The following is a 72,089-nucleotide window of genomic DNA, read 5'->3' as shown; positions in this document are numbered from 1 at the left end:
AAGGTGTATTTCTTAATAGTTATGAATTTGCAATAGAAGTTACGCGTTTTGACATATTTACTCCGAGTTTTGATTCTATTATATTCTACTTAAAAGCTCGTAATAACTTGTATTTCTACAAATTATCAGTACACTATACCAAACATATGGAAGTAACCCAAATGCAGAGACTAACAAAATATAAGTGGAATCAAGACAAGAAAATAATATAGAATCATAAAAGGAGACTTTCCTAAAAATGACATATTTTAATAATTTGTACGTCTAAGAATGAAATTAAACGAGAACTCTTAACCATGCAATGATGAAAAAAAAATATACATAAAAGTAAAATATTTATTTCCTCTAAGAAGTTGAAAAAAAAATACTTGAAGTAGATTTAAGTCAAGTTTCCCTTTTTGCTCAAATCTTCGTTAATCCAAGCCCCTTTTACATTAACCAAAGTATTTTATCAAACTAGTTGACTTGAGATGGAAGGATTTGGAACAAGTTAGATTCTTTTTTTCATGGAAAACCAGTCACTATTACAAAATAGGATTTAACGATGCAAAATTTGTGTCGTAAAGAGTTTCAATGATGCAAAAAAAGTGTATGTCAAGATAGATTATTTAATGACGCTTCAAAAAAAGTGTCATTAAATTTGCGTAGATGATACCAATATATTATCAATAATATCCTTATATTGACGCTATTCATTTGATGTCATGTTTTACCTTTTCATTACACATAATTCTTGTCTAGAAATGTATTCTCACAATACTGTTTCTGAGTAATAAATGCTTATATCTCGACACTTATTTTATTGTCACATAATTACTTATTTCAATAGTTTTCTGCTGTAAAAAAATTCAAGATTCAATGTTACCCACATATGTTTGTAAAAATCTTTATACTGATAATAAAATTTAAATTACATTGTTGGTAAATGTTTTACACGAATCCAATAAATAACCGTAATATATGTATAAGTCACCTAATCTAATCAAACTAATGTATAAATGGACTTGATCTCATCGCTTATGGATTCTTCGAATACCTATAAATTTGCTGAAAATGAACCTTAATTAACATTCATTAAGTACATGCCAAGTACATTTCACCTTCTTAATAAGTACAAAATGAACTTTTCAAAATAAGCCAATGTAAAAATAAAAGACGAACTGTAATTGAAGTTTGAAATATCACTTGCATTAAATTACAACTAAGCTTTAAATCAAACTTTATCGACAGAAACAATATAACCCACAACATAATGACATAGATAGACTCAAAATCAAAATAAACTTAAACTTACGAAAACTTAGTCAACTTTAAATCAATTCTATGTACTCAAAAACTATTATGTTTTCATAACTAGCAACGAACTCTATAAAGATAATTATCTGCACCTAGAAGAAGACATAGAAGAGAAAATAAATTAAATAAAAACACTGACCACATATGGAAAAATGCATAAGTATAATCTATAAATGTTGTAAATCTAAGTTCCAATTCAATCTTTACGAACTATTAGAACAAAGAGATCTAACTTAGCTATACACTTTAAGTAATACTCATAACCAAAGTTGAAATGTCCCTAACTACCCAAAATTTCCACCCATGTTCTAGTTTCCACTGAGATGAATTCCTCCAATCACCTACTTTGAAAATCACGAATTACTTACACTCTCCAAAAGCGTGGAGATTGAATATCATTTACTTGAAGATAATGCACTAGCCCAATAAGTCACAAACTAAGAGGAAAAGGTGATTAAAAATTCCCAATACTATCTAGATGATAGAACCTTGATAGGCTCCAAACATATGAGACTTTGATCACGATCTACCCTTTACGCGACAAAGCCTTATGCAGCAAAGACAATCTACATGATAAAGGAAAGGGTTTATTGGAAAATTTGACACAATGAACTATTAGGCATGGGGCTCACTTCACTTGTAAATGGTAGCATAACTCTTGTGTCAGTAGGTTGGCAATTGATTTGACCTCGCTGTCCAATCCGAATCCAGGATAAATATTTGGCAGAGATATGTTGCATCTTGCGAATGGGTCAGCCTCAACGCTAGACAAAAGTCATCATTTTGCATGAAAAATGCCACAAAAAAGGCTTATAAATAGGTGGAGTTCAACCATTTTAAAGTTGCTTCTACTTCACGATCGTTTGAGAAAGAATTAAGAGAATTTCTAAGATTTCCAAATATTTTCATAAGCTTAAGACCTATGTGAAGTGCAAGAAAGCACTGGGCGGTTTAGAGCTAAGGAGTAGGCAACAAAGCCAACTTATTTGCGAGTGGTTCTCTCTTAAAACATTTTCAAAGCAATAAGGGATTTCAAATGTGTTTAAATCTTTTAATATGTTTCCCTTAAACCCTCAAATATAAATGGTTCCTACTATGCATCCAAAGATATGGATTTTAAAATGTGTAAGTTTGATGTGATATAAAATGACACATTGAAATAACCCTTATACCCTAAGTATAAGTAGCCTCACACTTGCTATATGTTCTGGTGTGCACTAGAAGAATTTTGGCCTTTAATGTCGGTTTAAAACCGACATTAAAGGCCTTTAATGTCACTTGGCAACCGACATCTTTGTGAGCGTTATTAAAGGCCTTTAATGTCAGTTGGGCTTTAATGTCGGTTTAAAAACGACATTAAAGGCCTCTTTAATGTCAGGTTAAAAACAACATTAAAGGCCTTTAATGTCAGTTTTCAACCGACATCTTTGATGGTGTTATTGAATTCCCTTAATGTCAGTTGGGCTTTAATGTCGGTTTAAAAACGACATTAAAGGCCTCTTTAATGTCGGTTTGTCAGTTTTCAACCGACATCTTTGATAGTGTTATCAAAGCCCTTTAATGTCGGTTGAACTCTGATGTCGGTTTAAAACCGACATTAAAGCCTAGTTTTTGGATTCACTTTTACAAATTTATTTTTATTTAATTGTTACATTATTGTCCTATAGACCGACATTGGGTCAATGTAGATAAATATGTTTTTCACATGCCAACAAATCAATGAAATTCATATTATGTTAGAAACTATAATATTTGTCTTGTACATACACAAAATAAAATCTTAATATTATGTTTATATATTCTACGATAGTACATGAAAAAAGATTCTAATACAAGAATTAAATAATTAAAAATCCTAAATGCCTTCTCACTCAATCTTCAATTTTCAACGGTCTCTTGGCCATCTTTGCACAATCGCTTAGCTTTCAACCCGATATGACTTCAATTATCTACAAACAATATCCAAATAGAAATTAATTCAATCCAATGCATTAATCTCGAGCTTTTTCCTTCCCTATTACGGTGCAAAATCATTCAAAAAAACAAACTACCTAGAGCTCAAGTAACTCAATCATGCCCCCAAATTGCCGCTAAGAAACCCAACAGAAAACAACATCCAGACTAGGAATTGGCAGAATAATAAGCCAAATTTGTTGACTACGAGTAAGCCTACTCCTAACGTCGAACAGTAATAAGAATAAGAAGTGATAATCAAACAGTTCAAAATAAATCCCATTCTTACCGATGCTTGCGGAGTATGCCGTAGAGGTAGAAACAGTAACGAAGGGAGAGAGCGAGCTTGTAGAGAGAAGACGCCATGTAGAGGAAGGGGATGAAAGAGCGATGCAGATGAGAGAGGTCAGCATGGTCTCTGCTGTAAGCGATTTTGATCACTGACTTCTTCAGGTTCTCCATGAGTGGATGAAGACTTGGAAGCTAATGGAAAGAGAGAGGGAAAATATGCTTTTCTACAAATGCTAGAGAAGATACAATGAGAGATACGAACTTATATGAACAGAATGAAGTTAAAAGATTCAAATAGTTGATTCTTTGTTTTGTGTCTTCCAGCTTGCTTACCCATCCCTGGCCAGAGTAAATGTGCTCTGATGGATTCAAATCTCGGTGATAATATTCTCTGAAGTATTGTGGTATTGAAAAACCCAAAAAGAAGGAGGTGCCCAAGATGAATTTTGTTCTGAAACTGTTCAAGTTACAGAATTGGAGAAAACCAAGCCCAGAGGCTGTAGGAAATTACATCAATGTCAGCAGTGTCTAATCTTCAACAATAATTTTTTTAAAAATGGAAACAACACTTTTCATTGATAATTAAAAGAAAAAATAATACTCGGATTATAATGAGGCAAAATAATCGTACAAAGATATGGACCGGTTGACAAATTGCAAACCATGTAGCTAGTCTTGTTAATTTTAGAATCAGATTTCACATATGGTTAGAGAGATGGGAGTACGTACAGACATAGCCGAAAAAGACACAATACAAGGCAGCAATAATTGGAAGAGGAATTGAGGCAAAAAGTGCTCCAAATTTCCCTGATATTGGAGTCAAATTTGTTAGGTAAAAAGGAAGGCAAAGTAGACTAACTCCAAGGCTAAAAAATTATATATCAATATTTAGTCACAATCATGCTAGCCTACCAAATACAGAGAAGAAAATCATGAAGCCAGCTGATATTTGGATGACCCTTTTGCTACCAACTCTTGTTAAAGCTAATAGACCATCATTTTCCCTACACTTTTTAAAACCCATCAGAGAAGAACAGTACAACATGTGATAAATGAGGCTGGTTTTTACCAAGAATCCAATCCAATCCATTTTCGTGTCATATATAATGTTCCACTTCCAATTTTACTGTATATGATGCACATGTTAAAGTGTATTTCAAGCAGCAATAGCCAACCAACTTGATCTTGTGATATTGTTGAAGAATTTTGGACAAAATCTTAGATTCCAACCATTCTCAACCATACCATATAATTCTGTTAAATCATGCGAAATAGTGAAATATATCCTAATCTTACACAGATGCACAAGTGCCAGTGACAGAACCAAACATGCCATTGAGCAAAACTCCAACTCCCTAAAATTAAAGAAGAATTGATGAGAAAATAAGATTTCATGGCTAATAAGAAAAGTAAAGAACAAAAGAAGAATTCTAGCACAACTTAGACGCCAATCTAGCACAAATTAGACATTCATGGCACATCTTACCAGCCAACCGCTACCCCGGCTGATGATGGATGCAGGCACTGGAGTCGCACTGCCATATCTTGATGCTGCGAAAAATGTTCCGGTACTCTGAAATATCTTACTATTAGAAGTAAGATGACTAAGAGGTAAATAGCTCATGGAAAAGAAGATAGATATAATACATATGAAGTCAAAGAACTTGACCTCAAAGAGGGAAACAACAGAAGCAACCATCATTGCAAAGGCTTCTCCAGCATTGAAAGTTGGACCTCCCCATTGAAATGGATAGGGAATGTAAATCCTGTAGGCAATGAAATGAGATAATATAGACCATATAAGAACTCTCCAACAATTCTGAAAGGAACATTCTGATTCAGTAGCTATATTTTACCAAGGAGCAGTACTCAAAAGTCCAACTTGATTTGTGCGACAACTTTTCTGGGTTGTTGCGGGCTTGTGATTATAAACAGTGCTTGAAGTTAAGAGTTGTGCATATAGCTAGATGATTACAATTGAAAATAACACCGAATATCGATCATAGATTGGCTTTTTTGTTTTCAATAAATGAGGAAGATACTGCAAAACCAAAAAACCAATCAAGAAGAATTTGTGATACCCTCAAATGCACAAAGTGAAGCTGTGAAGTGAGGCTAAAATATGTTATATTTATGTTATATTTTGTTAGGCTAAAACTCCTGTTTGTATTTATTTGATTTCATTTAGATTTTTTGTCTTTTAAAATTAAGTACATAAACAGTATTGCATCTTATCTATTGGTTTTTATGTTTTATTGTCAACATTTTAGAAGTGATAAATCCAAGCTAAATTTTAAAATTAAAAAAAACTTATTTTATTTGAAATTTGGCTAAAGAATTCAATTTTTTTTTTACTCAACATAAATGCATAACACAATAAGTTTAATTTAAAAAAAGAAAAAGAAAAAGAATGAAATAGTTATTAAAGAAACCTATTTTTAAAAAAATATCAAAAATTGTTATCTCACCCTTTCATACAGTTGTTTCCATATCATTTAGAAAACATTTGAATTCTAAAGATGCTAAAAGCAAACAATAATATTTAGTTTTGAAAAATGCTACTGATTTTCAAATTTTGCCTTAAAGTTTTTAAATTATTTGTGATAACAACGAAAGTAAATATATTCCAGAGAAAAATATAAAAAGAATTATATTAAATTACTTTTGAAATTATTCACAAATGTGATATTAATTTGCTATAGAAAGTACCTTGGAAACAATGGAAGGATGAGGAGGAGAAGTGGCAGTATCTTCGAGATCATCATCGGCTGCCATCTTCCTCTGTTTCAGTCGGAAGGAGGAAGCAGAAGGCTGAGCTCCACCATCCACGGCGGAGGAACAACAAAGGCGGGTCTGAAAAAACTCATAAGAAGAAGAGTGAATCGTACTACGAACATCGAACATGAGAAGATCGTCCATGGAGGAAGAAGTACTCCAACTAGGGTCCTCGTGAAACGTCGCTTCACACCGATCCTCCTCGCCGATGTAGGGAGGATATTCAATTTTCTTAAGTATATTGTAGATCTGGCTCGCCGATGTAGTAAAGTGCAAAAAACATCATATATCTGCAACAGCTAATTGACTCTTCTGCAACAGATCTGGCCACAAGCCAACCAGATCGGAGCTTGTGAGATAAACGCAGACGGCGACGGTGGTGGCGAGGGCTGGACATGAACATGGTTGAAGAAAAGGACTCCCGACGGTGGTGGCAAGCATAACAGTGTTTGAAGAACGTGAGGAGTGACGACGGTGGTGGCGGGCACGAGGGACGATGGTGGTGGTGGTGGCAGCGACTGTTCAGAGAAGAAAGGGAAGATTGTTAGATGAGAATGAGGAGTGAAGAAGAAATTGGAAGGATGAAATCTGTGGGTGATTGAGAAAGAGTAAAGTAAGAGAGAGAAAGTCATTTTTTTTATAAAATAAAAAATTAAAATTAAAATTAAAAATGAGCTTTAATGTCGCTTTTCAAAACAAGGATGTTTAATGTCGGTTTTAAACCGACATTAAAGCTCCAGCTAACATCCGCCTTTTCAAAAACGACATTAAAGCTCTTTTTTCATTTTTTCCAACCGACATTAAAGACCAGATTTGTTCTAGTGGTGAGATGTCTTATCCTTGTTGTGTGATCTTGGATAAGATGCTCTGTTCTTGTTGTGTGTTATGGAATAGAATGTCTCATACTTGTTGAGTGATCTGGTATAAAATGTTCTTTGTTTGCTGTGTGTTCTGGCATTAAGATGCATTATGCAGACTGGAATTTATGGAAACTTGCTAAATGCGTTGAGACCTCTCCGTATAGCTGCAACTTGGCAAAAGAATGTGGTAAATGCTTGAGCCAAGGAAAGGATACAAAGATGTAATTAACATGCAGAGTGATTCTGCAATAAGATGATGAGACTGTAAGAACAAACATGACTCCACGAGATACGAGCCAAAAACTTGATTTAGAAAGGAAAACGTTATTCTAAGCGATATATGAATGTTACTAAAGGAATTTGAACTGTGTTACTACCTAACGTATTGGAAGGAATTGCTTTGAACCTAATGATTTATCTATTGAGATGTAAGATGTTTGTATCGCATGTTCTGACAAAATAATTGTAACCTGTGCAGACAACATTTGATTTGTAAAAGTGGTCATAAAGAACCCCACTCACTAGATATTTTTCGTCTAACCTTTCAAATGTTTTTATTTATTCCCTCTAAACCTTGTGTTTTGAACTTGAGAAAGTTTGTACTCATGTTTAATGTACTTTTGATCCGCTATCAATGAAATCCTTGTATTTTCTACTTGAACTCTTTTGGATTGAATTTTGACGTTCATTCAATCTGCTCCCAAGGCATTTTATTTGTTATCTCATGGAGAGGTACAGATAGAATGTCTAGGTGGTCACATCCTTCCTTAGTCGCATAAAAGAGTTTCAGACGGGGCATGACAAAACAAATCTTTATTAATGTATAATACGCAGTACAAAACATTCTTCATGCTCAAAAGGTTACCCATTACAATTTTCCATATAGTATTCAATACAATTTCAAACCCAAAGAAATTTATTTTAAAACAATTGTAAAAGATTCTACCATTTGATCATTGTTCATATTTAATTTACAATGTCATCTCTCACTCCAACCAGTTTCATAAAACCTAATTGTAAATTGTCTGTCAAACTTTGTAATGAAAATTTAACGATCAATAATTAATTGCACCACATGATACAAATGTTTGTGTAGATTTTTAATTAAATATTCGTCACGCCCTGCCCGTCCAGCAACGCGTCCTGACCCTCATGTTACGGCACACAAACTCGACTTGAGCAGCCCTAACGTCTCAAATGAAACACCAGAATGCTAAGTCTTAAACCATGAACCTTAACATTTAACTTAATACTTAAACTTCTAGGCAATAAGAAAACATACAATGCAAGATAACTTCAAACTTCTTTTATACATACATTTCAAATACAAAGTACATGCTTTCCTTACGACAAATACTTCAAATAAAACTTTAGGCCTTCAACGCCTAGCACATCTTCTCCAAGCTCATACTTAGAATGCCTACCTAATAACGTCTCAACGTGTAGCAGCTTTCCTTACCCATCTTTACTTAGCCTCAAGGTCTTATAACCTGAGAAAGGAAAAACTCAAACCATAAATCAAATACTTAGTAAGTGATACTTTGGAAAAGCTTTTTGTAGAATACAATTCAATCACATAAATGCATTTTCGTAAATGGGCTCTCAATGCCTTATTCAAAATCATAAATCACACATTAGCTTCCTCTTATTCCTTCCGCAAAAAACATGAACCATTCCCACGCATAGACTATTGAGATTTCTCATATCACCAGCATCCCTTTGGAAAATTTCTCGATTAATTTCTCGTTGCTCAGGTTGCTAACTCAATACGCTCCTTTCAACGCATTGATCAACTTCTTACCGTCATGTGGTCCTTTCACCCCTTGTCTTAACTCATTATGTGCACATAATAGCTAACTTATCAATAAGAATAAAGCTAATGGTTTCTCTCATACAAGCAATTCATACAATCACAAAATATGAAATTTTAACTTGAAAACTTTCTTAGAAACTCTTCCTTTCAAACAATCATACTTTCTTTATAATCTCTGATAATATTTAGAAAATAAGTTCCCTTCTTTTGAACGCCTAATCACCCAAAATCTTCGTCTCACCCAGTGAACTCTTTCAACATAATAACTCTAAGAAATTTCAGCAAAACATCCCTTTCTTTTGACCTTTCACTCCTATTTATACTAATCTAGAATCATATTAGTCATCATTAAGATCTCTTTAGTTTGCTAGCTCCTAATTGACATTTACACGTGTAGGTTCAATATTTCTCTTAGCCATACTGAAGCTTAACCTTGACATATAGCCTAATAATTAAGCACAATTAGGAAATTTCCCCGAAAATTTCTCAAAAAATTTCCTAACTTTCCTCCCCCAACTTCTTCTCGCGTTGAACATCAAAACGCTTTCTTCCTTCATCGCGTCGCCTAGCTTCAACACGAACCATTAAAATGCCTATCTCCAAAACAACTTCTTCTTAAAAAATCCTTCTATTCCAGACTCGGGTCTTACAATATTTAGGAAATTAAATCGAGGAATTTTTTTTAAAGGCAAGTTACATAAATTACATTTAAGCAAAAAATAATAATAATAATAAAATATATAGCACAAGAATAAAATAATTTTATATACCACAAAAAAATTAGTAAAAGACTAAAAACCCACGCCTAACTACCATTTTAAAGGTTTCTTCCCAATTTCTCAAAATTCTCCACCAAATTATTAATGTAATAATTTAGTTTTTAGCTTAATTTAGAGGCCAAATCCAGTTCATTTCATGGTGTTTTAATTAATTATCCATGTGAAGTTTGTGTTAATTAAAATTAAAATTTTATATGCATAATGTATGTCATATAGATTTAAAATCCCATCATAAGCTAACATGTTCGTGCATTATTGAAAGTATGTTATAATGGTTATAATGTATAGTGTGCATGTTAATCAATTAATATGGAAATCAATCAACATGATTAATTAATTGTTTAATAAATTAAGTTATTTTTATGATTTAATGAAATTAATTAATTGATGATTTATTTAACTTAATTAAATATATGATCTAATTAAAAGTTAAATAAATTAAAATCCATATTAATTGATTTATTTATATAATGGTTATATAATGGATGAATGTTATAGTATTGCCTATTTATTTTATAAATGTTATAAAATAAATTAGACATTTAAAATCTATAATAAAGATAAGTTGAATGTCCATCTAGGTTAAAATCATATCAACCAATTTTTCATAGAATTAGGTCGATATCTTGTAAAACTGGTAACAAGAGGCTCACCTGATTCGATCTTGTCAACAAGTCAGATAAGATAACTAAGGTTGGAGGTTCTTAAGTTGACGGTTTACAAAGCATCTTCTACCTGGAGATCATAATCAGTCTTTGAACTTGATTAACCTAGTTTTATAAGGCATGTGGTGAGAGATGTGAGGTAATAAAATTAGTTTATCACCTAGACATCGTAGGTTAAAATTTAATATAATGGTTATGCTGGATGTTTCACCTAGACATCATTGATGGAAAAAGAAACATGCACAAAGGAAATAAAGAACCAATTCTACTCTAATTATAACTAAATTATTTAGTAATTAACATGTTTCAAAACTACCTTAATTAAACTAAATTAGGGCTAAAGGAAATACATACATTCGTAGCTTCCCGTTCCTCAAACTTTCCTCACGAACTTGAATCCAAAACCACACTAGAGTTTACCCACTATGTCTCGGATTCATAGTCGAATTGTGGGACCCGATAGGTGAAGATGCTTAGGAAAGAACGATGGAAATTAGAAGGTGGGACTTAAGTTTGAGATTTGGGAGAGAAATAGTCTGATATAATTTTGTAAGTCAAAATTACAAAATTTTACAAAAGTCTTCAATTAAATGAAAAAGAGCTTTACCAAATTACATGTAAAAATGCATGTACTTTGTTCATAAAATTTCAACATGTAACATGCCACTGACAATTAGTGAAACTTAGTGGGCTAGGTGTTTACATCTCGTATAACTATTTATCACACTAAGTGTTAGTGGGCTCATCCAACAAAAAATGTTGGATTTTTCCACTGACTTTAGTCTAATGGCAATATGATTATTTGACCATTCAAGTCAAAGTCAAACTTTTTGATCTTTTACTATTTTGTCCGTCTTGACTAATTCCAATCTTCCAAGCATGAATCCACATTCATTTTTTCGAAATTCAAATCATATTTGAATATAAACCCGGTCAAAGTTTGACTTTTCAAAGTTAAAAGTCAACATTTTTTATAACTTTGACCGTTTCCATCAATTTCAAGCCTTCGAGTATGAATCCGCTTTTATATTTTTAATATTTATATCACATTTAAACATAAAGCTCTATATCAAACTGATAACCGATGACTATATCACATATATTTGTCAATTTCACTCTCTTTACCTAATTCGAACAATTTGAATTATTCCAACATATTGTTCTAAGTTAATTCCATATGAGCTAGCAGGGGAACCTAATGACCTAATAGATCATGGATTCCAACGATATGAGATTAACTAATTAAACCCTTTTAGACCGAGCTAATCAACATTTATTAACTGACGAATCATTCTACTAAAGTCTCGTAGTTGCACTCCCCTCACTATAGATATATTTATGTCCATCTGATATAACCATGATTAGTAAATTAATCTTTCACAGGTTGTTCGTAACCCTGAATGGGTCAAAATACCGTTTTACCCTCGAGACTATACTTTACTCCTCAAGTCCCATTGATCTACTACTGAATAATTGGTTTAAGATCCAACCTATAAATCGAATCCTTCATAGGCCAATAAGAAGATGGAGCCCCTTATTCAAGACTTGGATTCAGTTCTTAAGAAAACAACTCATATACTAACCCTAAAATGGGTAGGAGTCAATTATATCTTGCACTCTACGTCCCTAGCCATCCACCCAATCTTACCCTTGAAATGGGAGGCTTATAGGATTAGCGTTGTCAAGTTTAAGGGTGAGCATGGTGGGTCAAAAAAACGAAATGAAAGACCAAAATCGAACGAACGAAAGTCGGGTGGTCGAAATAGTACAATTGGCGATGGGGTTTCGGTTCTAGAAACTCAAAAACTGAGAGGTCGGTCGATTGGTTTGAACCATGAGGTTGGTCGATCGGTTTGAACTGACCCATGTATTTTTTAAAAAATAATATATATACACTATATTATATAATTATAAGTTTAGGTTTAAAAAGAGAAATAAAATAAAATAATGCAATTCTTAATTTTTAAAATTGTTTATCAAAGAAAATTTTGCTTCAACCATAAACTACATAATATTTGTAAAAGGAAATTCAAAGGTCAAAGAAAAAAAGAAATTGAATTTATATATGTCACATTTCAAAAAACAAAGGAAAAAAGGAAAAGAAAAAGAAAAAAGAAAGGGAGGAAAAGAAAAGAAAGTAAGAAACGTAGGAAGAGGAGGAGAAGGAGGAAAAAAACCCGACCAAAACCGACCGACCAACCGACCCAACCGTCTGCTGCTCATCCTTAGTCGAGTTGTCATCACTTACGTAGATCTAAGGATAATTTTGTTTGAACAGAAGTTTATAGTTAGCTCAGAATTAAGATTTTGTTACCTAGGTTATCAATAATCGGAATAGTCAGTTTTATACAGTCAACGGTGTTATAACTTAAAAATGACTACTTCATGGTTCCAATCTTATGTAAACTCTTTACATATGATGCCCCTACTTCCATGTATCTACATGAATGATTCAAGTCTACATTGTTTGTACTAACTACTAAGCGGGCCACATCCATAGTGTCTCCAGAATAAGACGTCTAACCTTATTCATACACTATAGATCGTTTGAGCTATATAATCGAACTTGATCCACGTTTATGTCACTACATAAAGTTCAAGTTTACACTAGATAGCCTCAGGATTTTAATTTATTGGATTCAATATTATAACATTCAATTTTCACTAATAAGTCCTCAATAATCACTTTATTGAATAGAATATAATTTTAATCGTGAGAAAATTACTCATATGACTACAACAAACATATGAATTCAATAAACTAGGGCATACACCTGTCTTAGTGCATAAACTTCATAGACCTAAACTATTTAGGTGACTTTTAAACACTTTAGCCATGAAGGACTTTGTAAACCAAACAACCATGATTTGCTCAACAAGCGAGGTTACAAATGATAGTTGTCATCACTAATAGTTGTCATCAACAATATCTTTCGATTTGAAAAATGTGCTATCAATTACTATCATTCATAACGACTATCAATGATAGCTTCTATCGATGATAGTCACTAAATGACAAACCAGGTATTTTAAATTTTTTTACTAGTTACTGGTTAACATTTTCTATTTTTATAAATATTTTATCATGTGTTATATTTTAATTTATTTCCTAAAATTTGTTATTTGCTATAGTTTTTTTTAACCATTTGTGAAAAAAAAAAAAAACTCAATAGATGGACTTGAAATAAGGAGGAAAGAGAAATATGAGTTTTTTTTTTTTTTTTGGTCTTTTCAAAAATATAACAAAGCGGCAAAATATTTAAACTGTACAGAACAATTTCGAAAATGGAAAAAGCTCATAGGCCCACAGTAGAAAATACCAAAAATGTCTAGTTAACCACGCCGTCAACAATGCGCGTGTAATATATTTGGTACATGATCGTTTAGATTTAGTCGTTTAGATTTGGCTACAATTTATTTTTTCAAATCAATCGTTTAATTTTATTACACGGTCGTTTAATTTGGTTATGTTTTAATTTGGTTACACGATCGTTTAGATTTGGACCCAAATCTAAACGATTTTTTTTCAAATTTTGGTATACAATTGTTTAGATTTGGCTAAACAATTTTTTTGAATTCTTTTGGTACACTATCGTTTAGATCTGCCTACACGATGATTTGTTTTTTACACAATCGTTTACTTTTTTTACACGATCGTTTACATTTGGCGACTCCAATCTAAATGATTTTTTTAAAATTTTTATACACAATCTTTTAAATTTTGCTATTTTTTGCACACGGTCGTTTAGATTTGGTTACTCAAATTTAAATGACATGAAAAAAGAAGAGGAAAAAAGATTCTTTATACACGATCTTTTAAGTTTTGTTATTTTTTGTACACGGTCATTTAGATTTGGTTACCCAAATTTAAACGACGTAACAAAAAGAAGAGGAAAAGAAGAAACACATGGAAAGAAATGGGAGGAAGACGATGAAAGAAATCGTAGTGAGAAGGAGACACTACAAGAAAAGGTATCTACTATGACAGTTCATTTCATCCAAAATTAAAAGGAGAGAAGAAAAAACTGTCATAAAAGGTTAAAATGCGTGCTTTTTGCGGGAAAAGGCGGAATCTTTTGGATTTGAAGAATTTATGACAGTTTTTAACTGTCATAAATCTATGACAAATTTTAACTGTCATTAAATATAAATAATAAAATAATTTATTAATTATATATTTTCTTATCTCTTTTCTCTCTACATCTCCACGAAAGGCTCTAAAAACCCTTTCCTTCTTCAATCGACGACGGCTGGCCAATCTTCAAAAATCCCTCTTTAAAAATCCTAACCCTAATCTTCCCCATGCCTACCGGCTGGCCACACATCGACAACGACCCTTTCTCTCCCAAAACCCTCAATCTCTCCATCTCTATCTCCATCTTTTAGTCTTTCTATCTTCAGCAGCCTCCTACTACAACTCACAGAAGTACTCTACCGTCGACCACCATAGACGTGATGGGCTTCAGATGGCATCTTCAGATGCACGGGCTTCATCAGACAGCATCTTCAGACGCGATGTGCTTCAGACGGTAACGTCGACAGGCTTTGGACGGTGAGCCACGGCCTTTCGACGACGGCCCACAAAATTTCGACAGCGACCCACGACCTTCTGACAAATATTGAATGTTGAATGGTGAATAACGTTCCTAATTTTTTTAGGTTTCAGTTTTTTGGCAATCGTCGGTTAATTCCTTCTCTGTTCCGATGATTTTATCTTCCTCATTTCCAGCAATGTCGGTTAATACTTCCTCAATTTCCCTCTCTTTTCATCGTGTTTGAAAAAGATTAGGATTGTGGGTGTGGCAAATGGTTAGGGAAAATTTTCATTGAGTTAGATTTTGGCAGGTATTCTGTACTTTTTCATTGGTGTTATGGTGCAATGTGCACGAAGAGATTAGATCTCTTGTGATTTACTTTACCGTTTGACTTTCCTATTTAAGGATTTTGTGAAAGGTCAAGATTTTTTCCAATCAGTGTATGAAGAATCGAGATTGATGTTTAAGCAAATTGGTCCATTTCTATAGTTCGATTCACGAAATGTAATTTTGAGTTTGTGCGGCATTTATTCTAAATTAGAACTAGGAGAATCATTATCACGATTACAATTGCTGCTTGTTGATTTCCATTATTTCTTGGCTGCACCCATGAAAGATTTCTTCATTGAAGTGCTTGGTTTGTTTTGTATGCAGATTGAAACTGTCAAAGTCAACAATGTCTCCCTAGGAGTGTCTGAAAGAGATATCAAGGAGTTTTTTTCCTTTTTTGGTGACATTGAATATCTTAAAATGCAGAGGTACGTCTGTTGATTTTAATTTCTGTTTATGATACATATTCTCTTCGTTCAATTTGAGGCAAACACTAGGTATTTGTTCTCGGGCAGTGAAACTGAACGGTCTCAAACTGAACGGTCCTTATTCCTTTGCTTTTTTGGTTTCTTTATTTTTATTATTTTGGTAGTTTGGCTGTAGTCAATAAGCAAAATAAACTTTTACAATATGCTACAACCATAATTCTTTTTCTAAACATTTTGTAACTTAAAATTGTGTTTCTATTTTTATGTAAATCCAATCGAAATGTGTTTTTGTGGACTCCCTTTGCTATGGCGCTCTCCTATTTTGTGTACAACTTACATTTTCAATGAAGAGTGTACTCCATACTATATTTGTTTCGTAATGTATGTATAACCTGTCAGTTTTGTTATAACAAGGAATGACATGAATAGTTTTTGCTACTAGTAAAAGGGTATGACCATCTTTGTAGCAGGAATGATCAAGAATCATCAAGGTAAATTTCCTCCCATATTCTTTTTATTTCTATTTCCAATCTTTCCTCTAAACAGGCTCATATTTGATTACTGAAAATACTCATCATATATTTGATGTTAATCAGTTAGTTGATAAGTAGAGCTTCTGTTTCTGTTTTTAAGTGTCTGTTGTTCTACTTTTATTTTTTTACTTAGTTAAAGGTTTATTTTGTGCTTTCATTATTTGTTGTTAGTTAAAGATAGGGGTCCTTAGTTTATAAAAGGTATTATTAAAAAAATAATTAAAACAAGAATTCTCCAAGATTGTATACAAGAAAATTAGATTTACAATACCATTTTCTTTTACTAATTGGTAGGCAAAAATGAAGAGCAAGAATTTCTCGTGTGGAACTGATGCCAAATGTGTATTTTGAAAATGAGACAAAAATTTCTTTACCTTTGTAGAGAGGGACTAGTAGATAAGCCAAATGCTTTTATTCAAAAGATGGAAGCAAATGGTTGTACTCCCAATTGCAATTACTTTTAGCAGTGTTGTTGAAGTGTGTTATTGATAAAAAAGTGTTATTGAAGTGTGTTGTTGATTATGAAGTATTGTTGATCATGAAGTGTTGCTGAAGTGTGTTGTTGATAAAAAAGTGTTGTTGAAGTGTGTTGTTGATCATGAAGTGTTGTTGAAGTGTGTTGTTGATTATGAAGTGTTGTTAAAGTGTGTGTTGTTGATCATGAAGTGTTGTTGAAGTGTGTATGTAATTTAGCTTAGTTTGTGGGCTGAATTTAGCTAAGCTTAGAAGTTATTATTCTAGAAGTGTGTATGTGCTCTATGTTGTTGAATTGTGTTGTTGATCATGAAGTGTTGTTGAAGTGTGTATGTAATTTAGCTTAGTTTGTGGGTTGAATTTAGCTAAGCTTAAAAGTTATTATTCTTGAAGTGTGTATGTGCTCTATGTTGTTGAAGTGTGTGGTTGATCATGAAGTGTTGCTGAAGTGTGTTGTTCATCATGAAGTGAATGTGATGTGTTTATGTGGATGAATGTGTTGTCTTGTTGAATCTTTTTTTTTTTTTCCTTTTCTTTTCTTATTAGGTTTTACCACAATCCATTGGAGCAATGAAGCCATATTTACGGAAATTAGTTGATGTATAGGCTTTTTTGTAGGTTTGGTAGGAATTTTTTTTTTGTTTAAATGTAGTTATTTAAATAGTTTGTTCGTACCAAAACACATTTGTACCAACAATTAAAGCAATATTAAAAAGTGTGCTTCTTTCTATTAAAGCGTTCACCATTTTTCCATATGTGATTGTATTGGTCTGTAACGGTATGTGTAATGGCAGGGTAACAAGAAATATAGGATTCAATAAGAAAGGGTTGTTGAAAACAGTGACTAAAAACACAACCATGACATTTAAATTGAAAAATAAAACTGTCATAGAAAAAGTTAGGAATTGCCAAAAATAGGTTAAAAAAAGAGGTTTAAATGAATTTTGGGATAAGTTTTCAAAAGAAAGACTTTTAGGACAATTTGGGTGTGAATGGACAAAAATGCCCTTCATTAAATTTCTATCCCTCTCTATTAAATTTTTCGCCTACCCACGTTCGCTTTTCCTTCTCTTCCGCGTAAAACACCTGAAGTAAAAAAAAACATCTCCTTTCGTTGACTTTTGAAATTTCCGCTCTGCTCTTCGAAGATACTCCGACTGTTCGTCTGTCGTCGGTCCTCCAGTGCATTTCGTCGCTTCTCCTTTTCGAACCTAAGAATCAACTTTGAGCGTTTTCTCATATTTCAGTGAGCTTTATCTGTAACCCATTTTCAATATATTTGCTGTAAATGTTTGGTTTTGGAATCGACTTATTTGCTGGAATTTGTTCCTTTTTCTTTAGGCTTCAATCATGACATCGACATCGACCGACGAACCCTTGTACAAGATTAATCCTTCCCATCATTTTTATTCCCTAGTAAGTTTTTTGTCTCATTTAGAAAAGACAACACATAATATTAAGGCCAAACTCAAACCCGATCAATTAGCCTTATTTAGGAAAACAAAGTTTGGGCACTTTTTGGACCTAAATATTGTCTTTAATGGGCCACTCATCCACTACTTACTGTTAAGGGAGGTGGAAGACGAAGGAAATGATTCTATAAGTTTCTTACTAGGGGGCGTTGTTTGTACTTTCGGTAGGAGAGAGTTTAACATCATAACTGGACTATGGGGTCCTAAAGAGGACTATATTCAGTTGGTTGGGAATAGTCGACTGTTGGAGAAGTTTTTCAAAGACAAGGAGTGTATTTATATTAGCAACTTAGAGGATATATTTTTGGAATACGAGGGTGATGACGATGATATTGTGAAATTAGTTTTAGTCTACTTTATAGAGATATCTTTGTTGGGAAAAGATAGGCGAACCAAAGTGGACATTGGTTTTTCCAAGATTGCTGATGATTGGAATACATTTAATAATTATGATTGGGGTCGGATTGTTTTTGTATGCACGCCAAGTGCCTTGAAAAGAGCCTTGGACAAGCAATATGCCAAGGGAAAGAAGAAATAAACACAGACAAAAAAATATACTATCAATGGATTTCCGCATGCATTACAGGTATGAGACTTCTTACTTCTTACTTCAAAACTTATGCATACATTTAAAATTAAACGATCGTTTAGTTATTTTAAACGATCGTTTAGTTATTTTAAACGATCGTTAGTTATTTAAACGATCGTTTAGTTATTTTAAACGATCGTTTAGTTGTTTTTTAACGATCGTTTAGTTATGTTAAACGATCGTTTAGTTTTTTTCAAACGATTGTGAAACCACTTGTTTATATATCTATATATATCTTGTGGCACTTCCTAAACTTGTTTGTCAAATGTCGAATAGGTTTGGGCATATGAGTCTATACCAACCATCATTGGATGTGGTGTAGATAAAGTAAACGATCATGCCATACCACGAATGCTGAGGTGGGTGTGCCAACAATCACCAAAGTCCCAAACTATAAGCCAGGTGTTTGACTCGCCAATGGTAAGTAGCAAGCAATAGTAACTTACTTAAGGATCCCATGATTTTGTGCTTATTTCTTTATCCTAAATACATTTGCCTTTTTCTATTTACAGTTTATAATTACGGCAGTCATTGAGATGACACCTGAAGAGGAGCAGTTGAAAATTGCTTCAGGTGAACTTTTTGAAAACTTCCGCTCATCTACCATTATTCAGTCGAAGAATGGTGGTTCAAAAAGAGTAAGAGAAGTTGTTAATGATGAAGATGACTTCAAAAAGAGTAAGAAATAGAAGTCCAAGCCTAAGATGAAAAAGGCTATTCGGAATCTCCAAGATCGAGTAGCGGTTGTTGAAGGGCAACTTAATAGTATAAAATCAGATATTGACGAATTGAAGGGCATGATGTCAACCATATTGAAGCACATTGGACTTCAAAGAAAGGTTAGGAATGAAACTGTTAAGTGTATTGATGTTAGTTGTTTCATATTTGGTAATTACTCATACGTTAAATTGCATGTTCTCGCTAATTCATTTTGAGGTTCCATAGGGTGAAGAAGGAGACCGCAAGGTGTATGAAGGCTTAGTAGATCATACATTAGAAAGTAAAGAAGTGGATAATGCTAAGACCGAAGATGTTGACACAGGTGGTACCCCTAATTGGTTGAGGATGCCAAAGGAGGATGAACACATTGAACTTAAAAAGAAGGTTTGGTTCCATGTTCTTGCTAATTTTGATGTTTAATTTCTATCTTTATCCACACTAATGCATTATGAGCTTCCATAGGGCGACGAAGATGTGTTGGAGAAGAAGGTTGATATTGGTTTAGAGGAGCCAATAGATGTCGTTGACGATGAGGACGTCACAGAGATAGAACCGTTTCTCATTCAACGACCACACGTTCGGCCCGCCCGTAAGAAGCGTGCAAGTGTTTACCTATCAACCCCATTCACAACTCTACCTAAACGGTCTGTGACATCAACCACCAGCACCTCTCAATCTGAACCAATTGTTTATGATCCTATGCACAAAATACTTGACGTCCATTTAGATAGACTTCGAGCTTGGATTACAGACAAGCGTACAGACGATGAGGTGCGTGAAACCTTTCATGGGAAAAAATCGAAGGTTTTTTTCAGAGACTTGTTTATGTGTCGCCGGTGGTTGGCGGATGAGGTAAGGGATTATCTTATCATTTATGCCATTGTAATTTTTCATTGTTATGGTTCTATACATTTACTGCTTACTTTTGTTTCTATTAGTATTTGGATGCACTTTTTCTTTTCATTCGCTTGAAGGTTAAGGCAGTCGGGATACCTTCTTCTCAGAACTTCACAACTGCAGACACAATCTTTATGGTTTGGAATCGTCACGTTACTTTATGTATGTATTTGCGTTTGATATTTGTCTTTCGGTCTGATATTTGTCTTTGTATGTTTTTCTTTGCAGCGCATTTTAGTTGCGAAGTGGCCCCTATACAAAGAATGTATTAAAGAGAATCGCCCGTTTGACTGGGACGAAGAGTATAGGTTGGTTGACTATGTTGTCGGGTCAAAAAAGGACTTCCAAGATCCTTGGGCAAGTGTTGATTACGTTTACTCTCCATTCAATGTCCATGGCAACCATTGGGTTCTATTATGCTTGGATTTGGTAAGTTGTCAAGTGAAGGTATGGGATTCGCTTCCGTCACTTACAACTGCCGAAGAGATGAAAAACATATTACTGCCCATTTGAGAGTTGGTGCCAAAGTTGTTAGATAGTACTGGCTTCTTTGATAGGAGAGGTAGATCATCGACATACAAGGAACCTTGGCCAGTTGTCATTGTTGACTCAATTCCACTTCAACGAAATAATAGTGATTGTGACGTATTCACAATTAAGTATTTTGAGTACATAGCTGCTGGTGTTGGTTTAGATACATTATGTCAAGAAAACATGTCCTACTTTAGAAAACAATTAGCATTTCAATTATGGACCAACACGCCTATGTATTGAAATATTTACATAAATCACAAGTATCAATTGGCTTTTCGATTATTCTCTATATTGCATTTCAATTAGTATCAATTGACATTTCAATTAGTAGTATCGATTATTCTCTATGTTGCAAAACTACTTGTAGCTAAACGATCGCTTAATATTTTTTATGATTTTAAGAAGATCGTTAAGACTTTTCTAAACGATCGTGTAAAGATACGTGCACGATCCTTTACATTAGTGTCATACATATAAACAATCGCTTAATACTCTTCACCTGAACGTTTAAACATCGTTTATTAAGAACATCGTTTAGACATCACTTATTAAGAAGATCGTTTAGACATCGTTTATTAAGAAGATCGTTTAGACTTTACTAAACGATCGTTTAGACTTTACTAAACGATCGCTTAATATTTTGACGCTTATTAAGAAGATCGTTTAGACTTTACTAAACGATCGCTTAAACATATGTGCGCGATGAATATTTCTCTACACGAATATTTTGTGATATGTATCTAAACGAATACAAATATTAACTCAAATATTCTTTCTCAATTTTGGCGTCGTTTAATTGAAAATATCACAAGGTATTTATTTTATAACAAAGTTTAAAATTATAATATGTTATTTTCTCTATAAAAATTACATAAAAAATAATATAAACGAATAAAAATATTAACTCAAAAGTACAAGATTGAAATATATATTTTTTTATTTAGCAAAAGTATTTATTCCCCCAAAGTTCCAGCACATATTGTTGTCTAAACAGTTTCATGTTTGGCACAGTTAGACAACCAAGGTCACTACCAGTTACAAGGCATTCAACAAATTTAGAACAGAAAATTCCACAATCCAATGAACGACCTTTCTGTAATGTGGTCTTCGATCTGCGTATTGACCAAGGGCCATATGTGAAATGATCTGAATGGAGGTTGACTCCAATTGCAATTGCGAGTGAGGCGATGCATCGTGCAGGCATTTGAAGAGCTTCATCAACAAGTTTCTGCTCAACATAATTTGGCATTGAGTCGAACACGTAGCTCTTGCATTTTCTCATATCAGCTGCAATAGCCAACCAGTGTTCTTTTATGTTGATGCAGCTAATCACGTAGTTGACATCTCCCCACCCAGGTATTTGGTCGTAATCACCAACAGCTGTGTTGAAATAGTATTCCACATCTTTTTCTGTCCATATAGTTAGGTGTGTTGTTGGGTCTGTCCATTCAGCTTTCTTATTATCTGGTGTCACCAGATGAGTATCGAAAATATGGTTCCAAACAATGCAGTCTGGTTTATTGATTCCAAGCTTGAAGAACAAATCAAAAAATTTAGTCAGAATATGATGATGCAGTTTAACTTCTATACAAAAAAAATTAAAGAATAACAACTTACTAGAAACGAGGAATGTAATATTTTAAAAGAACGCTTGCAAAGGTGCTTGAGATGCAACATTTTATTCTGCAAGTGGCATAATAGCAAATCCAATGTCTAGAAAGAAAAAATAAACGATCGTTTAGTGAATGAAAAGAGAGTATAAGCGATCGCTTAAGAAATGTACATGTGATCGTTTACTTACTAAGCGATCGTGTAATATTAACTTAACGATCGTTTAGTTAATAGAAGCGATCGTTTAGTTAATAGAAGCGATCGTTTAGTTAATATAAGCGATCGTTTAGTTAATAGAAGCGATCGTTTTGGAAGAGTACTTACGTCTCCATGTACCCATGTGTTTTCTTCAAGCTGTCTGAAAAAGTCTTTCTTTCTGGTTGTGGAGACTAATTTCCTTTGTTCATGGGTTGTTTTTCTTGATCTTTTCCATTGTAAGTATTCCTTCCATAATTTTGGATCCACTTGCCACATCGGATTATATCTATCTACTTCTCTGATTTCCACATCTGGGACAGGTCTTGTAGATTCTGATATGATCTGAGTAGATGTTGTGTGCGGATTACCTTATTCATCTTCATCTTGCACCATTTTATTTTCTATTTTACATAGCTTTCTTCTCTTTATTGGTTTTTCTTGTTCATCTTTATCAGGCACAGTTACTGGTTCATTTTCAACCAAAGTAACTGCTTCATCATTTTTTTGAATCTCAACCTGTTTTTTTGTTGTTTCCTGCAATGTAATCGTATTAAACAAGTAACAAACTATTAATTCAAACTACTACAAATTTGTTGTGTATACATACCAGTTGAGATTCTTCATTTACAATTTGTACAGTTTGATCCAATGGAGCCAATTCACAAAGTGCAAGAGGTTAGCTCATAGTAATCATTTGTGGCAGGTCTGTTTCTTTCTGAATTTTATCACTTAGACTATCTGATATATCTCTTATAGTCATTAGCAAGTCTGCATCCCTACCGTCTATGCTTATATCACTACCACATTCCTGTTGATGTTTCCTAAACAAAATGAGAAAAAAAATGAGAATAAGAAAAAAAATACAATTGTTAGGTATCTATAAACTAGTAAACAATGAATGAAATGTTAACCTTTGGGTTTCCAATTGATGTTCAGTATGTTGTTGTTCAGTATGTTGTTCTTCAGTAGTGTTGTTCAGTATGTTGTTCTTGAACAACATACTCATTGTCATTCTGATCAGTATGATCATTCCCTTGATTTTTAGTTTGATTCTAATCAACAAATAAAAACGAACATAAAATTAAAAAAATAATGTATTGTTAAACGATCGTGTATATAAAAGTAAACGATCGCGTAACTTTGATAAACGACCGTCTATCAAAGTTATACGATCGTGTAACTAATGTATTATGAAAATAAATTTTACCTGGACCAATCTCTCCAGCATCTGCTTCATTTCATACAGCTCCAATGACTGCTTTGTGATTGTGTCATCCATCCTACAGACTATAGAAGTCAGTGTGGATAAATCCTTACGAACTTCTTTTATTTCCTTCTTCAGTTTCTTGTAGGATTTTGAATGACTTTGTTCTTCTTTGTCATTGGACTTCTTTGATCTGAAATGTTTCTTCTTGGTGATTGGATGCATTTCAGACTCGTCAGCCACTGTTTGACTTTGTTCTCTTTGAGGTGACAGTTGTTCTCTTTGTGGAGATGAGTCTGATTGCTCCAATGATTTGTTGTTCATTGCTCCAATGGATTCATCGTCCTCCATTTGCATGTTATCATCCCCTCGAATTCGACTCTCCATAAAAGCGTTCTCTTGGGTTGACATCTTCAGTTTAGGTTGAACAACAGTTGACAGTACTTCATAAGCCCACACCTACAACATTTAATAAGACTGTCGATCTTGTGCACTTGGCATGACACAGTGGCAGGGAAATACTTGTCGCTAGGTACAATCATCCTGAAAATATAGTTAATCGGAAAGTAATAAATTTAACAATCTGGAGAACTATATTGAAGACAGAAGTCGAATCCGAAACCCTAAACGCTTCACAATAGTAATTTAAGAACACAATGATAGTTTTTCAAGACAGAAGTCGAAACGTTTGAAATATAAAGAAAGGAAAAGTGTAACGTTATAGTAGGAAAAGTTCGGGAAAATACCTTTTGACGTTGACGAAAAATATGGACTGAGACAAAAATGGTCTGAGAGAACAATGGACTGAGAGAAAACGAAGGTGAGTGATCAGTGCGGTTGTGTATTGCGAAGTGACGAAAAACGAACGAAGAAGGCGGAACGTATATATCAATTGTTTTTACCAAAGGGGCAATATTGTAAATTCGCGTACTTTTTTTGAAATGTTGAATCGCGGTTGTAAACAATTCGCGGGTGTGTTTCGTTGTTTTAAAAAGATTGTTTAGTTTTTTTAAACAATCGTTTAGTTGTTTATAATCGATCGTTTAGTTAATTTCAAACGATTGATTGGTTGTTTTAAACGATCTTTTAGTTTTGTTTGACCGATCATTTAGTTTTGTTTAAATGATCGTTTAGTTGTTTTCAAACGATCGTTTGGTTGTTTTTACACGATGTTTTGGTTGTTTTTAATCGATCGTTTAGTTTTGTTCAACCGAACGTTTAGTTGTTATCAAACGATCGTTTACTTTAGTTTTGTTTAACCGATCGTTTGGTTGTTTTCAAACGATCGTTTGGTTGTTTTTAACCGATCGTTTAGTTATTTTTAAACGATCATTTAGATATTTTTAAACGAACGTTTAGTTATTTTTAAACGATTCTAAAACCAGTTTCTTGTGTTCCTAAATGAATAAGCCAATCGTTATTTTCGTCTTCTTCATCCATCTGGAAGCACAGAAAGTAAGAATGTTGGGACAAATCATTAAGAAAACACATCATTAACAAACATTCATTAATTAGTGTAATAATTAGTACATTGGTAGAGAAATTTCTAATCTTGTATGCTCGACTTGTCGGTATATGAAATTGGATTGGTACACGTTAATCTGTTGTGACCTATTTGTTTACACCGACCACACTTATGCAATTTCGGAGCTTCACCAACACTTGGAATCCTCTTTTTCTTCGGTCAACCAACTCTTTTGACTTCTTTCGGAGGTAAAACAGTCATATGTACGTAGTCTTCGCTTGTCTTCCAATCTGACTGATTCCCAACTGGGTAGACAGCCTCCGCATATGCAACCAACAAACATTCATTAGTGTAATAATTAGCACATAAACTATAAACATTTATGTTACGATACCGTGCTGCAGCAATGCCATGTGAGCATGGTAGTTGCTCAGCTTGAAACTCCTTGCAAGTGCATTCTTTAGTCTGAAGATTTACGACCTCCTCCTTATCTAAATCTTTGACATGAAATTGGTAACAGTCAATTGGGTTGACCTTCATTGTCAAAGCTACTTCTTGTTTCTTTTGAATAACTAACTCTGCCCATTTGGTCAATGTAGACGTCACTTTAATGCCTTCTTCTCGACGCTCCCAAAACCAACGTTGTAGCAAAGCTCGAACATTTTCAAGGAATGAAACAATAGGCAAATCTCTAGGTTCTTTCAGTATAGAATTCATGGACTCTATTATATTTGTTGTCATCATGTTATATCGTCTTCCTGGGCAGTGAACACGAGACCACCGTGCTATTCCAACATCATTTAAATATTTCCCTGAACCATTAGGAAATGCAAGAAGATGTCTCCACACTTCTACAAACGTTGATTCACGATATGTTCTCGATGCATTATAAAACAAAGTAGCAACCGTGTCATTCTTATATTTATCATGCAAATTTTGACTCAAATGTTGGACACAAAGGCCGTGGAATGCAGAGGGGAAAACTGATGAAATACCCTTGGAGAAGCATCTCTTCCGATCTGTCACAAAGCCTAGATTAGGCACCTCCCCTATTGCACCTTTCAATTTTTCTAAGAACCACTGTATTGAGTCATCTTTTTCTCTATCAACTACTCCAAAGGCTAGAGGATATATCTTATTGTTACCATGCAAACGGCCACTATGAACTGACCCCGATATTTGTTCTTAAGAAATGTTCCGTCCATGACTATGACCGGTCTAATGCAATTTAAGAATCCTCTAACACATGCACCAACAGCCATAAAAAGATATTTAAAGAAACGATCATCTTCGAGTTCCATGTGAAATATTGTACCTGGATTTGTAAATTTGAGTGCTTCACCATATCTACACAAAAGATTATATGACTCTTCAGGAGACCCTCGCACTCGTTCATATGCATTTTCTCTAGCACGCCATGCTTTCTCATAACTCATATTTATGACATAGTCTTGCCTCATGTCTTCTATGATATCACGTGGTTTGTATATGCGACCGGGTCTTGAATTTGGACTTTATTAATTCTCCAACAACCCAATATTTTGCTTGCCTATGGTCACGATTCAAAAACTCAAGAGAACATGAATGAACTTTCACATACTTTTTAATCTTGAATATATTTGAATCCTTTAGTCTAATCGCTCGGAATCTCCAACCACACTTCTTGTCGATGCATCTAACAAAAAGAACCTCTTTTGTAGACTTTTTTACTACAAACTGAAAAAAGTTTTTCATTGCCAACACACTTAATCTCATTGACAAATCTCTCTTGCAAAAAAAGATTTGTCCTACATCCAACTCTTCACTTGTAGAGCTTTCTTCGGACCACCCACTTCCTTTTGTCTTTAACTTCCGACTAGAGGAGCTGTAGTCAACTTTACCTTTTCCTTTGCAATCTTTTGTAGGAGCATCTCTTTGTTCTGGGATGTCAAACAATTCATTGTACATCTCAACTGACTCCCATGTAAAAGTATCATCTTTTGAATGATATGACTCATATGATTCCCATATAGCCGAATTGGTCCCTATCATGTTATCACACAAGCCAACCTGAACTTCACCAATATCAACTTCATTCTCATCTAATGTATCCATTCCAATTGGAAGATGAGGGTTTAAATTTTGAACTTGGTTGCTCCCAGATACTGAATTATAATCTTTGTTTAACACTTTCATGCTTCGGTTGCTTGTAGGCTCAAATGATAGGTATAGGGGGACCTCCAATGGATTTTCACTAAGAATATAGAACTTCAAATCACGGTCATTGCTTAACTCAAATGGAGGAGCTTCCTTTTCCCCTTTGATCTCATATATACATCTTATCTTTATGTCGAACTTTGTAGGGTCAACTTCTGCAAGGTCATATAATTCATACTGTAAATCTTTGTGCGTTATTTCCTTAGGGACAACAATGCCTTTTAACACTCCTCCTTCATATTTTCTTTGTCCCTCATCCCATGCACCACCGTGACGCACTAAAATCCGAACATGTGCCATCCTTAAACTATCTTAAGTAGTTTTGTATCTTCAAAAATTGATTTGAACTTAAGAACCTACAAGATTCGTGCAAGATGTAAAGAAATAACAAAAATAACTGCAAGATGTGTGCGGGCCTAAGAGAGTTACTAAACATGCAAAGAATAGCTCTACATGGATTAGGAGGTGTACCAATTTGATTTTGAAATAAATAGTGAAAGTTTGGAACGTGCGAGATAAAGCATGAGGGTCTAAGAGAGTTACTAAACATGCAAAGAATAGCTCTAAATGGATTAGGAGGTGTACCAAGTTGATTTTGAAATAAATAGTGAAAGTTTGGAACGTGCAAGATACGTGCGAGATACGTGCAAGATAAAAAAAATACGTGCGAGATAAAAAAACCTTCATTTCTTCTATTCCTATTGCTTACTCCTCCTCTATTTGATCCAACTAAATACTCGTCCTCTAGTTCAATTCATTTTTCACTACCCATTGAACTTTCTAAGAACCTAAAACCAAACTTTGACTAAACTAATTTACGGCAAATAGCACCAAATACCAGACAATTACGGATGAAAATAGCACCAAATACCCCAACCAAACATTTACTTACAGCAGATAAATTGAAAATCGGTTAGACATGAAACTCACCCAAATAAGAGAAAACGCTCGAAGTTGATTGAATGGTTCAAAGAGGAGCGACGAAATGCACTGGACAACGACCGACGAAGGGCAAGCAGCGAAGGGCAAGCGACGAAGGCCAAGCGACGATGGGTGGAGTAGGTTCAGGTGTTCTACGCGAAAGAAAAGAGAAGGGAAAGGAAACTATACGCGAAAGAGAAGGAATCGATCGTGGAGAGAAGGGAAAGCAAACGTGGAAGAGGGAAAGGAAAAGAAGGGCATTTTTGTCCATTCACACCCAAATTGTCCTAAAAGTCTTTCTTTTGAAAACTTGTCCCAAAATTCATTTAAACCTCTTTTTTTTAACCTATTTTTGGCAATTTCCCAAAAAAGTTTTATTGACAGTTAATTAAAGTCATGGTAAGAAAAATGATGATAGTTAAAAAGTGTCATAAATGATAAATAATGACATTTAATATCAGTCATAGAATATTAACAATGACTGTTATCCTCCGTCATAAAATGTAAACTATGACAATTATAAGCTATCATAAAATATAAACAATAACAGTTATTAACTGTCATTGAAACTAAATAATGACAGTTATTAATTGTCATCGAAACTAAATAATGACAGTTATACTCTATCATAAAACATAAACTGTGATAGTTATTAACTGTCATCATAACTAAATAATGACAGTTATAATTTACCATAAAATATTTCATTCGTGACAGTTATTATATGTCATGAAAACCACATTTCGTGACAGTTTTGTACAACTGTCATAAAATACTTTCCATGACTGTCACATCAATGACTGTAAAAAACTGTCATGAAAACCTTTAATGACAGCATTTAACTATCATTGTAGGCCCTTTTTCTACTAGTGAGAAGAAAGACTGAATGGCAAATCTGGAATATTTAAAAATTTGCTAACTTCATGGGCTTTGTTACACAGGCCGTAAATAGTTGTTGTTTTGTTTCATTTATGAAAATTACCTTTTTAAAAAAAATATTTAGAGAAAAGACCTTATATGACTATAATTTTATACAAATTTCTTGAATTCTTAATTGATTTAAGTAATAAGATTTGACTAATTTTATGGATCAATTTGACATTTTCATTAATTTTAAAGGTTACATATTAACTAAAATTGATATTTTTTCCATAAATATTTTGTAGTGCCTTTATTATTTATATTAAAACTTACATATTTATTCTATTAATTATTTAATATATTTGTTTTCATTTAATGTAGTTGTATTCATTTATTAGTTGATCCTATGTAAATATGGTATACAGTGAATATAGTTACAGTAATATTTTCAATCATCTCTCTCTTCCCCATTTCTTATCCTTCTGATGATCATCTCTCTCCATCCATTTTTTATTCTTCCGGTGAAGTATACTTATTATATTACATCCAATTTGCAATGTTTTCATAAATTGAAAGTTAATTTCATAATTTCTTATCGTGTCTAAAATTGTTTTGTCAGTTTAAATGAATCATTATATATCCGAATATGTTGTCGATAATACCGTACTTACAATGATATAAGTGAATTCTTCCTACATTAGTAAAGATTAATTATGTTCATTTTGATAGGAATATAGTTTTAATTTATAGCGATTATATTACATCCAATTCACAATGTTATTCATATATTTAAATATCATTTTAGAATTTTTTATAGTATATGAAGTCAATTTCGATTTGTGTTTGTTCATTATATACCGGTGCATATTGTGTATAATACGTTACAGTGATCACTATTACAAATTTGACCTTTTCTTTATATGCAAAGCACGTCAAAAAAGGTCGACCTTGATGGTTTTTGCCCATCAAGTAAGCAAATATCAAGAAAGTTCGACCATCAAGAAAACTATTTTTCTCCATGGTTAAAACATGTCGTTAAAAACCTTCTATTGACAGGTTTTACCAATCAGCAAAAGTATATTCTTGACGTTTTTTGCCCATCAACTATAACAACTTTAGAAAAAAAAAAATATGGGTCATTATGACTCTCCCATACATATAACACATGTAATTGACCTCAAACAAGCTCAAAAAACCTTAAAATACCAAAACATCAAATTATGCAAAATCCATTACATACAAATACAAACAACCCTACAAATTCTTTTCAACTACATAACCTGTACAACTCCGCAACAACTCCAAAACTCCAACAACTCAAAACTTCTAAATTCATAACTTCAAACAACTCCTGCAAACTCTTTTTAACTACACAACTACACAACTTCGCAACGACTCCAAAATTACAGAACTCACACAACTCTAGAACTTCAACAACTCAAGACTTCTAATTTCACAACTTCAAACAACTCATGCAAAATATCAACAATCACAAATATACTATTCATATCATGAGACCATATAATCGAAACGCAAGTAACACATACTTAACTTACTGAACATCTATCGAATAAACTATATAATTTTCATTAATCAACTATTGACCAATGTTTCTACAAAAAAAAAAAAAAAACATAATCCTGCAAAAATCCTATAAATATAAAAACTATCGATTCATTGCAATAAAAAACATGTATCAATGTAGCATTCTAGAAAGTCACAGTAATCAACTCTCACAGCATTCAATTTAGATTGAGTGGAAGATGCTTGTCTCATCAGCTGCAAACGAAATAAATGTAATGTAACAATTAGATTGTCTCAAGTGTAAGAATGATAGCACTAGAAGAAATCTGGTCTTTAATGTCGGGTGGAAAAATGAAAAATAAGCTTTAATGTCGGTTTTCAAAAGGCGGATGTTTAATGTCGGTTTAAAACCGACATTAAACATCATGTTTTTTAGAACCGACATTAAAGGTTTTTTAGAACCGACATTAACTATTAATCTATTTCACCAATAATGAAAGCCTAACATATTAATTAACCATTAGTTTCATTCTACCAATGAAATTAATGATCAATTAATATTTCCTTTCTATCCTTCCAAATTTTACAATGAATTCCTTTCTTATGAAAAAAACATAATGGTATATGAGAGTGTATAAAAAAAGATAGTGCTAGTTTCTAAAAAAAGAGTAAAAAAATTACCAACACTAACTTCTGGCTGAACAAAAAATTTAGAAGGATATTGTAATAATTCAAATTGTTACAACTCAAACCTTTATATTTTTTATGAAGAATTAGGTAAGTGAATACTAGTTTCCTAGTTATTATAAGAGGGGTAGATGCTTTAAGCCTCATTGTATTTTGGCCCAAAGGAAGCCTATGCGTTGAAGCTAAAACTTAGAATTCTCGTCAATCTTTTTTACTCGATGTATAGTTAACATTCTTTAATATTATAATTTTTCTTATTTCTAGTGAGTTTAAGGAAACTTGATGAACAGCCTGAGTGGTTAAAGGGAGGCAAGCTTCAAGACTATCAGCTTAAGGGTTTGAATTTTCTTGTTAATAGGTATATTTGTTATTTATTTATTATTTCTAGTGAGTTTAAGGAAACTTGATGAACAGCCTGGGTTTGTTTACATTTCATATTTTTTTTTTGCTTCTTTGTCATTTAAGTGATGTTGCTAATACAAAGTAGTGTATCAGAAGAAACAACATGAAGGGCTTTTGTGTAGTATATGTGGTGTAAACGAAAGTTAATGATTTTGGCTGTTAATTCCTCCCTTTTCAGGGGACCCTTTCTTTCTCCTATGAGTCCCCACAGGCTATAAAACTGCTTACTACTATGCTTGACATGTTTGTTTGCTAGTGCTTAAATGGTTTATTTTGATATTGCTTGTGTAAAACTATACATATTTCTTATTTAAGTTAACTCTATACATAAAGCTAAGCGATTGTGTAGATTGTGTAGATACTCGATCTATAGTTAACATTCTCGTCAATCGGTTGACTACTTTTTTACTCAATGATTGAAGTCATCAGATTGAAAGCTAAGCGATTGTGTAGATAGTTAGGCGATCGTTGAAGGTTGAAGACTGAGAAGGCGTTTAGGATTTCTTATTTAAGTCTTGTATTAGAATCTTGTTTCATGTACTATTGTAGAATGTATATATAAACACAATATTAAATTTTCATTTTGTGTATACAAATGTAAAAGATAAATATTATAGTTTCGAAAATAATATTAATTTTATTAATTTGTTGGAGCGAGAAAAAAATATTTATCTATATGGATTCAATGTTGGTTTATAAAAAATGGACAATAATACAACAATTAAATAAATATAAATTTCTAAAAATGGATAAAAACAAGCCTTTAATGTCGGTTTTAAACTGACATTATTAGCCTCTTTAATGTCGTTTTTAAACCGACATTAAAGCCCAACCGACATTAAAGGCCTTTAATAACGCTCGCAAAAATGTTGGTTGCCAAGTGACATTAAAGCCCTTTAATGTCGGTTTTAAACTGACATTAAAGGTCAGATTTCTTGTAGTGTAGCTATAAAAAATGGTGCAAGAAAATGCATACTCATCTCTAATTGTGACGTTGTTTTGCCTTACCATGTCTTGAATGAACTTCATAATATAGTATCCACATTCTGTACTGTCTGGTTATTAAGCACACTATACGCATACATATATTTTAAAATATATGTTAAAATAAAAATAAAGAATTAAATCGAATGCATATAATCAATAAAATAAAGTATGTGAATATGTTTTCAAAATTTATTGTAGAAATGTTATAGATAAACGTTTAAAAAATCAACACAATAAACTAGTATTAGAATAGATTTAAGATTTATTAGGAGTATAAAAATTAAAATTAAAAATTAAAAATAAAGCAATTAAAATTGAACAAACTCCAAATTTCACATGGTAGGGGCAACCAAAGCAAAACTCAACTATACCCTGAGATCATTTCTTCTGACAACTAGTCATGCGTCAAACTCCAATTTCAACTTATTCTACTCTTCCATTCCGTCTACCTTTTTATTTCTCATCCCGACCTTCACAAATTATAATCTCCATTTTCTATTTCTACATATATATTAAGAGTCATCTCCAACATCACTCATCAAATTACACACATATCCTTATCGAAATGTCACATAGCTTTGACTTTCTCATTTATTTAAAAAAAAAAAACTAACAGTAATAAATATAATTATGCAATGAAACTACCACTTAGATGTAGCGTGAATCCAAAATTTGTAATGTCTCTCCTATTCTCACTACCCAATAAATTTATATAGTTAATTACCATTAGTACAAATCATTTATAAAAAAAAAAAAAAAAAAAAAAGAATTCAAAGTTCTTATTCCTGTTTTATAAATGGGGTTATGGAAAAGAATGTTTTCCTAGTTTGCTCTTAAATTTTCGTAACTTTCATAAACTATAAATTTTACATACATCTTGCATGTTATGAACTAATTTAAATAAATAGAACATCAACAGAAAGGTAAAGAAGCCACTGCACAACATAATTTATCAACATTCAGCATGGCGAAAGAGTAAAAAGATATACATACAAATCCAAACTCTGGCAAATGACCATCTATATCCAACAAACCTGAAAAGGACAACAAAACCATATGCTTCCAATATCATGCCAAAGATTGGCCATCCTATGATAACATAAAGGACCCTAAACCAAAAGAAATTGTTCCCTGCATAAATGATAAAACGTACACCGTAAATTTTGACGTTTCATAAAGAATTGCATGGTTGACTTGAGTCCAATGGTGAGAGCTACTCCTGAGAAGAACAGGATTTGATTCGGTGAACCAGAGAAGAGATGTGGTGTTAAGAGGTTACATTAGAATGAGACAAGATTTACAGAACTTTTTACTTGAGTTGAGAAAAATATAAATTCTACACATAAATTTCCCATAGCAAGTAATCCCTTGTCAAAAAAGAAGAAAATTTCAAGGAACGCGAAAAATACCCCAAATCCTGATAGTCCTAGCCCAATCTCTGCTCATTTGCAAATTCATCATTAATGCCATTGCAAAAACAATTCATATAAGAAAGAAAATGATTAGAAAAAATAACAAAGCTTCCTCTTTTATGCATGAGCATTGCTGAGTAGACGTACAAAACCCAACAAAATATGCAGCCGAATCAATGACCAACCACACATGGGAATAAAATAACTGAATAACTGAAAATAAATGTAAATTTTTTTATTAATGAATTATACATAACTGATTTTATCATCTCTGTACGATGAATAAATTCCTAGGGTTCGCCATCTGAATCAAAGAGAAGCCTAATCCATCAGCGACAGCTAGCAAGATGTTCTTCGTCTCCATACAATACTCTTCTGCATTCACAGTACCGCTCTTATCACAATCGAACTGCTCGAAGATGGAATTGTGTAGAGTTGAGTGAGTTGTTCGGGCGTAGTAGCAACGTCGACGCAGAAGTGAGTCTCGATTAGGCGAAGGGTAGGTGGAGAGTCTCAAAGGCCTTGCCGAGCTCGGATCGATAGATCCTAATTACGTAAACAAAATTGAAATTGGAAAGAGTTTGTTTCAAAGTGATTTGGTGGAGTTTCGAGAGACAGACTACTTTCGGCAACTTTCCCAAATTGAATGTTTAGAAATATTCAAGAGAGTTCCCGATAGCACGAATTATTTTGATTTATGACAAGATTAATTGAAAGAATAATTTTTCCATTTTCTTTTTCGAATTTACCCTTCCATGGAAGACAATTGTCATATACAAATATAGTGAATTTGTTGAAATAAAAAAAACAAAAAAAAAATATCATATATTTTGTTAAAATAGCAACAATCTATTTTGAACTATGTCATTGGTTTCCAACAAACAAACAAAATACACTCGATAGTACTTAACTAAATCAAAAAAATATTATATTATTCCAACAATCTCTAGAAATATGTCATTGGTTTCAATTTGTTATTTCTGTTAAAATAGCAAAATATTGGATTGCAAAACCATTTATATTTTTTTTTCAAATTTTTTGTCTGAGTATACCTTTACAAAGGGCGATTCCTCTCGTACAAATACATTATGGTCAAAAAAATCAAACAAAATATTACAGAGTACATAGTACGAATACAATGTATTTGTAGACACATTCACTTTTAGTAAATCTAGTTTTAACGTTCCCTAATTATTAGGATTTAAATCAATTAATTCACAAATTTTTATATTTCATATTATTTATCAAAAATTTATTAAATAATACATATTGCAAAATTTTAATAACTTTGAATCTATCATCCCTCAAATCGTCAATTTGAATTCAAATTTTACATCATATCCCTAAAATAAGACAAAGATAAATTTAAACTATTTATCAAAAAATACATAAATAATACATAATACATATTTGATATGTTTTAACCTTTTGAGTTTAGAAATATATATCTCATCCTAAAATAGTTAGTTTTAATCTCAATTTTTAACCTTATTTTTAAATTCAATTTTTACACTTTAATTTTAATCGGTTAGTTTGAATCTCTAAAATTATGCTAAAAATACTAAACTTAAATTTGAGTTAGATTATCATGGCTAATGCTAAAATAACAAACTTCATTTACAGTATTTTTATCCCTAAATCTTGCTGATTTATTTTGAATTCAAATTTTATACATTATCCCTAAAATGACAAGATTCTACGTTTTGTTATATTTTAAACAATTTATTAATAATATTGGTAATTATTACAATTTCTTAAATGACCTTAAATATGCCTCGATGACTTTTTTGCAATTAATTGAATCTTCTTCCTTATGTCTTTTAAATTAAACTAGAGAAAAGAAACATGAAAAATAGGAAGAGGGGGCAGCCGCAAGTTGAAAAAACACAGTAGATAGAGTTTTTTCTAACAAAAAAGATTGATAGAGAAGAGTGTGGTGTGACGGTTTTCGATGTTCCAACAAGAAGAGAGATGTTGGTCAATGGAGAGGAAGACGTTAAAGGTTTAGTCGTGGGTTTCGTACCAGACAGAAGAATGATGGTTTTACGTTGTTTACGGTAGCTTCGACGTTCATTTCAACAGCTTCGCAACGTGTTTAACAGCTGGTTTAACCATGGCTTTGGAGCCGTCAGAGGTTGGTTTAGCTATCAAAGGAAAATGTGTTGGAGTTTCGACGTCAACGACAATGGGCTTTTTTTAGTAGCGTTTGACGGCATCCTACGTTGGTCATGGGTTTGCAACGGGTTCTAACGTTTCAACGTCTATTGGAGTCGGGTTTAGTCGACTTTCATGGATTTAACTGCAAGCAAGATGAAAATTCCAAAGTCTCCGGTCAGAGGAGCCGATAAGAAGAAAATCCAAGTATGAAGACTTTGAAAGGTTTGAAGGAGACGAGCTAGAAGCTCCAATAGTTTCTACAACTAATGGAAGTTTGATTTTAATGTGTTAATCATGTGTTAGGAGTTTGATTTTAATTATATGGTATTTATAGTTTCTTGAATAATTGTATTTAGGATTCAATTTTTTCAGTTAGGTAGGGGTATTTAAGACATTATTCCAACAATTAGTTTTCCATATTTTCTGATTTTGCTACTTTATCAATTTAAATAAAAATTTGTCATTTATTCAAAGTAAACCTTCTATTTTGCTATTCTTCTTGTCAGTCCTGAATTTTTCTTGATAAACAATGCTCGACAACAAAACCAATTTAAAAAATTGGACCTAAGCCCATCAACGAAATTATGCTCATTGCGGCCATAAAAAAACCTTTTTTATGAGCATGAACCATAAAGTAAAATAACAATTTAGTTTTTAAATTATTTCAAGAGGGCCAAGTAATTATTTTTCAAATTATTTTAATGTTATTAATTATTAGTATTATTTATTTATTATATTGTATATTCAGAGATTGGTTCATGTCATAATTATTATTATTATTTATTTTCACGATTTCTTGATGGACAATGCCCGTCAAATAATATGTATTTTATAGTTATTATCCATCAAGCAATGCTTTTTTTTTTATGGTTTTTTACCGTCAACAAAACTCCAACTCAAAAACTCAGGTCTTTTACTATTTTTGCATCTGTGTTCATAAAATAAGGAATTTTTTCTTAATGGTTAGGACCGTCAAGATAATTATTGCATCAAGAAAAATATTTTTCTTGATGGTCTTTTGCCATGACCGTCAAGAAATCAAAATTTGTATGCTTAAGAAAAGCCAAATTTGTAGTAGATGATATATTTTTTTTTTCAGGTATGACTAACATTGTAGTATATTTTAGTCCATGAACAAATGTTATTTTAAGAGTAACACAATAATTCATAATTTTCGTTTAATTACAGCTAATATATTATATTCATGGACAATATTAGTATTATATTTAAAGTTTTGTTTCTAAATTAACACATTATGTTTTTTATATTATTCGTTGAAGTCAATCTGAAACTATACATTCAATATACGTTAGCATATAAAAAACTCGATATATACAATATGTGAAACGAATATATTATAATCATTAACAACTAATTTTATTACATAGTATATTATTGGATCGAATTAATTAAGTCTTCAAGACATACCATCTTTTATATAAGACATTATTAAAGTTGTTTATTATATATTATGAGATATATATATATATGTGTAAAATAATTAAATATACATGTATATATATAATATGAAGTTACTATTATGTAACTTAAAAATCTATAATTGTTATAATTATATTTGATATAGATATAGTTTATATTTGAAATTAATAATTAAAACAAATGAATGCACAGATATAACAATTTTACAATATATCATCTTATATACCAAATATATATGATGGGTATATTTCATTTTTCAATATGTTTATCAACCCAACACAGGAACAAAAAAAGAATATGTAAAAGACCATATAACAATAACAATAAAAAAATGAAAATAAATAGAATTCATATAGGAAAACGAAAATAGACCAAATATTTAGAATTAAAAAAATAAATATGTAATATCTAACATTAAATAAGTCGAATCTCGTACAATTATTTATATATATATAAGAGGTATTTTCAAAAATATAAAAAAGCGGTAAAACATTTATAATTTATAGAACAATTCTGAAAACGGAAAAAGCTCAAAGGCCCACCATGTAAAATACCAAAAATGCTCCGTCAACCACATCGTCAACAACACGCGTGGAATATGTTTGCTTAGATTTCTCTAAACGATGATTTATTTTTTTTACATGATCGTTTACTTTTTTTACACATCGTTTATATTTGGTACTCCAATCTAAATGATTTTTTTTCAAGATTCTTTATACACGGTGTTTTATTTTCTTTTACACAATCGTTTAATTTGGTTAAGTTCGTGTACAAATCTAAATCATTTTTTTCAAAATTTGGTACACGATTTATTTAATTCTTTTGATACACGATCGTTTAGATTTCTCTAAAGATTTATTCTTTTTTTATACGATCGTTTACTTTTTTACATGATCATTTACATTGCCTATTTCAATAGAAATGATTTTTTTTCAAGATCTTTTATTTTTTTTAAACAATCCTTTGTATTTGGCTACTCCAATCTAAATGATTTTTTTTCAAGATTCTTTATACACAATCTTTTTTTTTTACGCGATTGTTTATTTTTTTATACGATAGTTTACATTTGGCTGCTTCAATCTAAATGATTTTTATTTCAAGATTCTTTATATACAGGATCTTTTAGATTTTGTTATTTTTTTGTACACAGTTATTTAGATTTGGTTAACCAAATGTAAACAAAGAAATACGATCTGAAAAAAACGTAGCGAAAAAAAAAAGAAGAGGAAAAGTAGAAAGATGGAAAGAAATCGAAAAAAAAAAGAAAATAAGGAAGACAGATTAAACGACGTAAATAAAGAATTGAAAAATAAGATAGACGACGGAAAGAATCACAAAAGAAAAAAAAAAGAAAGAATAAAAACGATGAAAGAAATCGTAGGAGGAAGACAATTTCACCACGAAAAAAAAAAGAAGAAACATGGAAGGACAAATATGAAATATTTAAAAATGACTAACTTTATGGGCTTTGTTACACGGGCCGTAAATAGTTTAGTATTTTGTTAAATTTACGAAAGTTTTCCTATATATAATACTAAAATAAAAAATAAATACTCAAATAAAATTTGAAATTAACTCAATAAATAAACTATTTTCATTTTTTTTTCATTTTTTTCCATTTTCTTGATAATATTAATCATAATAACGGATATTATAGTCTTTTGGACCTTACTTTTGGGTAGTTTAATGCGCGTTTTATGAAAAAAAAAAAAAAGATAATTTTTTAAGGTTATTATGTAATTGAGGCTATATTAATTAAAATCCTTTTGTAGGGTCAGGCGGGTCGTTCCGTGACAGTTGCGCGTAAGCTGACACGAACACTCACGAATATAAAAATAAATAAATAAATAAATAAAATCCTTTTTTCTTTATTTTTTTACAACTAAGAGGAGAAAAATTGGCGCGAAAGATTTAACCGCTACTTTAGTTGAGCTAGGAAGGGATGTGGATTGTGGTAGAGTAGTTTAATGGTAATAAATTAAATGTGGATTATAATGGATTGTGAATCACAAAGCAACCCTAAATCTAACAAATCAAACATGAGGTTGGAATCCAAACCCGCTTCAATCCGACCCCATTACATCCTCCAAAGACCACCCCTGAGTGTCGTTTGTTGATTTGATTTACTTAATAATATGATATGGTATGAAAAGGAAACAATTGCGCATTTGTGGGAAAAGGCAGCAACTTTGGAAGTTTTGGGGCTTCGTGGTGGAGAGAGTTTTTCCTAGCTCGTTAAGGAAGAGAGGTTGTCCACGAAGTTTCAGAAATGCCTATATATATATTAAGAAAGATAATTTTATAGAAACCAAAACGTACATTTGGCTATTGTATTCTATTGGCCCTGTATCGTCTCCAGTCCAATACCTAATGAAGTGTTTCTATACCAAATACCAATATGTATCAAGGAACTGTACATATGCTATAATATATCACATAAAAATTACAAAAGAAAGGGCCAAGGATCTATATAACTATATTTGTCTGTCTGTACACATAACGCCCTCTATCCTTCCTTTCACTTGTGAGGGGCTGGATTCTGCTCCCAGCTTAAGAAGCTTTCGTCCACAAGAATTTGTGGGTGCAGGTGTGTTCCACCAACTCCAAACCAAAATTATTCGGATTTCTTGGGTTGGAAAAGGAAAATAGCATTGAACACAAATCAAACGAGTTGTGTTCCTCTTGCTCCGAACGAGCATTGCAGTTGTGAATTGTGGTTTGTTTTCCACTTCTTCTGTATACAGTAACAATTGTTTGGGATCAGGATATCAACTGAGAACAGGGCATTCGTATGGGTGCGAACACCACAGTGAGTCGTGCATGGTCTGAAAGGGAGTAGTCCTCGGGCCACCTTCCTTTCTCCACTTCAGCAGGAAACAAGACTGCATTTTCAACACTAAAACCAATCGTTTGCTCTTGATTTTCCTTTGGTTCAACCTCGTTGCTTTTTTCATCCCTCTCCTCTGTCCCCGTGGAATTCCAAATTCTCTGCTGTGTCAAGGGATGAGATGGTTTAGGTACGTTATACCATAAAAACACGTCCAGATTACTAGCACAATCAATACCCATGCCTTGTTTAACTCCAGTTTTTTCATTAAAAAGACAAAATACTAGACACCAATAGGTAATAGCTAAAAACTGTGAACATGCCCATTGCCAACTACAATTCCATTAATATTATTCATCTACTACAGCTCAAAGTTCATATATTTCTCATGTTTCAAAACAAGAAAGAAGAATTCAAGTTGAGAATTTATGAAGTAGCACACACTTGAACTATAAAAGCTTACCTGAAATTCATTATGATCAAGAATGCCATTTCCATCACTATCTGCTTGTACCCACAAGTCGTTTATCTCTTCAACACTAAGGCCATGGAGATGTCCGGTCAAATTGAGCTGAAGCAAAAGATTTAATCATTCGTAAACAAGTTTTTCAATCAAAACCAATGAGGATCTTTCTCGTCCACAAACAGAATTGGCATAAAGTTTTCAAAACCTAAATCAGCAAGTCTCGTCATCTACCTGTCGAAGTCCCTCACAGAAACCAGAGTAGGTTATATAGTCACCATCATTGTCCGCCTTCAGAAAGGCAAATGCATCATCTTCTGTCAGTGAAGCTCTTCGGAGCAGATACTGATAATGTTAAGATTGTATTAGAATCGGAGAGAGAAAACAACTTTGTAATCACGACAAAATTTAAATATTTGAGCTATACAATCAAGAACTAAGAAGAAAGGCAGCACGAGATGATTGGTTCAAAAGTTTCTACCCCACATTTGTTGTATTAAAAAAGAAACTAGAAAAAAGTCCTTGGTTGGGCATTACGACCACCAAATAGATTTTATCTACTTCATAAACAAAGTGGAAATTCAACGAAAGATAAGCACATCGAGCAGGAAGATTATTCTTTAAGACAGATAAGTTGCAAATATTGTAATAAAATTGAAAGCCACAGCAATTAATATGGGTGGAGAACTTGTTACCTTGAACATGCCAAAAATAGCTTCACTCCAGCTTGTTTTTAGCAATTTTCTGTATCCGTTTGGATTTAAAAGCCATATGAAGTCAACCCCACAAATGTTTCCCCGATGATTGCGGTGACTCACCCACTGGTTCACGCACACAGATAAATAATAATAAAAAAGGGCACAACCCAAGTTAGAAAAATAGTCAACGTGGAGTTTGACATGGGGGAAGGGATTGAAGATGTTAACCTTGCGTGAATCTGCATCTGTGTATTGATGAGCTGTGTCATATGAGGATACAAACCCCTGCGACCTAAGAAACTTGTACACATGTCCACGTTTGCTTCCATTCCAGTCACTAAACAAAACAAGCATTCAGAAACACAATTACAATGTTGTTCTGGCGAAGGAGATAATAAAAGACAGTGACAAACTGAAAGCCAATAAAATTACAATAAAGAATTAAGAAGTGAACAAGGTTTACCCGCAAAGTATGATGGGCATGGGATTGAGTTTGTTTTCTTTCTGATAAGATTCAACGTATTGCAGAATTTTGTATACCTGAAAGAATAAGTTCAGAAATCTTTGAAATTGGAAAGTGTAAGAAGTTGCATAAATGCAAACTGCCATAAGTGCACCTACCTGATTCAAACGGACAAGACAAAGACTAGAATCGTGAGGAAATAACAAGTGAGTGTTGACGATGAGAATTTCCTGACGAATATCATTGTTTCGGCAATGGGAAAATGGAACTGCTAGTTCAACGTGTAATAGTTGCGCGACGCGGTCTCCACAATCGTTAAATAGTAGTTCTCGGTAGTTCACCACTCTGAAATAATCCTTATGCACCGCAGTCAACAAACCTGAAGAATCAGATCGAAATGGGCGGAGGCCAGAATTCAGAACACAATACGAATAGACAAAACATGGAGGAGGAAGTGTGAATTCACAATTTGGATGAGTTTGAATGAAGGAATGTTGAGTAAGAGAAGAAAAACGCACCATCGCCGCGGTTGTTTGTCCGAGCAAGCTTGAAATTGATATAACCGGCGTTGCCAAGTCTGTTTTCATATATATTTACAAGTTCTTGGTTTCCAACCCAGAATTCCTGACGTCAACGGCCTCGTAAGAGGAATTTAGGAAGAAACGAAAATAAAGGGATCTGGGAGAAAAAAAAAAGAAAAAGAAAAGAAAAAGAAACCTGAAGGCAGATAATGGAAGATTTCTCATACAAGAGCCAATCCAGAATTCTCTGATTTCTGGCTAGCCAGTATGTCCTGTAATCGCTTTCGCGACAACTGGGATCCTGTTTTGAATGCATCCATAGATATTATATTAGATTAAAAATGAAATTGAAATGGAAAAAGAGAAGAGAAGAGAAGAGCGAACCTGTTGATTGAGACGGTTGTAAATGGGAGCGAGAATATTAAAGGTGGTGCAGGTAATGGAAGGGCGTTGATGGTGGTGGTCTTTGATGGAGGATGCAATGGCATAACTCCCAATCATAGAAATTCTTCCTTTCATCTTCTTATCTCTTCTCATTCTTCTTGATCTTCCTGAGTCCGGATGTAAATTAACAAAACCCCCCACCAGCGTGAAATGAAATGGCGTTGGATTAGAATAATAATAACTATATTTATTATTGGAAAGAGAAAAAAAGAAAAACAGAAAAAAAGAAAAAAAGAAAAAAGGAAAAGATGAAAAGGCGGAATGAGGATGGACAATGAGAGAGGTCAAGAGATAAATGGTAAAGTTATTCTGTCGTCCTGTGGTTGTGGTTAAAATAGTTTGTTTTAACCCAAAGGCCAAAACCCAATGGCTATTTATAATAAATATTACAATTTCGTACTCATATTTCCCTCCTCTCCTCTCCTCTCCTCTCCTCTCCTCACTCCTACTCCTAACTCCTACTCCTGATATCCTCTTCCTTTTGCACTAGATTCTCCATCCCCAATTTTACAGCTATATGTTTCCCAAACCCAATTCCATTTTACCACTAGATTTGTCCTTTTGGTTTCTCCCTCTTCCTCCCTCAATCAAATGCAATGACGTTAAAACCCAATATTCCTACTTTTAGTATTTTACCTTTCTCCACCTTATACATATTCCCATATTCTCATTCCATTCCGCTGAAAGTTGCAAATCCAATTAAGATTATTACCATTATATTATAATTGATTCCATACATTTCCTTTTCTTTTTAATATAATAATATAAAACTTTTTCAATTAATCAATTATGCCAAAAATCTATACTTTTTTTTTATACTTTATTGGCGATTGTTGCCTGTTGGTGTAAATTATATATATCTGCTACATCAAAATCTCTCTCTTTTTTAATTTTGTTTAATGTTTTAAAATTTTATCGAAACAAACACTTAAATCTTGAATTTTGCATTAATTTAGGGAGAGACAATTGATCTTTTCTTTTCTTTTCTTTTCTTTTCTTTTTTTTTTTTTTTTTTTTGTTAATCGCGGATTCATGATTAACGAGAAGGAAAGAAAATATTCACCCTCTGTTTTCTTACTCAAATTGGAATCACTACTATTACTCCTTGATTGAGCGGTAAGTTTTAGAATTTCTTGATTCAAGTTTGTTTAAGGTTTTTAGATTCTTATTAAATAAAAAATCAATTCTTTCCAGTTTAATATTTCATTTTATCATTTTTTAGGGAAAAAAAAAGTTAAAGTGTTCCCATTGCTAGCCATTAAAATTAAATTAAATTAAATCTGAACTGGAGGAAGATTCATCCGATTAACAATAATTCTAAGAATAATAATAATAATAATAAAGTATGAACGAAATAAAATAAACATAAACTAAAATTGAATATAATATAAGTTTAATTTTCGTGAATGTTAACCAAAACACAAAAATATCTATAGATTCGAGTAACAAAAAGCTCGTAAAACTAGCACTATATTTTTTAAACTTTCATTGAATTAATAAAATAGAATCCCCTTGTCATTTGGAATTTTTGAATACATATATTAAATAATTATAAGACTATTTAAATCAAATACATGACTTTTATTTTTATTTTTAGATAATTATAATAAATAGCAATTTTTAGAATAATAGTTAAGTATGTAGCAATATTTAAAAAAAATTACAAATATAACAAAGTCTATGAGTGATAGAGTTCTATAGTTGATAGACTCTTATGGTTTATCAGTGATAGACCAACATTTGCTACATGGTCTATCGGTGATAGACTTCTATCATTGATAGATTTTGACAGATTTTGTTATATTTGCAATTTTTTTAAAATATTGCTATATACTTAATTATTTTGAATATAATTGCTACATTTGCAACTATCCCTTTATTTTTCTATCATTCTTTTTTTCCCTACAAAAATCATCGTCTTTCAAGAAGTATATATCAAATAATAAATCTATGAAATGATAACTAAGTTATATTATTATTGTGTTGTATGATCACTTTTACACCAATTACATTATATGTATTCTAACTTTATTCATTCATTTATTTCTATATTTATTTTTCTGTGTATATTTAATGTCGATTATTTAAATTTAAGAAACATGGTTTAAGACATTATTTTTAAATTACTTTATTTCTTGACGAAAAGTGCATCCCCATGTGTCTTCTAACTAGGAAGAGCCAAATATACTGACAAAATGAATGTACATCAATCATGTACACACATGTATACATTAATAATGTTAAAACTGAAAAAGAAAAAAAACCTATGTCATATAGTACTATAAGGCTAGTGAATTAAGATATCAACGAACCTCAAGATATTATGTACATGCTAATAGGAAGTGGAGGCACGTTTCTTGTAAAGTGATATTCTAAAGACAATAATTACTAGTTAAAGGTAGATTACAACAATCGTCTCAACAAGATATAACAACTAATTATAGTAGAAATACAACCTTCAACTGCTTAACTCTGACATAACTCTTTGATACTTGCTTCTAAATCAACTAAAGATCAAAAGAAATAAATAAATGAGAGAGTTAGAGAGGATTGATGATAAGGAAATGATTGACATTGTTTAGCTAAAGCATAGAAAGAGTAACTTTCAAGCTAAGTTATTAGTTTTTAACGACGAGCTAAAATTTCAAAAGTCACTTGGACACCCAGTCTAGAAATTCATATTCATTCAATTGAAAGTTTATGAAAGTTTTTATACGAAAGTTTTTATAATCGTAGTTTTTTCAATTTAATTAGTGATTTTTTTTTATTTTGTTCAATTAACATTTCAATAAAGTTAATTTTGTTTCAAATATGTAGATCTTAATTCTTAATTTGAAGAGTTACTAAGCTGCTTGTATAGATCTTAATTCTTAATTTGAAGAATTACTAAGTTGCTTGCATATAAATAAAATTTTGTTTATTTATTTGAAGCATCTTGTTCAAAATTGAAGATCAATTGATAAACGAAACTACTTCAATCACGTTTAACACCCAAACTAAAAAATAACTAATTTAATCTAATGTACATGATTAAATCATGTTTTTATATTTTAATACCCACAAATGTATCATTAAATATTTATCGGTGATAAAAGTTAGAAGTGCATTTTATTATTTTTATAATTATTTTTGTATTGTGTTATATTTGTTAATATTTTGCATATATTACACGGTAAATGATATCATGTATTCATAGAATAATGGGGTGGGAGATGAGCACTTAACATGCAATCTCTATCATAATAGAGAGTGAGTGGTGGAGTTTTACGTTGGTTGCAATTGTAGATACAGAATCTAAGGCTCACATGCAACAGGAATCCCAACCCCTAACATTGGTTTATGAATATATATCATAATATATAAGCATTCAAGGCTCTTTTTTATTTATTTACTTTTTCATAATTTCATTTATAAGTTAGGATAGTTGCCACCATTGTGCTAGCTTGAACTTTGATAAATGGGTTAAATATGTTGGGGTCAATCAAATGTTGACTATGGATCAAACTTAAATCGAGTATAGTCTATGCTTGGCCTAACGTTTGGACTTTGAGTACGAAGGTAAAGTAAAGATAAATAGTACTTTATTTTATTTTTAATACTTGGAAATGTTTACTTGACGTCAAAGAGGGAATAGAACTTTACACTAGATATATTATAATGCAATCTTTTCACAACATAGATAAAAGGTAGCCTATAATACTAAAAATTGGTATGATATGAAAGGATAAGTAGGAGAAGAGACGTGGAGTGCTGATGCATCCTTGGAGGATAAGATGCCCTATATACCAACAGGACGTTAATTAAGAGAATTTGGGAAGTTGATTATTGAATTTAGCATTTGGTGAGAGGGAGGGGACTCTACTTTTTTCAATTAAATTTCCACGCAAAACAACAAAAAGATGGGACGGTGTCAAGTTGGGTGTGTTTGCCTCCTTTACCTTTTGTTTGCCTTATCTAATATTATATGCCACAAATACCATCGTCTACCTTTAATGACTTGCGACGCATAAAGTTTCGAGCGTTTTAATCGCCCAATCTGTGGGCCTCAAACTCACAGATTTGTTTTCGCAGAACTCCACCCACTAATTCAATCAATCCCATCCTTTTTAAACCTTTCTACTCAGTGTCATGCTTTCACCCTACTGCTTTTTCTTTTCCTATCTTAATTCTTAATCATACTTCTTTTTCTTTTATTTGCGACCTTTTTTTAATATCATCTTATTTACTATCCGTTCATATTCTATTCATTCAAAACACACGTCCTGTCTTTGTGTTATTATTCTTTGTGTTCATATTAATAATAACGTTGTTAACAGCAAACATGATTTTTAATTTCAATTTCTTCCAACTTCGTCTCAAAGGATACAAATCTATGAATTGCAACTCTATTTCTCTCAAACGCTTTTTGTCAAAAGCTTATGCATCCTTGCATTTAGGTACATTACAAGAAATCGAAGCTTTTCCGACGCCAAAAAGGACATCGGCACAAAGAACGTCGAGAATAAGGGTATTCCTGACGTCGGACAGACACGTCGTGAAAGCCACATCGGAGAAAACCTTATTCCTGACGCCACGCACAATGCGTCGGAAAAAATGGTATTCCCGACGCATCAAGCACGCGTCGACCAAACGGCGTCGGGAATAAGGCCAAATTAAATTTAAAATACACCTTATTCCCGACGCCATGCACAGTGCGTCAGAAACGGTATCGAGAATAAGAGTTTTCCCAATGCACTATTGCGCATAGGGAAAACCTTTTAATGAGCGTCAGGAATAGCCTTATTCTCGACGCCATAAAGGGGATCTTCCGACATTTTCGTGTTGCGTCGAGAGATCCCCTTTATAAACGTTTCAATTCTATCTTACACAGAACTGAAAAGAAAGGGAAAGGGAGAAGAGAGAAATGAAGATTCGTCGCCGTCCGTTCCGTTGTCGTTGCCATCCCTCACCACCGTCTGTCATCGTTCCGCTGTCTCCTGCCACCTTAGGTAAGTCTAAATATAAGTTTTAGGGTTTTTTTTAAGAAAATTGTTTTAGGATCTTGTTTTGGAATAGATTTTTGTTTGTTAGATGTATTTTTTATATAGAATGTGTGTAATTTGTGGTTGAATTGAAAATTGAAGGGTTTAGAGTTTAGGATTTATAGTTAAATTGAAAATTGAAGAGGGGTTATAGTTAAATTGAAAATTGAATTTGGGAGGGGGGGGGGGGGCTATAGTTGAATTGAAATTTGAAGGGAGGTTTAGTTAATTTGAAATTTGAAAGGAGTTATACTTAAATTGAAATTTAAAGGGGGATTACTAGCTAAATTGAAATTTTTGTAGAGGGTTATGGTCCGGTTTCTTACAGTTGGATGTATCCGATTGAAAGAAGTCTACGCACGTTAAAGCAGTATGTTAGAAACAAAGCACGTCCTGAGGGGTCAATTACAGAAGCCTATGTCATGAATGAATCAAGCATCTTTTGTTCGCGTTACCTACGTGGTATAGAGACTCGATTCACAAGAGATGAGCGAAATGATGATACCATTGTAGAGGACGAGGTAATTGGTGACTTTGAAATTTTCAAGCTGAAAGTACAACCCTTAGGTGCATCAAGTGTTCGTGTTATATCACAGGAAGAGAAACAACTCTTCCATTGGTACATACTGAACAATGCAAACGAAATATCGGAGTTTCGCGAGTAAACATTCCTCATCTACGTAATTTTTAAATATTTGTTATACATTGTTCTTACAGAAATTAAACTCATCCCTATTAGGAAACAATTGAGGCTCCAACGTCGACATGCTCAAAATTCTATGGATTTGTATAAAAGACATGAACGGGCATCCTCTGAATGGTTTCGAGCACAAGTATATAACAAGTTTAAGTGTGACATGTAAGCACTAACGTATTTAAGCACGTGGAAGTCTATAATAGTTGTCACATTCATTTCAGGTGTTAGAACTGCGTGAGTCTGCAAATCTATCTGACGATTTCTTCTCACTAACGAGGGGACCATCCTTTGACGTTCGCTGTTACAATGGATGCATCATGGGTGGTTTAAGATTTCACACCTTTAAACTTGATTCTTGACGTACTACTCAAAACGATGAAGTAACAGGCATTGGTGAAAGCGATGCAAGTGAAACTGGCGACAATAATTTTTACAGTGTTCTAGACGAAGTGTTGCACGTACAATATCCGTTGGGAAGAAATGTATAACTATTTAAGTGTCGGTGGTATGACATCGACATAAATAAAATTCAAAGAACACACGTTGAAGTAGGGTACAAATCTCTCAACACGTCCCATTTTTGGTACGCGGAGGAACCTGTAATTCTTGCGACTCAAGCACATCAAGTTTTTTATGTAGATGACCCAAAAAATGGTAGCAATTGAAAAGTTGTGCAAGTCGTCCAAAATAAGCGTATATGAGACGTGCCAGAAGTGGAGGATGTTGAGAATGACCATATTAATGTACTAGAAATTGTTGTAAGCCATCAAGTGGAAGACCACATCGAGAATGACACTCTATGCAGAACTGACGTTGATCTCACAATCGTTGAAAGACCGGTTGTGCATCATGTCACTGACGACTTCATCGATGATGTGGATGAACACTTGTCACATGCAAGCGACGACAAATTATAGTGACAAACCACGTACCCACATATTTATGTAGTTTATATATTTTGATTCTAGCTATGTGTTCGTATTTTCTTATTGAATGTTTGTTTTCTATGTCCACAGTCATTATGTCATCGTCATACCCACGTAATAATTTTATGGAGATGGACGCTATGTTCCTCGAGTTTGAGGACGATTTGGATAATATTGTGGGAGGATCGTCGTCTGTGGGCGACAATGCGAGTGAGTCTAAGAATTTCCTTCATTTTAATTTACGATTATTTCATTTTAACTTATGATTATTTCATGTTTTTTTTCTAACATTATATGTTATTATCGATTTATTGAGCAGGGTCTTCTTCTCAACAACTTGTGACTCCGAATCCTAGGAGACGTGCGCAGTCTCGACTCTTGGAGTTGGAGCGCCACGTTGCAATAAATGGGTGCATTCCGATGACGATCGCCCCTAGAGCGAAGAAGCCTATTTTTCCACACACCGTTCGATTCAGCCAGGAGATAGGCGTATGCGTGCGAAAGACATTTTCCGTCCGTTGCCTTAAGTGGGCGGACGTTGGGAGAGAATACATTGAGGTCGTCAAGGGAAACCTCCAGGTAATTAAGTGCACTACACATTTATGATTTCATTTGAAACATATCTAAGTTTAACAAATCTAATGTGTTATGTTTGTAATGTGTAGCGATTTTTTGTTCTTGATTTAAATGATCAAGCAATGAATCGATTTGTTGAGCATCAGATGCTCACGACCTTTAAAGAGTTTCGGGTCGACTGTCACAGACACTTCAAAAAGTACAGCGACCCGGAGGAGGCTCGTGCCAACTCACCAAACGCATTGGTTGGACGTCATGAGGATTGATACTTCTTCTGTGACCACTATATGAGTCGTGCATTCCAGGTATTTGTCATGATTAATTATGATTTCAAGTTTTAATATGTATAATAAATAAACAATATAATTGTTTTTATGCAGGAGCAATCACGGATGAACAAAGCTGCTAGACATAAGCAGCCTTATAATCATAGTAGTGGGTCCAAGTCGTTTCTACAACGATAGTACGAGCTCGTTGAGAGAAAAGGGAAGTCGGTCAATCGTCTGGAGTTGTTCTGGGAAACACACGTTCGAGCTGGGACGTTCGTGTCGCAGGCCACAGAGGATGCGCATGTAAGTTATGCGCTTATTAATTATCCTCTTTCATTATATATTTTTGCGCGTTACCTAACATAGTTTTTAAATTTGTTGCAGAATCAAATACTGGAACTCCAATCCCAGCCTACCCCAGAGGGTAGTCAGCCACTTTCTGAGGATGAGATATGCGATCAGGTGTTAGGTAGACGACCAGGCTACTCAAAAGACCTTGGTCGGGGACCTAAGCCGAAAGCCCACAGGACGACGAGTGCGAGCAGTTCCTCGACATCTTGTCCGCAGTCCACACAAAAAGAGATTGAATTACAAGCTAAACTTAATGAAGTTTTGGAATGGATTGAAGTGCAAGATAGAAACCACCAAGCGTTAGCTTCACAAGTGAAACGAATGCAAAAGCTAATAGAAGACTTCACTCGTGCACAACAGAGACCACCACATGTTCCCTAGCTCTGCAGTACTTGTATATGTCTCTTAAGTTTTTGCAATGATAGTATACAGTGAACATATAGATATATATACTAAACTTAGTTACTTTTATATCATTGTAGGACCGAAGGTGTAGAATGACGCGTACGCGCCTCGTTGGGAGACTTTTTGTTATGTTTGCGTTTTTTTGTATTATGAGAACTACATTTTTTGTATTAAACTTACTAATATTTTTTGAATTTATTCGTATTATTAATTTTAAATCTTTTTTTATTTGTGTTTGTATTTCTTAATTTATACTAAATTTGTTTTAATTTAACCCAAAATGTCGGAAAAAATATTTGAGCAATCCGAATGTCGTTGTGAATGTTTGAGCAAAATATTTTAGAGAAAAATTAGAAATTACATATTTAAAAATATATATATAAAAAGGAATTTTCGACGCAATGAAACGTCGGGACTAGGATGCATTAGACACATCGGGGAAGGGTTTTTTGACGCACAAAAGACGTCGGAGAATGGTTTTTCGAAGCACAAAAGACGTTGAGAAAAAAACATCAGAAGAACATTCCTGACGTCGCGTCATGCATCAGCATAAGGTCTATCGGGAGAGGAACTCCCGACGCCACGTTGGCCGACGCATGTCACGACTTTAGGAGAGGCATGCTCGACGCCTTGTTGGTATGGCGTCGAGAATGCCTCTTCCAACTCATTTCTCACGACGTTATTTCCGACGCCGTGAAAAACGTCGGCATATCCTTTTCCAACGTTTTTTTCACTTTTCCCGACGTTTTTGTGCGTCGGGAGTATTCCGTCTCTTGTAGTGGTAGATCAATTAAACAATATGGGTTTAGTTTATGATTAGTGTACTTAAGCATTCTATTCTTGAAGAAAAAAACCAAAACGACCAATTTGGAACATCAAACACTAAATGCACCCATTCATAAAAAACCAAGAAGGTAGGGGTTTCTAATAAACTAGAGGGTTACTTGTACATATAGCCAAATGAGGCTAAAATATTGTAAAAATAGCAAAATATAAGACTTAAAACTAATTGCAAATATACCAAAATGTACTTTCAATCGTGGAAGCACGGAATTCCCAAATTTTTAAGTATATTATTGATAATCTCGTTTTATAAAAGTTTGTCATTGATACTATACTATCACTTGTAGGTCTCTATCCATTACTATATTTCTATCAAGGAATTATAACAGTATAACAATTACACTAGACTATAGCCAATATTTTTATACTATCAAATAGATATAATATTATACAAGTTGTCACGCCCCACCTGGAATGTGTCCCTTTCTCGCATTTCCAAGTGCGAACTTAACTTAGGCAACTCCAATGTCTCTAACAAAGAGCCAAAATGTTCGAACTTAAACTTAACTTCTCTTAAACTTAAACTTGAATCTGACCTAAAGAGAATATCAGAACGCCTAATTCTTAAGATTTAAGCTTATACTTAAGAAACTTGCTATGCGATATAAGAATGCAACACTTAGGAACTTGAGGAAACTTAAAAACTTCATTCATTCCTTAACAAACTTAGTACAATTACAAAGCAAATACTTAACAACAAAACTTAAAGCTGCTAAATTTAAACTCCAGTGCCTTGCCCAGCTCTTAACATCTGGCACAACGCAACGTCTCACCTTCTCTATGCAGCCTCCTTGCATCGCTTACCTTGGGAAAGCGAAAGTTAAATGTAAGCCTAACAATTATTGAATGACATTTTAGAAAACCTTTAGGGAATACAAGTGCATAAATCCATTTTGTAAGACCAATTCCACAACGCCTCATCAAGCGCTAATAACAATAAACACACCACACATTAGCATGTACTTATTATTCCTTTCGCCATAACATTGAATCATCCCCATGCATAGACTACTATGATGACTCATTTCATCAATAGCGTCCTTGAAGATTTACATGTTCAATTCCACTTGGTTAGACGGTCAGCTCGAATACGGACCTTTCAACGCATTCGACCACCTTCTCATCACCATGCGAACCACTTAACGCATGGTTGTCTTGGCTCTTAGGTGTACATAATAACTAGCTAACGATAGGAATGAAACTAATGGTTTACTTACATACAAGCATCATAAAATAAAAATATTTTAACTTGGAAACATTTCAACTTGGAAACATACATTTTAATGATCATGTTTTTCTTATAAAACATAGATAAGTTTATAACATGCATTGTACTATACAAAGCATAATATGACTTGAAAAATAAGCTTTAGAATTTTTCACTCTTTCTTTGGAGGGGTCACTCACAAAAACTAACGTTTCCTCCTAACCCCTTTCTTAACCTCCTTCTTCTTCTCCTCGCCTAGTGTCCTTTTGGCAGAACTTCAACACTTAGAACTTCTCTATACTTCCTTTGAACTCTCAAGGCATATTTATACTAAACCTAAATTGGATTAGTAATCTTTTATCTCATCTTAGCTTACCAGCTCCTACTTAGTGCCTTACACATGTAGGTTTAATATCTTCTCTAATCATGCTTAACTTAAACCCAACATGTAAGAAGCTGACTAATCTGAATTAGTGAATTATCAACATTTTTTCGTATAGCTTCTTTTCACCTAGCTCATAACTTGGTGCTTAGTTAAGTATTCACTGTTGCTTAACTTTCTTCTCCCTTGTCTCTTCCTCGCTTAGCTCAAAATTCTTACTAAACAACCATTCTATTTCTCGCTTTATCTTAACTTAGCACATCGCCTAGCTTTCTTTACATGCTTCCCTTTCCCGGGTCGCCTAGCCAGAACACATGCTCTTTCTTCATAACACATCATTCTTATACTGAGTAATTTTAATTCCCATTCACCTTAGAACATGTTGTACTTATACTAAGCTTCCTTCTTCACCTCTCTACTTCAGAATGTGGGCTTCACACTAGTAATAGCTCCCTATCAATGATAGACCTCTACATTGACATTTATTGGTCTATTGGTGATAAAAGTTGTCATTGATAGGCTTTTATAACCAATAAACTTCTATGAAAACATATTTGTTTGTTTCATAATTTTTTAGTTTCTCTAATGGATAGAAATTAGTTACTAACATTTCTACTAGTTGATAGAAATCTACAATAAATTTATATTAATAATAGATGGATACAATTGATAAATACTGTAGTGAGTCTTTTTTTTCTTTCTTTTTATCTTCTATTTTGCCACTAATGTGTTTTTATCGTTGAATAAAAGTCTAGCAATGATAGAATTGTCAATGATATTAATGGATAGTTTTTGTTATTGGTGATTAAAGAATATCATTGAAAGACTCATATTACAGTATTTCCAAAATTTGACAACGAATTAATTGACAAATTACAACCTCAAAATGCTTAAATTTTCACTTATTGAAATGAACATCTATTACGACTAATGATCAAAATCAAATACACAAACTTGATTCTATTGCAACACAAACCCCGATTTTAGTACTTTTAGTTCTATAACCTGTATTAATGTTTATATCAAGGACAAAAGTCTCACAATAGATGTTTATCAAAGTGAATAGACTTGTTAGTGAATAGAAGTGTTTGATTCATGTGGATTTAAGGTTTTTTTGAATCTTCAAAATCGGTTTATAGACATTTTTAGATCTGAAATATTTTTCAAAAATTTGGAAATTTGCTTCACTCATTTTAGACTTTTTCTCTTCATTTTTTTAACAAAGATTGTATAAAGATTAGAATTTATGACATTGACAAAAGAGTAATATCAATTATGTTAGAAATGGAAAAAAATAAATTAATAAAATTGAAGAAAAAATTAAGTTGACTTAGTTATAATCTTAGAGAAAATTTAAATATTCTTCTTTATTACCTAATAGTATATCTCATAATATCAATTGTATAAATTAGCATGAGATCATATTGGTTTATAGATTGACATTACGATTGAATTTCGAAGCTCAAGAATGAGAGAAAAGTGGAAGAGATGGAAAAGAGAAGAGAAAATCGAAGCTCAAGAATGAGAGAAAAGTGGAAGAGATGGAAAAGAGAAGAGAAAAAAAAGAAGAAGAAAAAACTACTAGCATATCCATAATTTCTAAAAATGCTACCCATGCGCAGTACCCTAAAAACCGCCAAAGGCTATCGTGTTTTATGAGACTTTCTAAAAAACCAAAACCTAAGGGAAAATCAGGTAGATAGCATTTTTTTAAGTTTCGTTTCGATATATGGAAAACTTGGATATCACTATTTACTTAATAACTGCTAAACTAGAATTCTAGGTTCCTATGTAAGGAAAGAAAATAAGGTAGAAGTTTAATCCACATGTAGTCATAAATCCAAAACAATCTTATATATAAAGAACAAGACAATATAACTAATTGTACATCAAACTTAATTTATAACCCACGTAAAAAAAAATGGTTTACAAGGGGTTCGAGCCCCCTAACTTTATCATTTTTATATAATATATATAAAGAAAACTATTTAATTTTTAATATTTGTAGATAGTTTAGTGATTACTTTGTTAACCCAGGTTTGAACCTTACCAATTCAAGGTCATTCATTTTATTATAAAACTTCAAAATTTTTCTTCTTACATTAGCTTGTGAGTTAAGTTTTTATTTATTTATTTCTTTTTCTTTTTAAGTTTGTTATTTTATTTATATGCACTTGTTTTAATATTTAAATCATTCTTCCTTTTTGTTTTAGTTTTTAAATTTTCTTCTTAGCTTCTTCTTCAATTTTATTTCCTAACTTGTGAGGTAAGTTTTGTAATTTATTTTCTTCTCTTTTCAAGTTTGTTATTTTATTTTTATGCATTTGGTTTACATATTTCAAATCATTCTTTTTTTTTTTTTGTATTACTTCATTAGTTTTATACCTATTTTATTAATTCTTGAAATAATTTATGGATCTTAAGTAAATTTGTTGGGTTGCTTAAGCTATGATATTGTTTTTATACGTTAATATCTTCTTGATTTATTCTCGTTACGATGTTATGTTATTGTAGATTTAATTTGAAATCTAAATGGATAAATATTTTAAAAGAAATCGACGGAGTCGTCATCTCCTTTGAAGAAAAGTAATAATAGCTATGAGAGGCTATGATGGATCCAAAAAAATTATTGACATATGGCTTTATAGTTCAGTCAAAATGATTTAAAGGGTGAGTGGTTCTAAAATTTAATAAATTTACTTACTTTTGTACATCACAATTATCCTCTACGAGATTTCATATTTTGAAATCGATACATGATAACTTCATTGTCCATCTTACCAAATAAATCTCTCTCAGTATATGTTACAAGACAATCATTCATCCATTGGTCTCCACTCGATTGCGAAACTGAACCTTTATAATGCTCATAGCACAAAATGTCCTATCCACAGTAGCCTTGTAACTGGTAAGATCAATGCTAAAGTAAGTAACCGATAGACTAATGGGTAGACTTTACCTTTAGCCGTTATCACCATTTATTTGATAAAGATTACCAGTACTTGTTAACTCAACAAACATATTATCTGAATGCACATCAAAGATGTAATTTTGAAGTTGATCTTCAAGAATAACAAGCTCCATAGTTGAAAAATCTCTAGCATAAAATTGTGCAAGGCAAATGAGTTTTGTCTGTCAAAAACAGTAAATGAGTTATTCGAATTGAGACATGCCACACAAAGAAGCAACTTGGTATTTTTTTTAGTGAAGCAAATATTTAACTCTTGAAGTTGCATGTCAATAACTGCATAGAAATTCTCAACACGATAATGATGTATACTTGTGTTTTCTTGAGATTTTCGTCTTTGCCTCCCTCGAACAAAAAATGCATCATCCATTTTAAGCATTAGAATGCCATGCTTATTACAGAAACTTGAAATTTCATCCGACTGTCATTCTGATTCTCTCATTAACTATAATCTTACTTTACAAATCTTGACCAAATTCATTGCATTCACAATATTCTTTACAAATCTTGACCAAATTTATTGCATTCTCAATATCCTGATCTTTTCTCTATAGTGCTTGAGATAAATCATTTGTGATTGCCAAGATAGCTTTTGTAAGATGCACATAAAAAATGAAGTCAAATGATTGAATAGAATTCATTAAAACCTCTGCTTCATACTTTTGTCCAGGATTTGATCCATTATCTATGATTATCTTAAGTAGTTTACAAATTGATGAGAACATTGAAATACATCTCATCAAAGTGTTGTAGTGTGAACCCCACCGTGTATCTCCTAGTCGTTTAATCATTGTTTCCTAATTTAATCCTCTTCCATTTTGACAGTTCGTCATTATAATTCAAAGCTTAAAAAATGTTAGCACTATGTTCTCTCTTAACATGTCTCGACGTTTTGTTGATACACCAATAACATTCACCACATTTACAATTAAAAAGAAAAAAACTAGCGATCTCTACATGATGTTTTACAATAGCTACCAAAGCTAATTAAAGCTAGTGAGAGAAACAATGACTTTAAAATTCACATTCATTTTTTCTTAAAATTAATGTTTTCAATCCATTAAATTTTCCTTGCATATTGCTTGCTCCATCAAAACCTTGTCATCGCAAACTCGTCATGCTTAATTAATCCATCAATAGATTCTTTAAGTGATAAAGAACTTGTATTGGTAACATGTACAATACCGACAAATCATTCAATCACACACCCTTTGTCTACGTATCTTAACACAATTAACATTTGCTCCTTTGAAGATATATCATTCGACTCATTAATCAAAATTGAAAACAACTTATGACCAATATCTCAGATGATTGCATTGACAATTTTCACTACAATACAATTCATAATATCTTTTTTAATGTATGGTGTAGTCAATTTCAAGTTTTCAGAACCATTTCTCAAAGAAACGGCTTCAATATCATTATGGTGGTTTCATAACCATTGTAGAAGTTCAAGAAAATTACCTTGATTTTTAGTTTAGAATCTTCATGATGAAACTAAAGATTCGAAAAATCAAGGTAATTTACTTAACTCCTACAACGGTTATGCAACCATAATAAAGATATTGAAGTCGTTTCTTTGAGAAATGCTCATGAAAACTCGAAACTGACTACACCAAACATCCAAAAAGATATTGGTTATTGTATTGCAATGGAAATTTGTCAATGCAATCATACAAGATATTGGTGATAAGTTTTTTTCAATTTTGATTGATGAGTTGAAGGATATATCTTCAAAAGAGCAAATGTCAATTGTGTTAAGATATATAGACAAAGGATGTATGATTGAACAATCTGTCGGTATTGTACATGTTACCAATACAAGTTCTTTATTCGCTTAAAGAATCTATTGATCGATTCTTTTCCATATATGGTAATAACATGGCGAGTTTGGAGGACAAGGTTATGAGATGGAGCAAGCAATATGCAAGGAGAATTTAATAAATTGAAACCATTAATTTTAAGAGAAAATGACTGTGCATTTTACATTCATTGTGTCTCTCTCCAGCTTCAATTAGCTTTGGTAGCTATTGCAAAAACTCATGTAGAGATCGCTGGTCTTTTTCTTTTTGTTGTAAATGTGGTAAATGTTATTAGTGTATCAGCATAACATCAAGACATGTTAAGAGAATAATGGCGAACTGTCAAGTGGAGGAGGATTAAATTAGGAAACAATGATTAAACAATTAGGACATACACGGTGGTCCCACACTACAAAACTTTGATGAATGTATTTCAATGTTCTCATCAATTTGTGATGTACTTGAGACAATCATAGATGATGAATTAAATTCTAAACAAAAATATGAAGCAAAGGTTCTAATGGATTCATTTTAATCATTTGACTTCGTTTTCCATGTGCATCTTATGAAAACTATCTTGGGTATCACAAATGATTTATCTCAAGCACTACAGAGAAAAGATCAAGATACTGTGAATGCAACCAATTTGGTCAAGATTTGTAAAGTAAGATTACAATCAATAAGACAATCAAGATGACAATCATTGTTGGATGAAGTTTCAAGTTTTTGTAATAAGCATGGTACTCTAATACTTAAAATGACTATGCTTTTTTTGTTTGAGGGAGGCAAAGACGAAAATCTCAAGAAATCACAAATATACATCATTATCGTGTTGAGATTTTCTATGCAGTTATTGACATGCAACTTCAAGAGTTAAATAATCATTTCACTAAAAAAATACCGTAAAATGATATTTTGACCCAACCAAGATTACGAACAACCTGTGAAGGATCGACTTACTCATCATGGCTATATCAGGTGGACAGAAATATATATATCTATAGTGAGAGGAGTGCAACTATGAGTCTTTAGTGGAATGACTCATTAGTTAACGAATGTTGATTAAGCTTGGTCTAAAAGAGTTTAACCAGTTAATCTCGAATCGTTGGAGCCCATGATCTATAGGTCCATTAGGTTCCCCTACTAGCTCATATGGATTCAACTAAGAACAATATGTTGAAATAATTCGAATTGTTCGAATTAGGAAAAAGAGAGAGAAACCGAAAATTATATAAGATATAAGTCGGTAGATATAAACTTTAAGTTTTGTGTTTAAATATGATTTAAATAAATATGAATGTAGATTCATATTTAAAAGCTTGGAAAGTTTTGAAACGGTCAAAGTTGTAAAAGTCAACATGTTGACTTTTGACTTTGAAAAAACGAAACTTTGACTGGATTTATATTCAAATATGATTTGAATTTTATAAAAATGAATGCGGATTCATACTCACGAGGTTAGAATTAGTCAAGATGGGTAAATAAGCAAAAAGTAAAAAAGTTGACTTTTGACTAAGAAAAGTCAAAGTTTGACTTTGACTTAATGGGTCGAAGGACAAACCAAATTGTCCTTTGACTAATTTCTTAATTAACTAAAAGTTAGTGGAAAATGTGGCAGCTTATTGTGAATTAGAAGCCACTAATTCCATTAAATAGTTAATGAATTAATTAGGTGTTGAGATTATATGAAATAATTTGCATGCAATTTGCATGTAAATTTTATGTATAAACTTCTCATTAAAGAATGAGAAGAGGTTGATGTTTTCACATAATTTACCTAAACGATTCACCTACCTCCTCCCTCCTCTCTAAACGATTTCCTTCATAAAAACGAGTCCCACGACTCGGTTCTTGGTCATGAGATTAGTAGGTCAACTTAGTGGTTGTCCGTTGCTCGTGATCTTCAGGCAGAGAAGTTTTTTGGAACGAAGAAGAAGTTGTGAACTACAAAGGTAAGCTCATCGTTTACCTTTTATACTCTTCATTTAGGTCTACGTGTAGTTGTTGCATGTTAATTTCTAAATCGTTTAGATGCATATAGAGTAAAGCATGATCTTTTCTTCCGCTGTTGCATGCTCTTTATTGTTTTTCCCAACAAAAATCTCTTTGTATCTTAACCATTTAAGATAGATGGAGGGGGAAGTTATCAAATAATTCTCTCTCCACTAATGTATAATAACTCTCATTAAACAAATTTATATTAATAAAATAAAATTAATATAAACTTAAACTATATTATATCTCATATAATATATACTTTATATTATATTATATAATATAACCAATGATTTAGTTCTCATATATGACTTATAGTTTTAATACGAATCGAATTCATATTAATTTTAACATATAGTTTATTTATGAATCTTATTCATTTTTTATTATTATTTGAATCATATTCAAGTATTATCTCATAAAAACTTTATATTATAATGTATCAAATATAGTATATTAATTGTATCATATACAATTTATTCCTTTTAATCAATTTAAACAATTCAAATTAAACAAAAACAAATTTTGATTCTAATTTATTCTTATTGAGCTAACAAGGGGATCTTATGAACCTATAGATTGAAACTTCAATGATATGAGATTAATTAATAAATCTTTAATTAAACTAATCTTCATTCATTAACTATTGACCATTCCACTAAAGACTAACAGTTGCACTCTTCTTACTATAAATATATTTCTGTGTCCATTAAATATAACCAATCAACAGTACAATGACCCTTCACAAATTGCTTGTAAGTATAGCTAGGCCAAAAAGTACCGTTTTGCTCATGTTTATCTCTTTAATGGACAATAAGTTATAGTCTCACTATAATTGAACTCCCCTGGGCCAAGATATACAACTTAGAACAATTTGTTGGAATAATTCAAATTGTTCGAATTAAATGAGAAGAGAGAAATTAAAGAGTATATGTGATATAGTCGTCGATTATCAGTTTGATATAAAGCTTTATGTTTAAATGTGATTTAAATATTAAAAATATGAATACGAATTCATATTCAAAAACTCGAAATTGATGAAAATCATCAAAGTTGTAAAAAGTCAAAATATTGACTTTTGACTTTGAAGAGTCAAACTTGACTCTTCAAAGTCAAACTTTAACCGGCTTTAGAATCAAATTTGATTTGAATTTTGGAAAAATGAATACCTATTCATGCTGATAAGATCAAACTTAGTTCAAACGGACAAAATGGTAAAAAATCAAAATGTTGACTTTTGACTTAAAAAGTTAAAGGTTGACTTTAATTTGAATGATCAAATTTGAATGAAAAAATTCAACCTTTTGTTGGATAATCCTACTAACACTTAGTGGAAAAAGTGACAACATAAGATGAAGACACCTACTCCACTAAAGCCCACTAATGGTTAGTCGAATATGAAGTGTTGAGATTTGGTAAACTAATTACATGCATATTTACAGGTAATTAGGTTATTTAGGGTTTTTTTAAAAATATTTGAATTTTTTATAATAATTTTGATAATTTTTATTTTACAAAATGAATATCAATTTGATATTTCTCTTCCAAATCTCAAACTTAAGTCCAACCTTCCAATTTCCATCATTCTCTCCCTATTTCCTTCACTTAACAGGTCCCCAATCGGTTTTAAGTCCAGAGAATATCGGGTAAATTCTAATGGTTGTCTATGGTTTGAGTTCGAGAAACGAGAAACTACGAAGGTAAGTTTTTCTATAAACTCTAATTTCGTTTAATTAGGGTAGTTTTAAGCACGTTAATCTTTAAATTGTTTAGATGTAATTAGAGTAAAATTCGATGTTCATCCGCTGCACATGTCTTGTTTTCCATCATGATATGCTTTTGTCAGTCATATTGATAGACATCAATAGAAATCTATCAATGTCTATCATTAATAGAATTCAAAATTTTGTTATATGGTGTAAATATTTTAGTTTATTTTACTATATCTAAAAATGTCCGTTTAATTTATAAATATTTTAGTTTATTTTACTATATCTAAAAATGTCCCTTTAATTTTCATAATTCATATTTAATTTTAAATTTTCTTTTCTATTTAACTATATTTATTTTTTGTTTTTTTTATTTACATGTGTTAATTTAATTTTAAATTTTAAACTGTTCAATATTTAAATTTAGGGGTTTTTTCAAAAATATAGGAAACCCGTAAAATATTTATATTGTAAAAAACAATTCTAAAAACAGAAAAGCCCACAGGCCCACAATGGGAAATACAAAAAATGTTCCGGTCAACCCGCGAAGAATCGTCCACAAGCGCGCAACGATCATGATACATGATCGTGTAGATAATGATACATGGTCGTGTAGACTATGATACATGGTCGTGTAAGTAGTATCAACACGATTGTTTAGTTATTTTTAACAATGGGAAAAGAGTTTCAAATCTAAGCGATTGTGTTGACCATGCTAAATGATCGTTTTGCTATGGTAAACGATCATTTAGATCATATCCACCTGATAGTGTAGTTCTTTTTTTAACATTGGGAAAAAAGCTTCAAATCTGAACAATTGTGTTGACCATGCTAAACGATTGTTTTGCTAAGGCAAACGATTGTTTAGATTATATCTACCTAATGGTGTCGTTCTTTTTTAACAATGGAAAAAGAGCTTTAAATCTAAACGATCGTGTTGACCATACCAAACAATCATTTTGCTATAGTAAACAATCATTTAAACTATTATCCACACAATTGGGTAGTTCTTTTTAAATGATGAGAAAATGGCTTCAAATTTAAATGTTTGTGCCAACATGCTAAACGATTGTGTTGACTAGGAAGTGATCATTTAGATCATATCAAAGTAATATTTAAACGATCTTGATATTCTGAAAAGGAGCTGGGAGAAAGAAAGAAAATATGAAGAAAGAAATAAAGAAAAAGAAGATGAATAAAAATAGAAGAAAGAAAATCTGGATGAGGAGAAGAAGAAATCTGGAAGAGAAGACGAAAAAATCACAAAGGAGAAGAAGAAAGATAAGTGACGAATCCACAATATCAAGAGCAAATCTGAAATTTGTGAAAACATTTTACTGGCTTCCTGGACTTTTTGATTTTGTTACACGAGTCGTAAATATTTTAGTGTTTTGTTATATTTATGAAGATTAACCCTTAAGTTCATATATTATCTTGTTCTTCCAAATATAAAAATTTAATATGTTTATTTAGATATTTTTTGAAATTTAAATTTTAAATTTTGCAATATGTATGTTTATATGTTATTTTAAATTTAAATTTATTAGTTTTAGTTCTTTCAAAATTAGTGAGAGTTTTACGTTATATGTTTTTTTTACTCAGATATTCATTTAGGTTATCTTTAATATTTTACAACATGATGGTTACACAATAATATAATTGAGTTAAGTTTGAGTCAACATCATTTGAGACATATGAATTGAATGAGAAATAATATTTCAAATCAAATTTTAAATTTTGCAACTAGACTCGACGTATTTAACAATATTATTGTTTTATATATTTTTTTTTATATTTTAATGAATTCTATATATTTTTTATTTTTTTACATAATTCAATTATATTTAAACTAAAAAAATAAGCAAAAATATTTGAAAAAATAACACAAGAAACTAGAAAACAAGAAATGAATGTCAAACTAAATTTTGTTTTCATTTCTTTTTTTCAAAAAACGAGAAAGAATAATTGTAAACCTTAGTCTTTGTGTTTGGTACAACACACTTTGTATTTGATACAAGCGTAATAATCCAACACATTCGTGTAGGTGACATGCGAGTGAAGGTATCCTATGTAATGAGTTTGCATAATACCGGACCACAAAATAATAACCACTAGATGTAACTCAATTAACTAGTTAGGTTTCTATTTTTATTAGGATGACATTGGTAAATTAGTCTTAATATCCTAAGTGTATTATGAACTCATGTTCGCGATGGGTTATTCTTTGATATGTACGGGTGAGAGTGACCAGATTGTCGACTCAATATGCTTATCATTTTGAGGACAAGACCGAGTGGGGAGCTATGAATATAATCATATAAGATGAAATTACTCATTCCCAACTTTAGAGTAAATAGATGAATGTTTCCTTAAATGATGTCCTCGAGACTTGAAAAGGGGTCCTAACCTCTCTATGGCATGAAAGGGTTTATGTTTAGTGGTTAGAGTATAAACATGTTGTCCATCAGAGGAACACTGGTATTTGAGGACTAGAAGTAACCTATAGGTAAGATGGTAACTTGACCAAGCTGGTGTTAAGAACACTTTTGAAGAACTAACTTACTGTTATTATTGATCTATATCCGTGGACACAAAAATATATCTATAGTGAGAAGAGTTCAGTTGTGAGTCTTTAGTGGGCGTATACATAGTTAACGAATATTGATTAATATAGTTAATGAGTTTAGCCAATTAATCTCATATTGTTGTAGCTTCTGATCTATAGATCCATTAGGTCCCTTTCCTAGCTCGTAAAGATAATGAGGTTTATATATATTAGTTGTAATATGAAATGTTCAAAATTTACTTTGGAAATTATATAATGTATGACGATACATTATAATATAAAGTTTATATTTTAATTAAAATTTATTATATAAATTTAAATTTTGATATGATTCGAAATTAATTTGTGAGAAAATAAATTATTTAAATGAGTTCAAATATTAATTTAATGTGAATTAGATTCATATTAAAATGAAAAATTAAAATTTAATGTGTATGAGTTATGAGAGAAATTTATATTTGTATATGCTTCAAATTTGGATTAAAAGTTAAAGGAGAATTGTCAAAAATGGCAAAATGGACAAACTATTTCCGCTCAAAATCAAGTATAATGAGTTTTTATCATTTGGTGGTTTTTTTGCCGTAAGCGTGAATAGTTTGTATTTTTTTACTATTCTTGAAAAACCCTCCTTAAATTAAAGGGTAATGAATACGAGATATTTAATTTGACAATTAATTAATTGAAAAATTAATTAATAGTTTAGTTTAATTTTATTTAATTAAATTAACTAAATTAAAACTATAAGTTAAATGAGAGATGTTCACTTAAATATTTAAATACTATTTAAATGAAGTATTAATTAAATATGATTTATTTATTTATTTTAATATTAATTTAATTTAACTTATTAGATTAATAGGGAACGTGGGCGATTTTCTATCACATATTCGCTCTAACTTCCCTCTTCTTCTCTCTAAAGAAAAGGAGATGGGGAGGTAAGGGTACGACAGAGATGATGCTCCCATAAAAAAATTTCTCTCTAAACAAAAATTCTCACACCTATTATGGTTCCTATAGTTTCCAAGTGGTGGTGCCCTAATATTGGCGTTTGGTAGATAGAAGTCTTCTAGGAGAGTAAGTATCTTTCTTGTTCTTATTTGTTTGAAAGCGTGCTTAGCCATAGAAAATTAGTTTCTTGAATTGTTTTTCCAATGCATTGATATTTTTAAGATTTCAATTAAATTTGAGTTATAGTTCTGTTTAAATTTATTTTGCTGCATAGGGTCTTATGCCTTTAGAGAGATTGCTGACAATCACAATGGTTGTTGCAACGGCGCTGTCCTTGACATCGTCTTTGTCGATAAGATAGATTTTGAGGAGAGAGGCTAGGGCTTGCTGATGTGAAGATGAAGAAGAAATCGAAGGAAAGTATCTCTATCACTAAAACAAAGGGTTTTCAATTAAAATAACCTAAATTGCTATATGATATTACACAATGGACATTTTTCCTAATATATTACATAAAAATCCTAAATGGGCTAATATTTTTCAAAAAAGAATGGGTCAATTTACCCTATGAACCAAATTTCTTTAATGTAAACGAATTTTTTTTTTGAAAAATGAAGGTTTGGAGACGTTGAACGCGTGGAAATTGGGTCTCTATTTGCACATAAGGGAATTTTCATTCTATTCGGCAAAAACTACCACAATTTTTCTAAAAACGCTCCTAGTTGTTCACCTTCTTCAATTCTGAGCTGACATTAGGGTTTTCCTTCGTTGTCTTTAGTAGTTTCGACGTCCGGGTGTAAGCCATTTTCCATCATTGTGTTGTGAAGCCTTCTTCCATTATGGTGAGTCTATTTTTAAACTTCGTATATGAAATAAAAATGGGGTATATTTGCTGAACTTCGTATTTCTTTTCGGCCTGGAACCATCTTCTCCAGACTATTTTATTTAGAAAATGAGACTGAAGAAGCATTTAGGGTTTATTACCAATCATGATTTGTATTGTGAAATCGATGAATGCAAAGTGTTGTTTTACTCTTAAAACCACAAATTAAATAATGCATACTGTATATGTTTTGTTATGATGTTTATAATCTTAAAATGCAACTTCGAAAAGAAACATGAAGTGTTTGACTATGATGTTTTTGAAGTTCGACTATGTTTCCACTTAAACATTGAAGTTCAAATCTATAAAAATCATAATATCGTAAATGGTAGTTTATATTGTATATTAATCTGTATATGCAGTTGAAAAAAAATGGTGCGTCGAAGCAAAAGATGTCTAGGATTAAAGTTGAAACATATTAAATTGAACAAAGATGATCCAATTTTGATTGATAATATAGAAGTATATTTTAAATTTTTGGAGGAGTATTTGAAATGGTATAAATTGTTAAACAAGATATAATATGTGAACGGATGAAAACCCTTTACAGCGGAAAATATACAGAAACTCAATTTTAATTAGAACCTTGAAAATACCAATACATTGGCAAAAAATATTGGTTAAACATGCTTTAAAAAATTACAGAGAATAAAACTTACGCTCGTTGACGACTCTGAATCTGCCAATCACCAAATTTTGGGGCACCACCACTTGAAAACCTTCCTATTCTCTGATTGAGATGGTTTGTGGGAACCAAAATTGGAATAAGGGAATGGAGAGATTTTTTTTTTAGAGAGAATGGATAGACTTCTTCGCAGAACTCTCTCCCGTTCGAAAAAAAAATTTGTTACGCAAAAAATTCCCTCTTCTTCAGTCGGAAGAAGAGGGAAGTTAGAGAGAATAATTGGGAACGTGGGAAAACCACCCACGTTCCTTATTAATTTAATAAATTAATATTAAATTAATATTAATTAATTAATTAATTATATTAATTATATTAATTAAATAAATAATTAAATAATTAAATCATATTTAATTAATATTTCATTTAAATCATATTTAAATGAATATCTCTCACATAACCTATAGTTTTAATTTAATTAATTTAATTAAATCAAATTTAATTAAATCAAATTAAACAAAACTATTAATTAATTCTCCAATTAATTAATTTCTAAATTAAATATCTTATATTTAATTTAATCCATAATTTGAATCATATTCAAATATAAATTTCTCTCATAACTTATAGTTTTAATATGTATCATATACACATTAAATTTTAACTTATAGTTTTAATATGAATCTAATTCACATTAAACTGATATTTGAACTTATTCAAATATTTTATTCTCTCATAATTTAATTTTGAATCATATCCAAAATTAAATTTATATAATAAAGTCTAATTAAAATATAAACTTTATATTATAATGTATCAATATACATTATATTAATTCCCAAAGTAAATTTGAACATTTCAAATTACAACCAATATAAATAAATCTCATTACTCTTTATGAGCTAGGAAGGGAACCTAATGGACCTACAGATCAGAAGCTACAACGATATGAGATTAATTGGCTAAACTCATTAACCACATTAATCAATATTCGTTAACTGTGTGTACACTCCACTAAAGACTCACAGCTGAACTCTTCTCACTGTAGATATATTTCTGTGTCCACGGATATAGACCAATACCAGTAAGTTAGTCCTTCACAAGTGTTCGTAACTCCAGCTGGGTCAAATTACCGTTTTACCCCTGGGTTACCTCTAGTCCTTAAATACCAGTGCTCCTCTAATGAACAACCTGTTTATGGTCCAACCACTAAACAGAAACCCCTCTCGTACCATTGAGAGGGTAGGGCCCTTTGTTCAAGTCTCGGAGACACCATTTAAGGGAACACTTATCTACTTACCCTAAAGGTGGGAAGGAGTGAATTCCATCTTGTGTGATTATGTTCCCAGCTCTCCACTCGGTATTGTCCCCAAAATGATAAGAATATTGAGTCGGCAATCTGGCCACTCTCACTCGTATAAATCAAAGGACAATCCCTCGCAAACAGGAGTTCATAATACTCAGGATTAAGACTAAGTTACCTAGGTCATCCTAATGAAATAGCAATCCAACTAGTTAACGGAGTTACATCTAGTGATTACTATTTCGTGGTCCAGTCTTATGCAAACTCATTGCATAGGATACCCTCACTCGCATGTCACATACATGAACGCATTTGATCAATGTGTCTGTATCAAATACAAAGTGAGCCGTATCCATAGTGTTAACAGGATAAGGTACCCAACCTTAACCCTATACTATAGACTCTTTAAGCTGATCTTGAACATTAATCCCTGTATGTCTCTACATACTGTTCAAGACTCATCAAACAGCTTAGGATGTTAGTTTATTGGATTTGGGTTATTAAGACAAAACTAATAAAATAATCAATAACACTTATTGAAATTAAATAATAAAATACTTTATTAATGACGGTCAATTGATTATATTTACTATCTACGAGTTTTAGGACATAAAACCCAACAAACTCCCACTTGGACTAAAACTCTAGTCCTTATGGGATGTACATAGTAGAGTAATCCTCAAACATTGGAAATGGTAAAATGTACAAGTATATTACATAAAACGTATATATACAAATACAATAAACTAGGGCATCATCATACCCATTACACATCTCCCACTTGCCCTAGGTTACCTAATGTACATATCTCGTAGACCTAGACTTTCTAGATGACCCTCGAACACTTTAGCCGTGAGAGTCTTCGTAAATGGATCACCAATGTTGTGCTCCGAAGCGATCTTGGTGACGATCACATCCCCTCGTTGCACAATCTCCCGTATCAGATGATACTTCCTCTCTATGTGTTTCCCTCGTTTATGGCTGCGAGGTTCTTTAGAATTGGCTACTGCCCCACTGTTATCACAATATAGAGTGATGGGCAAGTTCATATTTGGAACAACTTCCAAATCATGTAGGAACTTCCTAAGCCAAACTGCTTCTTTTGCTGCTTCACAAGCAGCGACGTATTCAGCCTCCATTGTAGAGTCTGCAATGCATCCTTGCTTGATGCTACGCCATACTACAGCTCCCCCATTTAGGGTGAACACTGATCCCGATGTGGATTTCCTAGAATCCTTATCGGTTTGGAAATCAGAATCAGTGTATCCTGTAAGGATCAAATCCTTAGCTCCATACACAAGCATGTAGTCTCTCGTTCTCCTAAGATACTTGAGAACAATTTTAACCGCCGTCCAATTGTCTAACCCTGGGTTGGACTGATACCTACTGACTATTCCCACTGCATAACAAATGTCTGGCCTAGTGCAGAGCATAGCATACATTAAGCTGCCCACAGCTGAGGCATAGGGAATACGTCTCATATCCTCAACTTCTTGAGGTGTCTTAGGACTCTGTTCCTTAGACAAGTGAACTCCATGCCTGAAAGGTAATAAACCCTTCTTAGAGTTCTGCATCGAATATCGAACCAACAATTTGTCGATATAGGTTGCTTGAGACAGTGCTAGCGTTTTGTTCTTACGATCCCTTATGATTTGGATCCCAAGAACATATTGTGCCTCTCCTAAATCTTTCATTTGGAATTGGGCTGCTAGCCAAGCTTTAACGTCAGTAAGGTAACCCACATCATTCCCAATGAGGAGGATATCGTCCACATAAAGTACTAAGAAAGCTACTTTTCCTTTGTTGATTTTCTTATATACACAAGGTTCATCAACATTCTGGTCAAAACCATAGGATTTGATTGCAGTATCAAACCTAATGTTCCAAGATCTTGATGCTTGTTTCAACCCATAAATGGATCGATTCAGCTTGCAAACTTTTTGCTCTTGACCTTGGGTTATGAACCCCTCGGGCTGAGACATAAAGATACTCTCTTCAAGATTGCCATTCAGAAAAGCAGTCTTGACATCCATTTGCCATATTTCATAATCATAAAATGTGGCGATGGACAAGAGAATCCTTATAGACTTTAACATAGCAACAGGAGAGAAAGTTTCCTCATAGTCAACCCCTTCCCTTTGGGTATACCCTTTTGCCACAAGTCTAGCTTTAAAGGTCTGTACCTTCCCAGCTGAATCTCTCTTTCTCTTATAGATCCATTTGCACCCTATAGGTTTTACCCCTTCAGGTAGATCTACAAGCTCCCACACTGAATTGAAGTACATAGACTCCATTTCAAGGTCCATGGCTTTGACCCATTGGTCCTTATCTACATCATTCATTGCCTGTTTATAGGACAATGGATCCTCAACACCATCATCTGGTATGACAACTTGAGTTTCAGTTAAACCCAAATAGCGGTTAGGTTGTGATACAACCCTCCCACTGCGTCGAGGCATTCTCAACGATTGAGAAGGATTAGATTGACCTGATGTGATGGTTTCATCAACCCTTGATGAGGGACCAACTTCATCAACAACCCTTGTTGATTCATCAGTAGCTTCACTTAATACTAATTTGCTTCGTTGTTTATGATTTCTCATGTGGTCTTCTTCCAAGAAAGTAGCATTTGTCGATACAAACACTCTATTTTCTTGTGGATCAAAGAATAGACCACCTCTCGTCTCTTTAGGGTAACCAACAAATTGGCATAACCTTGAACGAGGTTCCAACTTCTTGAGATTTGTCACTAATACGTGTGCTGGACAACCCCAAATTCTGAAATGACTTAAACTAGGTTTACGTCCTCTCCATAGCTCGAAAGGTGTTTCAGAAACACTCTTCGAGGGAACATTGTTCAAGATATGAACTGCAGTCTCTACTGCATACCCCCAAAACGAGCTAGGCAATTGAGCGTAACTCATCATTGAACGAACCATGTCTAACAAGGTTCTATTTCTCCTCTCTGATACACCATTTTGTTGAGGTGTACCAGGTGCTGAGAGTTGGGATTGGATTCCATGTTCTATCATATAGTCCTGAAATCTCAAATCCATGTACTCTCCACCTCGATCAGATCGAAGTATTTTAATCTTTTTACTTAATAGATTTTCAACTTCAGTCTTATACTCCTTGAACTTTTCAAGAGCTTCAGACTTATGCTCCATTAAGTATAAATAACCATACCT

At 32.5% G+C, this 72,089-nt stretch overlaps 2 protein-coding genes across 3 annotated transcripts; one reads left to right on the top strand and one right to left on the bottom strand.

The window, feature by feature from the left end:
* Positions 1-40,291: 40,291 nt before the first annotated feature.
* On the bottom strand, positions 40,292-43,925 carry LOC103501183 (uncharacterized calcium-binding protein At1g02270). 2 transcript variants are annotated; one of them, XM_008464693.3, is made up of 10 exons: positions 43,366-43,925; positions 43,178-43,282; positions 42,979-43,084; positions 42,619-42,839; positions 42,461-42,537; positions 42,226-42,334; positions 41,995-42,120; positions 41,534-41,644; positions 41,300-41,407; positions 40,292-41,000 (listed from the first exon to the last, which is right to left on the bottom strand). In XM_008464693.3, the coding sequence occupies exons 1-10, from the start codon at positions 43,516-43,518 to the stop codon at positions 40,770-40,772; spliced, it is 1,347 nt and encodes a 448-aa protein (XP_008462915.2). In that variant the 5' UTR covers positions 43,519-43,925; the 3' UTR covers positions 40,292-40,769. The 2 variants fall into 2 exon arrangements, with proteins under 2 accessions (XP_008462915.2, XP_008462916.2); XM_008464694.3 differs by having other exon boundaries at positions 40,292-40,997; positions 43,366-43,888.
* A 3,839-nt stretch (positions 43,926-47,764) lies between these two features.
* Positions 47,765-51,818, top strand: LOC127150206 (uncharacterized). The gene is made up of 7 exons (XM_051087500.1): positions 47,765-48,413; positions 48,775-50,071; positions 50,160-50,279; positions 50,389-50,648; positions 50,735-50,950; positions 51,026-51,217; positions 51,299-51,818. Exons 2-5 carry the CDS (start codon positions 49,933-49,935, stop codon positions 50,909-50,911), a joined length of 696 nt encoding a protein of 231 aa, XP_050943457.1. The 5' UTR covers positions 47,765-48,413; positions 48,775-49,932; the 3' UTR covers positions 50,912-50,950; positions 51,026-51,217; positions 51,299-51,818.
* Positions 51,819-72,089: the final 20,271 nt, after the last annotated feature.

Source organism: Cucumis melo, chromosome 7, assembly GCF_025177605.1.
Source record: "Cucumis melo cultivar AY chromosome 7, USDA_Cmelo_AY_1.0, whole genome shotgun sequence".
Lineage (NCBI taxonomy): Eukaryota > Viridiplantae > Streptophyta > Magnoliopsida > Cucurbitales > Cucurbitaceae > Cucumis > Cucumis melo.
This window is presented reverse-complemented; position numbering and strand designations above follow the sequence as displayed.

What these genes read in the sequence shown, in the direction of transcription:
- LOC103501183 (XM_008464693.3), bottom strand. Translation starts at nt 43,518, where the DNA reads ATGAGAAGAGATAAGAAGATGAAAGGAAGAATTTCTATGATTGGGAGT. An exon ending in ACAACCGTCTCAATCAACAG is followed by an intron (nt 43,283 to 43,365) that starts GTTCGCTCTTCT and finishes CATTCAAAACAG; the next exon opens with GATCCCAGTTGTCGCGAAAG. An exon ending in GTCTTGTCCGTTTGAATCAG is followed by an intron (nt 42,538 to 42,618) that starts GTAGGTGCACTT and finishes TTATTCTTTCAG; the next exon opens with GTATACAAAATTCTGCAATA.
- LOC127150206 (XM_051087500.1), top strand. Translation starts at nt 49,933, where the DNA reads ATGACACTCTATGCAGAACTGACGTTGATCTCACAATCGTTGAAAGAC. An exon ending in AAATTATAGTGACAAACCAC is followed by an intron (nt 50,072 to 50,159) that starts GTACCCACATAT and finishes CTATGTCCACAG; the next exon opens with TCATTATGTCATCGTCATAC. An exon ending in GTCTGTGGGCGACAATGCGA is followed by an intron (nt 50,280 to 50,388) that starts GTGAGTCTAAGA and finishes TTTATTGAGCAG; the next exon opens with GGTCTTCTTCTCAACAACTT.